We start from the raw sequence: 72,089 nt of genomic DNA, 5'->3' as shown, positions 1-72,089 counted from the left end.
TCCACATCATGTGTGCAATTGTGTAATGTTGTGTCTTCCTCTGTAATGTATTTTTGTTTGTCATTGATGTTTTATGTGTGGCTGTAGCTGGGGTGAAAGCCCAAGACAAATTTCCCTTGTGGACAATAAAGTTTACCTTGACCTTGACCTTGAATTGCTTAATAAACTATTGTAATCTTGGGGGAAATCGTTGTTGTTGTCCCATTTTTACTGTTACTTTTGTATTTAGAACCTGTTAAGTGTTAGGTTAGCTTTAAATGGTCTAGTGAATCAACATACTATAAATCAAACCCCGGACCACACATACTAACATCCAGCAAAACATCTCAGTTAATAATCTTCTCAAATCCTCTTTTTAACCGTAACCTCTTTTCTGTGAGTGACGTCACGTCATCACAAACAGCGACTTGCAGTCTGACATGGCTTGTGCTACGTTAGCTTAGCTTATTAGCTCATATGTATATATGTTGTGGTCACAGTGAGTATAAACACTACAAACTCTAATAATGTTCTTTCCCCAACAAAACATATAAAACCCAAAGTGCAGGACTAGCATGAAACAGCATGTATCCACAGAGGATAACGTTTTCCCACATAATTACCTGAAACAGGGGAGAATAGTATCAAACAACACGCAGACGTCTTCTCTCATTCAGAGCTTTGTGTTGAATGGAGAACAATGGCTGATAGATGGCTCACCCGCGCTCTGGCCAATGGAGAGCGACGTCGCTACGTGGCGGCCATCTTCTTCTTCTTCTTCTTGTGATTTCCGGCAGACTGGATGCCTTCCGGCACATTGCTGCCCTCCGCAGGTTGGGATTATATCCCCTTTGGTGTTCTCCTCAGTGAGAAATATTTACAGTGCCCACCCGAATTATCCCTTTACCGTCATTTCCCTTCTGTTACTCAGCCACATTTGGCTGAGTTGGTGCGAACCCCTCTCTCAGGGTACTGTCCAGCTCTTCAGCATTGATGTCTTCCACCTTCAAAAACCTCCTAGCTGCGTCAAGCACCATTTTAATCCTTTCGGACTTGCTTTGTATTTCAACGGCACAGTTCACCACCATAGCTATGAAAGCCAGGAAACTCCTTTTGTCCATGCCCATGGTCCTCTCATCTCCATTCCTCATCTCCACTGGTTCCTTTTGCTCTGCCGCTCGTTCCTCCACCTCCAGTCTCTTGACAGCATCGGCGTACAGTATGTCATGCCCTTTTCTTTTCTCCGTATCCTACTCACTGCCACTTCCTTCACTCTCTTAGGGCACTGCATTGCTCCTGTATGATGGCTCCCTTCACAGTTGACACACTTTGGTTGACCCTGATGCTGTTCTTCACATTTTCCCTCACAGTTTATCCCTCCACACTTTCTGCATCTGCTTTTCCCCCTGCACACTGCGGCCACATGCCCATACTCTTGGCAACAGAAGCATCGCAGTGGCGCTTCCTCGAACGGCCTCACTCGGTAGCATATGTAGTCCACACATACTCTCTCCGGCAACTCTCCTTCAAAGGACAAACATATTGATTTGCTGTCCTCCTTTCTCCCCTCTCTGCTCCGTTTCATCCTCCTGGCTTCACACACGCCATCACTGTGGACAAATGCCTCACTATATATTGATAGGGGGACCCCACTAATCACCCCCCTTTTCTTTGTTTTTTCTCCTAACCTGAAACATTTAACACTGGTGCCCCCGTATTCCGTTATCCCCAACATGTCTTCCATCTGCTCCTTTGTTCTGCACTTAGCTACTACCAGTCCACTCTGCCCTTGACCCTTTGTTGACCTGTCTAACCAGTATTAGATGTTGGATGAGCGAGAACTTACTTATGCTAAACGAGGATAAGACAGAAGTCCTCATAATTGGCTCTAGCGCACAGAAATAAACTATAATGAATCGCCTGGGCAACTTGGTCATAGAGAGCAAGTCCACGGTAAAGAACCTGGGGGTTCTCATAGATTCTGAGCTGAATTTTAATGCACACATTAATCAGGCTACAAAGACGGCCTTCTTTCATCTTCGTAATATTTCACTAATCAGAGCATACTTGTCCTTAGACGATGCAAAAACGCTGATCCATGCCTTCGTCTTCTCTCGGATAGATTATTGCAATGCCCTTTTTTCTGGCCTACCAAAGAAAACAACCGATAGACTGCAACTTGTGCAAAACGCGGCTGCCAGAGTTTTAACAAAAACTAAGAGGAGAGATCATATCACTCCGGTCTTAGCCTCACTACATTGGCTCCCGGTGGTTTATAGAATCGATTTTAAAATCTTATTACTTGTTTATAAAGCTCTTAATGGTCTTGCACCATCTTATCTCCTTGACTGTCTGCCTAGATATGTCCCTAACCGCCCCCTAAGGTCCTCCACTGCTGGCCTACTCGAACTCCCCAAAAAGGTGGCTAGTAAGAAATATGGCGAGGCAGCATTCTGCTTTTATGGGCCAACAGCCTGGAACAAATTACCACTGCGGATCAGACAGGCACCCTCTATAGACATTTTTAAGACACAGCTTAAGACTCACTTTTTTACTCTTGCTTTTAGTTGAGTTTTAAAATATCTGTTCTTATCTTTGTACCACTGCCTTTGCCTGATTTGACACTGCCTTATCGTACTATTGTTTTAACGGCATGCCTGTTTTAATGCTGTTTTATGCGAGTCTCGCTCCTTATGGGCTTCGCGACCCGGCTCCGGCTCCATAACCTCTTCCTCATCATCTTGTCCTTCACTCTCACCATGGACACTCTCACTACTGTAGTACGATGGCTCAGTCGGCTTGTACGCTCTCTCTGTCGTCGGAGCCGGGATGTACGATGGCTCAGTCGGATTGTACACTTCCTCAATCGGACCCGGGATGTACGATGGCTCAGTTGGGTTGTACCCCCCCTCGTCCACCGTCACCTTTCGCTGCCGTCCCTTCTTTTTCCTCCCTTTTCGCCCGCCTCCTGTGTCCTCCGCCATCCCTCAGCTCAATTTTCCCCCTACGGGGCTAACACGCAGACGTCTTCTCTCATTCAGAGCTTTGTATTGAATGGAGAACAATGGCTGCTAGATGGCTCACCCGCGCTCTGGCCAATGGAGAGCGACGTCGCTACGTGGCGGCCATCTTACCTTGGGACAGCATAACATTGTGTCTATGGGGCATGTACTTTTTAAATAACCATAACTTGCTCAATTTCCAACCGATTTTCAAACGGTTTGGTTTGTTATGAACGTCAGATACGTCCGCATACGTATATGCTTTTATACAAGGTTAATATAAAAAACTACATTAAGCAGATAAGCGTCCTGAATCATAGCCACGTTGACGTTTGTAATAAACTAACCCGTTTGTAAATCCGTCAATATTTGAGGGAGTTATGACTATTTGTGTTTGAGCTGCCATAGAACATACTGTACTGTAGCCCCTCAGCAAGATGGCTGCCGGGTGAACCACATCAGAGACTCCACCTTGAGCCATCTAGCCCATAGTATCTAGCCTTTGGCTAGATTGGACCTTTTTACAGTCTATGGCTCAGACTCATCTGAGCTCAGTTTTGGCTCTAGGCCTATATGCTATATGCTTAAAAAGAACAGATCTGGATTTGGATTTGGAAAGCAAATGGAACAATATGGACATATTCCCGGACCAGAGTTTTGCCTTTTTCTTTTTGAGGGATTCATCTTTTGGCGCATTGTTCTATACATCGGAAAAGCTATCCAGCTGGCTGTTTCCTCACCAAATGGTAAGAAACTATTCTGTGTGTGGCATCCATGTGATCAATATTATTATAAATTAATACCATGACACAAATGGAGGCAGATACTGTAGGTGCTCATGCACAGTCTATTTAAATCATTATGTGAAACTTGAATTTGCTGTCAATGTTGCTGAGCTCTGAATTCAGCTCTGAATGCAACTATATAGCCTACAAAATAAATACACTTATTACATGGCTTGGTTGAATGCTTGATTCTGATTGGTCAATCGCTTAATTCAGCGGTGAGTTATCTCATGATAATGACCGCTCGGCTGTATAATGACCGCTGCCTAATCAAACCCTCTGAGCACCACCAGCTGCGCGGCTGCGCCCCGCTTGATTTACTGCCGTTTCCAACATAACAGCCATGTAAACACACACACTAGTGACACACAATGTAATTTACAGCTAAACATTGCTCTTAAAAATGTTTTTGAAAACATTTGAGCGAGAAATAGACGAAGCAGGACCCGAAAATGGATTCTATTTGATCAACTCACTTCCTTGTTTTCTGACAGTGCTGCAGCCCTGCAGCTGGGCAGACGCAGCCAGCGCGAACTTATGGAATACTTTTTTTGTTGTGTTTTGGGTTAATGTATTAATTTATGTTAGTTAGCCATGTAATAAGCGGGATAATATCTGGCTAGGTGGTCATTGTCGGGATATAATTCACCTTCAGGGAGTGTAACCACCTCGGCTTCGCCTCGGTGGTTAAACTCCCTGTCGGTGAATTATCTCCCGACAATGACCACCTAGCCAGATATTATCCCTTACATAAAACAGTGGAATTTGCATCAGCATAACATACGCTATAAAGCAGTTGACACATTTTCTTCTTTTATGTATGTGTGTTGACAATTGCTGGGCGCAAAAATAACTTTTACTTTCAGTATTTCCAATTTTATACTCAACTACATCTCAGAGGAAAATATTACATTTCTTACTCCACTCAAATTATTTGACAGCTTTAGTTACTTTGTAGATTATTATTATTAGTGTGGTTGCCCAAAGGGCAAACAGACTATTGTCACACTTTCTTATTTCACTTTCTTTTTCCGGAGTAACCTACCTAACTTCCGCTGTGATTGGTTACGTAACCAAACTATGTTTTACAATCGTTTATAAAGACATGAATTCCCTTGTAGGAGCAGAAGACCAAACTATTCAAGCGTTATAGAAATGTTCAAATTAGGGAGGGGCCTATGCAAGCGACTGCGGCAACCACACTTTGCAATTTTTCAAAACTGCGACCTTTCTAGTTATTATTATTATTTGCAACCGTAGGTCGCAGCTTTGTACTATGAATACCTGCAAAACCTGCCAGTCAGTCCGTCACACCTTGTGACCTTCTGACCTCATCAAACCCTGTACACTCACGACACGCTCCATATATGGCCAGTACAAAATTAATTCCATATGTTGATCTGACCCCCCATGCCAAAGCGCCCAGCATTCTGCTGTCACCCAGGCGGATGCGTGCACGGTCTCTTCTCGCCCTCAGGGCGTCTTACTGGTGTTTACTTGCGCATGCAGAGCGCGCAAGTAATGTTGTTTCTCCGGTGATCCGATGCATATGTCTGTGGCTGCGTATGACGTAGGCCTAATGATTAATATGTGCTTGATATTGTATTGGTTTCAGATTACATACATGTATACATGTATGTGGGGCATTACCTTTAATCCACCCGACACTGAAACATATCATTATGTCACCATCGAGAGCCAGTTATACCCTGGCATTGGTACACATCTTCATTACGTCATACGCAGCTACGGATATACGCATCAAACGACCCAAGTAACTACAGTATACTGCTAATCAACTTACAAATTGCATATACATAGGCATTTTCTTTAATCCACACCCACACTGAAACATATCATTATTACGTCACCATCAAGAGCCAATTATAGCTGGCATTGGTACATTTCTTCATTATGTCATACGCAGCTACGGACATAGGCTATGCATCAAACGACCCAAGTAACCACAGTATACTGCTAATCAACTTACAAATTACATATACATATATACAATTTACATATACATGTATATATATGTAATCTGAAACCTATCATTATTACGTCACCATTGCGAGCCAGATATTTGAAGGTTCGTAGCGGTTGACACTAGTTGTGCGCTCTGCTTGCGCACTAGGTCATTTATGGCCTACTTGTGTGCAAAGCGCAAGTAGGCACTCGACAGAATGCAGTTCTAGTTATAGTAGCCTATGTTATTGTTCATAACAGTGTCTTCATTTATCTCGCTAAACTGTTATGTGCTCCTAAAGAGCGGCTCAGTCCCGCCCCCGACAAGCGGCCAGGTAGACAATTTCCATTCATTTTCCCCATAGACGTTTCAGAAAGTTTTTATCTAAAGACCTGTAAGCCTCGGACAAAGACAACTCGGATGATGACAAATCATGACAATAAACATTTTTTTGTATTTTTCTTCTTCTTTCTAATTATTTGTTCGGCCCAAAAATTATTGTTTATTGTCATGATTTGTCACCATCCGAGTTGGCTTTGTCCGAGGCGTACAGGTCTTTAAATCAATACTTTATGAAACGTCTATGGGAGAAAATGAATGGAAATTCTCTTCCAGGCCGCTCGTCGTCGGGACTGTGACCATGTTTATATTACAAGGTGTGTTATTGCCTTCCAAAGAGTATTTCATGTAATTAGTTGAAATTAACACACAATGTACACATGAAAAACCTACAAAAAAATAAATGAAAAGAAAAAAACACTGCTTGACTTGTTTGCCTTTATTTGTGATTGCACAATTATTTATGGTAAGTTTACTTTGAATTAATCAACACATTAATCCAAAAATCACACTTGTGTGAAGTGAAGGGCACACTTGTCATGTCATCATAAATCATCACGTTCCGGCCAATCACAATCTGCGTCGTCACTTTGTCTTCAATGTTTGTGTTTAAACAAACCCTCAAAGTGAGGGGATCTCTTATCATCATACTATGCATAATACATCACATTACGTGCTCAGCCAATCGAATCATCCCTATGGGATAAGGATGCGCGATATAATCATCAATGAGTTCAATATAAATCAAGTTTCTAGTACCTCTAGTCTAGAACAAAAGCCAAATCAAATATGTCAAATCTTAAGTAAAAATAAACTTTACATGTTTCTACATTTAATTTGTGTACTCAAATCATTCAGTAGTCATTCAGTTGTGAAAACAGACACTTGGAAAAGAGTATAGGCTATTTATTGATTGATTGAATGATTGAATACTTTATTAACAGGCTTTGGGCCAATAAGCCCCTATAGGGCCTAGGCTGGTTTCCATTGTGGTCCTCTGTATAATATCGGAATCGGTCGAAATCGGTATCAGCAGATATGACCCGCAGCAAATAATCGGAGATCGGTCATAGTTTCATAATTGTGCACCCCTAGTATGGGGTGATCAGCCAATGTTTGTTCACACAGACCCACAAAAATAGATCATCATGCACCGCTGTTATGTGGATGTTCTGATGTTTATCTAGTTTATCTATTTAGCCTCTATAGGATCATCTCATACTGTTCACACAAAACATGCATATTCAGTTCAAATGTATCTTGCATATGTGTACAAACATGTGAACAATCATTGGAGCGATTGAAAGCTTTTTCACACACCACAATGAAAGGAATTACCTGTGAATTCTCTGGTGCTTTTTAAGGCTGGACATTTGAGAGAAGTGTTGTCCACACTGATCACATCCATATGGTTTGTCTCCAGTGTGAATTCTCTGGTGGATTTTAAGGTGGGACATTTGAGAGAAGTGTTGTCCACACTGATCACATCCATAGGGTTTCTCTCCTGTGTGAATTCGCTGGTGTGTTTTAAGGCTGTCCATTCTAGAGAAGTGTTGTCCACACTGATCACATCCATAGGGTTTCTCTCCTGTGTGAATTATCCGGTGTGTTTTAAGGCTGGACATTTCAGAGAAGTGTTGTCCACACTGATCACATCCATAGGGTTTCTCTCCTGTGTGAATTCGCTGGTGTGTTTTAAGGCTGTCCATTCTAGAGAAGTGTTGTCCACACTGATCACATCCATAGGGTTTCTCTCCTGTGTGAATTCGCTGGTGTGTTTTAAGGCTGTCCATTCTAGAGAAGTGTTGTCCACACTGATCACATACATAGTGTTTCTCTCCAGTGTGAATTCTCTTGTGTGTTTTAAGGCTGGACATGTGAGAGAAGTGTTGTCCACAATGATCACATGCATAGGGTTTCTCTCCAGTGTGAATTCTCTGGTGCGTTTTAAGGCTGGACATTTCAGAGAAGTGTTGGCCACATTGATCACATCCATAGGGTTTCTCTCCAGTGTGAATTCTCTTGTGTGTTTTAAGGCTGGACATGTGAGAGAAGTGTTGTCCACAATGACCACATTCATAGGGTTTCTCTCCAGTGTGAATTCTCTTGTGTGTTTTAAGGCTGGACATGTGAGAGAAGTGTTGTCCACAATGACCACATTCATAGGGTTTCTCTCCAGTGTGAATTATCTTGTGTGTTTTAAGGCTGGACATGTGAGAGAAGTGTTGTCCACAATGATCACATCCATATGGTTTATCTCCTGTGTGAATTCTCTGGTGTCTTTTAAGGTCAGACATGGCATGGTAGCGTTGTCCACACTGGTCACAGCTGTGCTGTTTTGGTTTAGCCAAGCTTCTATGTTCATCTACTGTTGGTAAGACAGGGAGACCAGACTGATGATGCAACACTGGATTGGAAACAAAGATAAAAAAACTATTGAGAGGTTGAAAGAAATCCAGTTTGTGGATTGAAATTTACCCAATTAATGCCCCGCAAATTAATTCCAAATTTGTTGTGCGTTTTAAGAAATGACTAAACAAGTGGGTCAAGTATAACAAAATATCAATGACAAAAAAACCTAACAAATAATGACATAGTTTTATTATAATCTAAGCTATATTCTCTATTCATTGTTACACATAATGACATAATCGTGCCTGCTATCGCACGTGCAAGTTACAGGGAAATATCGACCAATCAGAACTGGGAGAAGACCTAAGTAACTGTACTGAATGACTAAGTTACACCAAGGAAGAACAAGGACTCTGAACCAACTCCAATGACACCACCCACATCTCTGTAAGACAAACCGTTGAAAAGTTATAGGACTAAATAGGAACTATCAAATATTGACAAATCAGAAGAGATGTTAAGGGGGCTAAGTTACACAATGAATGGCAAGGGCTCTGAATGAAGTCAAATGACACCACCAACAAGTTTCTACGACAAACCGTTGAAAAGCTATAGCAAAAAATAGGAACTATCAAATATCGACCAATCAGAAGAAGGGGTGGGGCTAAGTTATACCAATGAAGGTCAAGGATTCAAAACCAAGTCCGATGACACCACCCCCATGTCTGTACGAAAACTCACGATTTTGATACATTTTCATCGTTAAGGTATTTTGTGAACGCTGAGCGAGTTTTATGTGGAACGGACCATCCTGCTAGGAGGAGTTTGTTAAAGTGCGACCCGTGGAAATGGCAAAAATTGTGCCAAACGCCACAATACATTCAAAATGGCAAACATCCGGTTCGGTTAAGGTCATGGCAACAAGATATTTTTTGTAAGGATTAAGTGGTTAAATAATACTACAAAAAAGAAACAAGTGGAATATTGAGAATACAATGAATATTGAGAATGTGTAGCGCTGCCACATTCCACAAAAGGATTAATTTTATTTATGGCATTTAAAAGTGTATGTCACAGATATTCTATAATGATCCTTAATTAACGCCATCCCTTAAGGGTAAGGCCCTAATATGTTTTATTTTGTTATTGTTTAAGGGGTGTTTTGAAAGCCTATGTTATGATTTGAGGGGATTGTTTTGATTGACGGGTCCGAGACTGTCTGACGCACGTAAAGTAGGCGTTGGTGGCCGGCCCGCGGGAGAAAGGAACGAGAGAGGCAAACCGTCCAGGAAGTCCACAGGAGACCTAGACCAGTTTGATCAATTATTTATTTAATAATAAACTCTACTCGGACGCTATAGGTGGAAAATAGCTAAGGCAACACTGCAGCGCGCTGTACTACACCAGAGAAGAAAAGACTTAATTGGTGAGACCGTTTATATTTCATTTTATACCCCGCGAGGATCCACTGTTGTTTTGCCTTTGGGCCGATTCATACTCCTATTTTACCGCTGTTTCGGCGCTGTAGTGCCGAAATGATTTCGGCTCGTCAGAAATTTTCAGTAGCACCGAAGAGCCGACTTCAGGACGGTACCCGCCCCCCCGAACCTCAAATGACGTCACATTGTAGGCTCTACAGCGCCGAACCGACTTTTATTCGGCTCTAAAATAGGAGTATGAATCGGCCCTTTGGATTCATTGTTTGGATTAGGTCGCTGCTGGGGATCCCTTTTTCCTTTTGGATAATCTTATGGATAACTTTTTGGATTGACATTTTTTCGTTTGTTTGTTCTGGGACGCGGTTTAGAGCCGTTTAGATTTACGGAGCGATAAGGAACAATAGGAGCGTGCGGGCGCGTGCACGAGACGCGGACTTTAATTATTAATTTCTAACAGACCTATCTATTAAACAATTTAGCGGGCGTACGTGTGCGAATCGAGGACATTCGGTTCAAAGGGTTTCAACTTGTTTTCATTCATCTGATTTTGTTGGTGTTTATACCTGGCTGTATTATTATTTCTCATTTGAGTAGATAAAAACTATCATAACTTCATCACAACTTCGCTGTGTAATTTAAAAAAGAGTAACAGTTAATTTAATTATCAAACCGTTACAAATGCAGTGTTTAAATTATCAATATGACAGGGGTGGAAAAAGCAGGAAGAGCGAGTAACCTACCATGGTCTTTGGGTTCCTGCTGTTCAGCAGAGTTGAGGTTGATAGAGTTCATCTTCAGCTGAAGTCTGGAGCCCACAGTCAGATCTGATCAGAAACGGTTGATATCCTGGAGCAGTTGTGGAGAACTGATGTTGTACCCCTGGAACAGGGGAGAATAGTATGAAACAATACGCAGACGTCTTCTCTCATTCAAAGCTTTGTATTGAATCAATTATCAAATAATAAAACATATTACAGCATCTTCACAATCAAGGTACGTACGAATCATCATCAATGATACAGGATGAGAACCAGGTAAGTGTATAGGTAGTTAGGTGTCCATAATAACACTTATGTCATTTAGCTTACATTCCAGAACCCTGAGGTAAATACTGGATATAGGTAAGCATGTATTAATATCAATCGTTTTAAGTTTTAACTGTTTTCATTCATTGCATTTTTTTTTATTTGTATATGTTTTAACCCACAATTTTGTAACCCATTTTTCACCCCTGTGTCAATTATCTAATGTGATCCTGGGCTCTACACACCCTCCGCCAACCTAGTCCCCATATGGGGGACATGGGGAGAGCAACGGACTTGAACTCATGCTTCCTTCATGCCTGAGTGTCCAAGTTGCTCCTTTGCACCTGAGAGGGGGGAGTTTCCCTGGTTGGACGTAGTGAGTGGAAGGAACACGTTATTCCAACCAGTTCCTTTCCCCTCCATCAGGTGCCCTGGCTGGCCAGGGGGAGGCAGTTTAGACCAGGATTACTGCATGTTTTTTGTGAGGGTACCTGCCCTAGGGGACACGGGGAGAACATGCAAACTCCACACAGAAAGGCCCTTTCGCCAACCCCGACCTCGGGTATGGGCACTGATTCATTGCATTTTAAACACTTTTAGCTCTAAATGAATTATCACATGAATTATTACTTTTAACTTCAATAAACTCTCATTTCAATGTTTTCCCATTTCTTGTCTTCTTTTCATACATAGTTAGATATTCGGTTTTCGGCCAACTGTTTCCTATATTCGGTATTCGGTTTCGGCCAAGAATTTCCCTTTCGGTGCATCCCTACATATTTCACCAATTAATTTGTAATGTGGCTTTAACCAACATAAATGTACACGTGAAATATTAGTGCAATACAGGATAATAGTAATTATATAACTGTGCCCCAGTTCTTCAGAGTTGTGCAGTCGGAAATGTCGCTCCTGGGCTACTGTTGAGATACAGGCCAGAGCTCCTCCCACTTCCTGCTTCCTAAATTGTTTGGCCCACTATAAAAGCCAACCAGCATGGGTTTTATACAGGGCTGGACCTTAGAGTATATATGAATAGAGACGGCACCCGGAGGAAACCCTGAGGCGCAATAAGGTTGGGCGATATGCCAATTGTTTTCAATCGCCCATCGTCTGTCCAAAAATCGCCGATGGACGATATATTCGTGTCATAAAAGTAAAGTGAGAACAGCTCACTACAGGTCGCAAAAAAGCCAGATCTACAAGCTCTCAAGGCGCCGTGTCCTGCCTGTTTTTGCAGCGCCGTTCGCTACGCCAGGGTAACAAAATAAAAAATAAGTTACAGGTGGAGATGAAGTGAAGTTGGAACGGACAAGCAGCTGCAAGCCAAGCTAACATCACAACCACTGGCTGGTGACAGTGTTGTTAGCCGCAGCAACATGTAGCCTGCCCTGGTAACTTCTCCTCCTCCCCGGAGAACTCTTGCCTCCCCGCACCGTCGGGGAGGCTGATCCACAAGCTCTCAAGGCATCGCGTCCTGCCTGTTTTTGCAGCGCCGTTCGCTACGCGTTGAGAGCTTGTAGATCTGTCTATTTTTGCAGCGCTGGTGTCGGGGTTCGTTCACATTGTCAATAAAAAAATAACCTAGATTACAGGCGGAGATGAAGTTCAATCAGTGGGTTGAATCAGTAGCTACACGCTAAGCTAAGCGCTAAGCTAACGATCCCCGACCCTACACTAACACTAGCAGCCTGTTTTTTATTTTCCCCCCGACTTCACGGGTGGCGCATTGGGATTGTGATGAGACACGAGACAGCAGTGTGCATTCTGTTGTGACTGTATATTATTAAACTGCATGGGTCTGGACTCCGGAGCATAAACAACATGTAGGCTACAGTACAGTAGCCTCCCTCGGCTCGGTCCCTCCCAGCCTTTACTCTGGCTGCCAGAGTGTTCCCCGATGCTGCGGTGCGGGGACTGGGAGCATACCATTATAACGGAGGAGGGGTTTTCCACCCGGCCCAAAAGAAAAAAATCGTCCCGAAAAATCGCCTAATAAAAATATTCGGCGATTGGACTCGTACATTCGCGATTGACGATAGATTCGTATCGTCACCCAACCCTAAGGCGCAATGGACATAGTGGCCGAATTTGGTATTGCAGCGTGGGCCAAACACATGAACGCGCTGGTCCGTTGACTATCATTGCGCACGTTCATGATGACACGTGAACGCGGTTTCAGTGCAATGGCAGCGCGTTCATGAGTTTGGCCCAATCAATCCCAGAATGCACTCTGTTCCTACAAGGAAGGAGGAGTGAAATCGCCTCATGCGCTTTTGAGCAAATTAATGCAAGTGGATGGGAGGAGAACTTGGGTGACGTCTCTATTCATATATACTCTAAGGGCTGGACTCAGACAAAAATTCGGCCCGGACATTTTCACGGAATTTAGCCCAGACTAGAGATGCAACCGATCCGATATTATATCGGGATCGGCCTCCGATCCAGCGTAATTAATGTATCGGAGATCGGATTTGACGCAACCGATACACGCTCCGATACAGGAGGGGGAAACGTGTTTAATGTTTACTACAGTCCGTCCTGCTCAGACAGTGCAGTGAGCGAATCCAACCTCCAGTATGTAAGGCTACAGACTGCAAACAGAGACTATAGAAAAAAAGCTCCACTAAGGTGCAATATGCAAGAGAATGTAATCACTTACAGACTTAACAGCTAGTATTAGAAGTATAAAGTTTACCCGTCGTCGCACGGATCAGTCAAGTCACTGCATGCGCAGTTCAGTTGTGTGGTGGAGACTTGATCATCTCCACACCACAGCTGCGTTCTGACATTGTTGTTGATGAGATTGCTCTTGTAATCCATTCTTCTGCTATATATTAACTGCACACACGTGCTGTTTAGAGCTATGTGATTCAATCTTTGTAACTTTATTATTGCCATTGGAAAAAAAATGCTGCTGTGACGATGATGATGATGAAGAATAAGCGCACGTCGTCGTCGCGGTTAAATCCGTCTTTATATAATTGGCTCAGTTATCAAACCATGACATTGTTGTCAGAAGCTCAAATATTGATTCAGATTGTAAGTTTAGTGCAATTCTTAAGACAAAGACAGAGTTTGCAAACTAAAGTAGCAAACACAACACCAGCACCATAACAAACGTCCTGAGACCTGAGGTATTTTTTTTCTCCCCGAGTTCTGTCGGTAAGGCTCAAGGCTTTTGTCACATGATAGCGCAGCTGATTCCAGGCATCACATTAGGGCTAAAAGGTACCACTCCCACTGTACATAGCAATAATAATAATTACTATAATTATTAATATTAGACCATAGTATTAATTAACAGGTTACATGCAGGCATCACTTTAGGGGTAAAAGGGTACCTTTGCACATAATAATAATAATAATACAAAAAAACATAGTATTAATTAACAGGTTGCCATTTCCTTAAGGTTTACAGGTTAAACACTTATTATTCTTATTTTTAAACACTTAACCACAAGTAAGACGCGCAAACGCGGGAAGCGAACGCAGCTCGTAAATTGCAATAACAACAATTAGAATAAATTACGTACTTTTTAAGGGTTTTTTTAAGTTAATTTTTTTTAGTGTGTGTATGTGTGCGTGCGTGCGTGTTTCTTTTTTAGGTTTTTTTTTTTAAAGTGTTTTGTTTAAGTTTTTTTTTAAGTTAAGTTTTTTTTTAAGTTAAGTTTTTTGTGTGTGTGCGTTTTTCCTTTTTAAGTTTTTTTTTTAAGTTAAGTTTTTTTTTAAGTTAAGTTTTTTTTTAAGTTAAGTTTTTTGTGTGTGTGTGTGTGTGTGTGTGTGCGCGTGCGTGCGTGCGTGTGTGTGTGTGTGTTTTTTTGTGTGTGATACAGCTGCGCCCTCTGGTGGTGGGTGGGTGGTGTTACAGCGTGACACACACACACACACACAGACACACACACACACACACACACACAGACGTGATCTGCTGGGTCTCATAGTAAATGCTCACTGCGTTCGCAATAAACATCCCCTCTTTGAATTTAAATGTAAGGCATTTGTACATTATTTGCTATTTAGAGATATGCTGTGTATTACAGCCTTGTGTAACATTACACAACAAACAATATTAATAGTATGACTGCTCTATTACTTAAAGCCTATTCTTCAATTTAAAAAAATCACACCCGTGTGAAGTGAGGGGCACTCTTATCATTGTACATCATCATGACGTAACATGTCTATTTGCTCAGACACTGATGTAAATTCTCCATTCATTGTCAACAGGAATTTAATGTTTGTGTAAGACAAAAATCTACTTAATATAGGAGGGGCTTGCGCCCCTCAAAAATAAGGGGACTTCCCTCAAGTCAGACCACTCGTTAGTCAGACCCATGCTGCGGGTTACAAATCATCGTGGCTTGGGTTAGGTTAGGGTTTAGGATAGTGTTAATAATGGTCTGACTAAATTGAGATCTCTAACCAATGCCACGCTACCAAAAATAATGTCAATGCGCATTTTGTATTTACATTTTTTGCTATGTAAAATATCGGATATCGGGAGTGTATCGGGAAATTTCAAAAAATATATCGGATCGGATCGGAATTGAAAAATCAGTATCATTGCATCTCTAGCCCAGACTGGCCCACCACAACCAGTGCACAGATACTCTACTGACTTTTCGGGTCGAGGCCCATACGAAAACTTGAAATACAAGCCCTTAACAGTTTAGAGGCCCCAGACGGAGATCACCGTCAAGTTCATGGTCAAGTGCCCCAGACGGAGATTGATAAATGGGACGGAGATTAATGATATCAAAAGAGAGTTGTTGATTCACATTGATTTGAGTTTGTTTTCGTTTAACTTCGTTATTTGGTGGCCATTATTGCACTAGTTTCTACATTCTGTAATGATCTTATTTCCCCCAAGAAGGATCTCATATTTAAACTGCTGTCTTAACTGCCATGAACAAACTGCAATCCTCTTCTCTTTTCTGCTGCAGGATAGGTGAAGTGACCTGGGTGGTTAGGCTCACAGCGTTGCAACCAATGATAAATGATAAAGATGAGGAAAACAAAAACAATCCTCGGGAGCTCTGGAAGCTACTAAACAACCAGCTAGGCTGCGGTCAGAAACTAAAACCCAGGTTTACAAACATAAACATCAAATCGAAGGACACCATCATCACTGACAAGCTTGATGTAGCCAACTACTTAAACATCTTCTTTACAAACATTGCAACAACGCTGGTTAACAAACTGCCCTCCCACTGTGGGCGCTTTGGTGTAGAGCACATCAAAGCCTTCTACAAAAACCTAGGTGTTTGTAAAGATGATTTTAAGCTGACAATGGTAACAGCTGAGGAGGTACTTAAAAAACGGAGTGCCCTTCAACCCCACAAGGCCACTGGTCATGACAATATTCCCTCCAAATTTATCAGACTCTGCCATCTCTATAGCTCCAATCATCACCCACATAATAAACCTCTCCATCAAACAGGGACAGGTCCCCCAAGATTTCAAACTGGCCAAAGTAACCCCCCTGCACAAGAAAGGTAGCAAATTAGACCCCGGCAACTACCGCCCTATTTCTATTCTTAGCTCCATCTCGAAAGTGATGGAAAAAATGTCTATGAACAGGTTGAAAAGTATCTTGCCACAAAAAAAAATGTATGTACGCATTTCAATCCGGCTTCAGAACATCCCACTACACTGACACATGCCTGCTCTATTTGAGCGACCACCACTAGGCCTCACCCCCCGAACCCATCGCACCCCTGCCCACTTTGACAGGCTGGAATGGCTTAGAGTTGACGACAGAGTACAGCATCTTGCAATAGGTCTGGTCCACAAGATTCGATACACCACCAAGATACCCATGTACCACCTGTCTAAATACTTCCTTAATGTCATGAAGTCCACACCAGAGGGAGTTCAACAAACCATGTGCAACCCAGATTCGGCACAAACAAGGGACTAAATTAATTTCGCTCCTATGCCACAAAAATGTGGAACGCCATACCAACAGTCAATAAGACCTGTGAATCCCTTGACTCATTCAAAACCGCTCTCAAAGGGCACCTACGGACAGCTGCAATTCAAAACCGCCCCCCATAAAATCTGAATCCCCACCACCCCTTTACCCCTCACTATATGTCTTTTCCCCCTTTTTACATCCTTTATGATGTGTATATTTGTACGTCTCTAAATGTTATGATGAATTGAAAACGTGGACCCTCTTTAAAACAAGTGTACTGCTTGGGTCGTCCACTCACAGTTGACAGTTGGTGTATTGAGTTGTGCTTACAGTGCTTAAAATGTACTGTAATTCTGCAAACTGTTAATAAATACTTCAATCAATCACTCCCTTCCCCCCCCCTTGCACTTTGGTATTGTGCACCCCATCCTCCATTTACATTTTAGCTTCTCTTCTGTTTTATGACCTTTTAATTATTTCGTACAATACAGTGTTGCTTTTATTGATTCATTGCTTAATAAACTATTGTAATCTTGGGGGAAATCCTTGTTGCTGTCCCATTTTTACTGTTACTTTTGTATTTAGAACCTGTTAAGTGTTAGGTTGATGTAAAGCTGTAATGGTCTTGTAAATTCACATACTATAAATCAAACCCCGGACCACACATACTTGTGTGGTCCGGTAATAACATTGATTGATTGAAATATGTATTAACAGTTTGCAGAATTACAGTACATTTCAAGCACAAACTCAATACAAAGACTGTTAACTGAAATGAAATGATTACTATATTTACCCAGGGTATCTGGGCTAAGCTCAAGAACTTGTTTCCAGCCAGGCCCTGCTCATAGAACACATTTCATCGTAGTGGTTCAATGCCTTGTTCAAGGGCACTTAAATTCATTTTAACGTGTCGGACCGCTGATTCGAACTGGCGACCTTCCGGTATCAAGACCGCTCAGCAATCCGTTCGGCCACCGCTGCCACAACTGTGAGTGGACGACCCAATAAAAGCATTACACTTGTTTACAAGAGGGTCCACCGTTCTCAATTCATCAAAGCAAACATCCAGCAAAACATCTCAGTTAATAATCTTCTCAAATCCTCTTTTTAACCGTAACCTCTTTTCTGTGAGTGACGTAATCACAAACAGCGACGTGCAATCTGACATGGCTTGTGCTACGTTAGCTTAGCTTAGCTCATATGTATATTGTGTGGTCACAGTGAGTATAAACACTACAAACGCTTATACTGTTCTTTCCCCAACAAAACATATAAACCCCAAAGTGCAGGACTAGCATGAAACAGTATGTATCCACATGATAACGTTTTCCCACATAATTACCTGAAACAGGGGAGAATAGTATGAAACAACACGCCAACGTCTTCTCTCATTCAGAGCTTTGTGTTGAATGGAGAACAATGGCTGCTAGATGGCTCACCCGCGCTCTGGCCAATGGAGAGCGACGTTGCTACGTGGCGGCCATCTTACCTCGGGGCAGGACAACATTGTGTCTATGGGAATGTACTTTTTAAATAACTATAACTTGCTCAATTTCCAACCGATTTTCAAACGGTTTGGTTTGTTATAAACGTCAGAGACGTCCGCATACTTATATGCTTTTATACGAGGTTCATATAAAAAACAACATTAAGCAGATAAGTCCTGAATTAAGTCCTGAATCATAGCCACGTTGACAACGTTTGTAATAAACTAACCCGATTGTAGATCCGTCAAGATTTGAGGGAGTTATGAGTATTTTTGTTTGAGCTGCCATAGAACATAATGTACTGTAGCCCCTCAGCAAGATGGCTGCCGGGTGATCTACGTCAGAGACTCCGCCTTGAGCCATCTAGACCATAGACATAATCATAGACGCCCTTTCCGGCTCTGAGGCGGCGGAAGCATCAGCGGAAGCAAGGCGCGTAACATAAGTCCCGGAAAAGACGCGCTGTGATTGGCCAGTAGTCACTTGAGTGACAGCGAGAGACATGGAGGAGTCGCATGAGTGACGTCACTTGGGCAAGATGCAGTCGCCTTCAGCAAATGCCTGCAGCACTTCTAAATAAGAAAGCTGCGGGGAACTGTTGCTTTGTGTTCACTCTTTAATGTTTTCTGTTAGTAATCTAATCCCCCTGGCTCTGATGTTGTATTGTTAATAACTTTGTTGTTTGTGTTTGTTTGTTTGTCTTGTTTTGTATTGTAATGTATATTGTCATGACTGTTATAAAGATTTGTTAAAAAAAAAAAAAAGCCTTCAGCACTGCACTTCCGCCTTCATTGGGATACACGTCGCTCCAATGAACTGCAGCGGCAAATGAGGCATCTATTTCTTATAATATAGGCTGCGTTCGAATTGCTAGGGTTGTTCCCTACTCCCTACTCCCCATACGGGGACCCAGACTCAGTGGACTCAAATAGTGATTAATTCAGACAATACTCCCTGTATGGGGAGCACCGACTCTGACGTCAATATCGGTAGAGGGCGCTATAGGTCCGCGGGTTCATGTACTTTTTATTTGCATTGTAATCCCCATAGGGTTTTTTCAGATCGCCTCATAAAGAACTGTATGAAAAATAAACAAATCATCCCGGCCGTTTCACTCAATTGGATATGAAGAATCAACTGACTACAAAAAACCAGTCAAAACGCTGCTGCTGAAATGATGATAAAAAGGTTATTATTTTAAAATAACATAGGCCTATGATTATTATCAATAAATTAATATTATATCCATTATCCAGCAATATGAAAACAGTGCACCACCTTGACAATATGAAAATATCAGCAGCATGATTATGAACCCCCGCTAATCCTGGGGGGGGGGGGGGGGGGGGGGGGGGGATACGGTAAAAATAGCTGATCTATAAGCAACGCGACGTCCGTGTTGTGAGCTTGTAGATCGGGTACTTTTGGTAAAGAATTACCAAAAGTAGCCAATCTACAAGCTCTGCTCACAATACGGACGTTAACAGAAACAGCAGTCCAATAAATTACTGCCTACATAATGAAGTTGTAATGTATTTAGCGCAATTCAATGAAATCATGTTAGATAACATATATTTTTTAATGGCAGGAATTAATTAATATGAATAAAACATATGTTCGGAGACACAATTAATGTGTCTCACATGCATGTACAAAATATATATTGGACTTTAGCACATAGCTTTACAACTTCACCAACCTTAATCAAAAAACTATTAAAATATAAGGCCTTCTACAGCAAGCAACTGTTTTATTATAAATAAATAAAACAAATCAATTGCAAATAAATACACAGATCATTTGTCTCGAGATCTGTAGCTTTGAGATCCGCCAGGGAAGAAAAGAGGGGAAACGAAAGTTTAAAAAGTACATTTGTGTTGATTTCTTTCGCTGGTTCAACTTCTGTCTCTTCTGAGTTGGAGCGCAATAAGCGCATGCATGCAGAAGCAGCGCACGTGCACGCAAACGCGTGCATGTGCGCTCAAGAGCGAGCTTGTGCAATGCATTATGGGGCAGATGTGTTTTTGTAGTGACTATCGGATGGTCCCTACAATTCCCGGTGCATTGTGGGATACTACAGTCCACTACATTAGTCCCTTTTTGAAACTAGCTCCTCGTCACTCGCTCTACACACTTCCACTTGGTTTGAGCATAGATATATGAATAATAGAGACGGCACTGGAGGCGAGGGGAATCCCGGTGCCGTCTCTATTATTTATATATCTATGCTCAAACCAAGTGGAAGTGTGTAGGGCGAGTGACGAGGGCTTAGTTTAAAAAAGGGTGTTAGGGTGCAAAAATGCTCACTACATATTCGGACACTATAACAAAATGGCGGAACCCCAAAGTAGTGCACTATAGAGCGTCGCTGTCCCGCCTCCTACCCTGGACCAAGGACAGTCTAAGAAGGATGAGACGCGAAGACCGTACGGGCGACGCCATGTTGCTTTGGAAGGAAAGAAACATGCTCAGTTGAGACCAGGAAGTTGGACATGCACAAATCATAGATATGGCACAAATTGCCCAGCAGATGGCGTGAGGCGACTATAAGACCTTGCTGAAAGTAGGGACGCGTGGTTTGTCATATCTCACTCTTCTGCCAGCCATGCTGAAGCCAGCTTGGCTCAGTGCTCACCATGAACGGACTGACTGAGACAGCCGTGTCATGATCAGTGCAACTATAATATCTATATAATAGAAGAATCAATTAAGGCACAAGAGTGAACCAAATGTTCAAAAGTTATGTTTAGGATTATATAAATGATTATATAATTATTATATGGCCCATTGTATTGTACAAAATAATTGAAGCCTCCTGTAGCATGTGCCTAGATTCCCCAAGGGCACCACAGTGTGATCATTCATTGCAGGCTTGGCATGGTATCATTTGCATGACATTCAGTAGAAAATACAAGCCCTATAGGCCTACCATCACATTGTAAGGATAGTTGAAGCCTATAATAGTTTGAGAGCACATAACCCTAATAATTGCCTTTATAATATCATTCGGCTAGCCTACTGCACTTCGTGGACTTTAGGAGCAACCTTTAGAGTTTAGAGTAGACCATACAACATGTAGGCCTATATTGCATAGGACATAAAAGTACAGAAAAGGGACTTGTGGCACATCCAGTCATTTATTTGATAAATGCAGACACATTTCCAAACAGATAAATAAAAGTAGGCTGACGTGGCACAGAATTCAGTCATAGTCCAAGGCATGTTTTGGCACATTTCTGCCTTTCTACAGAAAGCATGCAATACATAACATGCTTTTAAACCAAAATCATGCTGGCCATAATAGGAAATAGTGCCATAACGGGAGACACTATTGGTCAAGTACCATTGACAAAATGGTAAACAAATAAATATGTATATAAATAAATAAACTAACACTTTTAAACCCAAATAGTGCTGGCCATAACAGGAGCCACAAAAAAACAAAACAAAAACACACAACTGTGTGAAGTGAGGGGCGCTCCTTTGCGCAAACAAGTAGCCTACAGTCTCCATTCATTGTCGGGAATTTAATGTTTGTGGAAGACGAAAATCTACACTAATAGCTGGTATAGGAGGGGCAAGTGCCGGGTCCCTGCGTGTTGGGGCTGGTGGGCGTCATAGCTGGGGAGATCCACAAGAAGAAACTGGCACACGTCCATTCTTCATAAGGCAATACCCATTGACTATATATTATCTTTCAGTTGACTGACGTGGCTCTTTTGGCAGACCTGCTGTCATGCTGTACAGCCACAGACCCAGCTGATGCCTCTTTGACCAGCATATGAAGTCTCAACATTGCCAACCTTTTAACCACTCTCTTAGAGATCATGTGGCAGACAGGGAGCCATTCGGTGTCTCTGTCGAGAGTGGTCATCACTTGACCGATGGGGTCATCAGATTGTAATAGGGTTGGCAAAGACTTCTGCATTAACTCATAAAGTGAAAGATGGTATTCATGCATGCGCTTGCTGGGATGTTTCAGACCACCATCGCTGTGAATTATGGTCAGCAAAGATGGGTCATCACAGTGTGTAGTGGCATAGCTGTGGTCTGTGGAGATGGAACCAGTTGACAGACAGAAGTCCTTGCAGGTCTGACAAGAGCACCGTCTCAGCGTCTTGAATACTGCCCAACCTGTCAGATAATATAACGTCTGGGATGTAACCAGTGGCAGTGGCAGTGGGGGTACCGGGTTGTCACATCTATCCTCGATTTCCACAGGTTCCTTGAGTCCTTCCTCTTTGCTCCTCAGGTGGTCACTGTATTCAATCAGTAACGCACCGTCATCAGAGCCAGACTTCTCAAACTGGGCAAGTATCATCAGTCTCAACCGTGCACGACACTGCTTGGCCTGAGGATCAGTTGACACACGCCCAGTGAAGAGGAAGGACATGTTCAGGGAACCAGTGTCCATCAGGTGTGACAACCAGTTGGGGTTTGGTGGGATGAAGGATGGTGGAACAGATGGCAGATGTTCCACCATCACAGAGGGGAAGACTAGGGAGCCTGCCATCACCAACATGGTACAGGTTGCCATGCGAACCCCGGTGTGGCTCGGTTTCCATGTGCCGATGGCACCTGTCTTTACAGACAGGAACCGTGTCTGGGTCCATGTGACAAGGAACTCCTGGAGTCGCTCCAGTTTGGCACGTGCCATGGTCGTGTCTGGCGATGACAATGCTGTGAGTGGGGTGGAAGAGGTGGGGGGTTAGGGCATTATATTCCCAGCTCACTGACCATACAACATATCACATTAATCCTACTTAAGGTAGTGCTAATGCCATTTATGGTTGTACTTGTCACTTTGGTCGGCTTACCATTACGAAGACGCCGCGATGTCATTAGGTCGAACCAATCGTTAACCAGCTCCAGAAACCACGCCGTTGTCTCGTCCTCGGGGGGTAGGACTTTTGCAGAAATTAGGAGACGAATGGCGGACCCCATCGACTTCGAGTACACCTTGCATGCAGGGGCGACCTGGGGGAACAGTTGGAAAACCTTTTAACTGCTGATATATTTCATAGGAAATAAAATTCAAAAGGCTACATTATGTTCCAAATACTCACAAGACCTGGAAGAAATAACATAAGCACAAATTGCAGTCATGACCGTGCTGTGTACAGACATGCATCTTATGGTTGCCCAAAAATTATAAATCTTTATTTCCATACCTTCATTTTCTCGAAGCTCTGCTTGTTGGCGATTGCACTCGACGTAATTCCAGGCACCAACTTCTCGGGACTTCCCTCCTGGATGTCGATGACTTTCTGTATCGGCTTGAGTGTGACCTTTGGACAGCAAACACAGAACAAGCAAATGTGTGGAGATTAATACTGACAACAAATAGTATTCTTGGCATACATTGTATAACTGTGGCTCACCATGTTGCTTGGCAAGATGTTTTTCTGGACAACACTGGCTGGTAGCTGGAAGCAGTGATTGCACAGGTCTTCATCGCCTTTATAAGATGTGGTGGATCAGGGGAGAAGAACAGATAGCCACCAGGATAGAATGGGTGATGGATAAAGGAACTATCCATGGCCTCCCCCCCTTTGAGACCTGCAGCTCGCCACATAGCCTGATTGCTTGAGTCCATGTCAGTGCACTAAATTAAAAGTGGAAAAACATTGTGGAAATTAAAGGAGGATCTATGTTTGAGGCATTTAGCAGAAATAATATGTTTATTCTTACCACAGCAATCACCCTGATTCCACGCTCCCCACAAGCCATGATAATGGATTGTACAAGCTCCCACAGCTCTGTGCCAGTCACTGAGGCCCCAGTGAAATGATATGCTACGACCTGTTTGTAATGAACAGTAAGACAGCCCAGCATGCAGGTTAGCAGTTTTTTGGCATGTTTGTCTGGAGTTGGGGGCATGGTCACCGCCCCCAACACAGACTTTGTGGCGGGGTCGTACTGTAGGCCAGTCGCAATAGACATTTCATCCATCTAGAACATTGATCAGAAAGAAAGGGTTAAGTTATGATAGTTAACAATTAAATGATTTCAAGTTTTTACAAACGGGACATACCTTCAGAACGACCATTTGTGCGTGACTGGGAAGGGACTTCAGTTTGCCTGCCACCAGATCAAGGATGTCTAACTGGATACCAGGGACACACTGAAGTCCTTCCAGTCTTCTGTTGATGGTCCTATATGATGGAATCGGGTAATTCATGTCTTGGAAAGATGAAGACATATAGTTTAGAACTACAATTATATTTAATGCATTACTCACACTATATGGACCTTCAAGAATTACCCTTTCGCAAGAACTCATATCCATCACATCCAACAGCCAACCTAAGAGCCAGACAGCTTGAAACCGTCTTTGCTGACCACTTGTGACTTGAAGACAGCCAGGTGGGAACAAGCCTGTTGAGCAAGGATATGTGAGGTTTATGTGTTTGTGTGCATGTGCGCATGCATGTGATTGTGCGTACATGCATGTATACTTGCCTTCTTTCAAGGAATTCGATCTGGTCTTCGTTAAACACTTGTGACAGCATTTTGTTCTGAAAGAGAAAACAGGTTCCATGATTCTTCATTAATGATGGCCTATATGAGAATGATCCAGTTTCAGTGTACCAACCTTTTTCTCCAGCTCACAGGTTAAATGTTTAATCTGGAGATCTTTTTCAGCCAGTAGGGATGCTGCTGCTGTGGTTGGTGACTGAACCAAACCTACGGAATTATTTAATAGATATTCAGGTATACTGTTCTAAATTTGTAGTTGTTTTCATACAGATTAAAATAAATTGATTCAGTTACAGTACATACATTTTTTTAGCTAATCCAACTTGTTGATATTGAAGAGTTCATACATAACTGGCGGTGATGGTGACATGTAAAGAGTTTATACGTACAATAACTGTGATCTACTGTTGGACATTCTGGTTGCTGTTGTATTTCTGCTGTTGCTGCTGGTGGTGGTGATGGCAAGAGGCAAATGAACAGAGTGGAGGAATACATACAATAAGTTTAACTTCAAACAGGGTACACTTTGGAATTAAGACAAAGAGAAGGTATCTTTATACAGCCAAATGAAGGATCCATACTTAAGAGTTTCTACTTACTGTAGGTGTGGTCTGATCTTTGATCTGCTGCCATTCCTGTTTCTGACGTGGGTAGTGATGGTGGAGATGATGCTGGTTGCATTCCTGTTGCTGAAGTGGCTAGTGATGATGACAAGCAAAGAGTTTGTTAAATGTGGTTGTGATGGGAGTGACAATTAAAAGGTATATGGCTCATATACTTACAGGAACTTCGTTCCACTACATGACGTGGGACAGCTGTTCTCCTGAGTCTTCTACGGCCAATGAGGTCCTCTGGTGTGAAGTGGTCCTCAGGAAAGAAAATAGATTTGTCTAAATACCCAAACAACAGCATGATAATAAATAATTTATGTGAATACGTGATTAGGGTTGAGCCTACCTCACAGACTTTGGAGGATGGTGTGGGTTCCCAGGTTGGGGACCGCCTTTTAGCCCTCCTCACCTCATCCACCCATAGTCGTCTGATTTGACCCGATCTAGGGAAACTAAACAGACTTCTTTTTTCCTTCTTGCCTCTACAAATTGGGAAGATGCATGTATTTGGCATGGTTGCGAAGAAATGGCTTTGTGTCACAGTCTGCTTTATGTAGGGCTTGGCACCCATAGGTTGATTGGACTTGACCTACCCCACCCAATGGGCTATCAATTTGTTAATCAAGTAGGCCTAAATAGGCTTATGCCTACTGACATATTCCTGCTGAATGTAATACGCATGATTGCAGTCATGCAGTGCATTTTGCAGTGACTATTGGCTTTACTATTTATTACTAAATCAGAATCAGTGAACCAGTGCATTCATTGATTAGGTTAATTGACATAATCAATATTGTCATGTTTTGATGTGGGGAAGGCATATATTTCACCATTTCAACAGCCATTTTCATTGTCTTAGATGGATGGATAGATGGACAGACAGACAGACAGACAGACAGACAGACAGACAGACAGACAGACAGACAGACAGACAGACAGACAGACAGACAGACAGACAGACAGACAGATAGACCTATAGCCTACACCTTTATTTTTGCTTCGTCAAATAGAGACAACAATAGGCACATGATATGATTTTTATTTGCATTTAATGCATCAGAGCTTTATATTAAGGAATAGGCTTATGGGCTAATGAATATAGGCTAATTCAGCACTTTTCAGGATATAAAATAGCCTAAATCAATACGCTACAATTATGGGCCCTTATTCATCAACAACACTATTTATTCAAGTGTATTCATCTGGCATACAGTTCTGTTTGAAATAGGGTGCATCTTCCGGGATTGGCATACTGAACATCAATTATATAATCATTTATATAATCCTAAACATAACTTTTGAACATTTGGTTCACTCTTGTGCCTTAATTGATTCTTCTATAGATATTATAGTTGCACTGATCATGACACGGCTGTCTCAGTCAGTCCGTTCATGGTGAGCACTGAGCCAAGCTGGCTTCAGCATGGCTGGCAGAAGAGTGAGATATGACAAACCACGCGTCCCTACTTTCAGCAAGGTCTTATAGTCGCCTCACGCCATCTGCTGGGCAATTTGTGCCATATCTATGATTTGTGCATGTCCAACTTCCTGGTCTCAACCAAGGACAGTCTAAGAAGGATGAGACGCGAAGACCGTACGGGCGACGCCATGTTGCTTTGGAAGGAAAGAAACATGCGCAGTTGAGACCAGGAAGTTGGACATGCACAACTGCGCATGTTTCTTTCCTTCCAAAGCAACATGGCGTCGCCCGTACGGTCTTCGCGTCTCATCCTTCTTAGACTGTCCTTGGTCTCAACTGCCCATGTTTCTTTCCTTCCAAAGCAACATGGCGTCGCCCGTACTGTCTTCGCGTCTCATCCTTCTTAGACTGTCCTTGCCCTGGACCAGGAAATGAAACCCAATGCATTATTCTCATAGACATTTCTTAAAGTATTTATTATTAGTTACGCCGCGGACAAAGCCAACTCGAGTCGTGACAACTCATGACAACACAAACAATATTTTGGACCAAACAAATAATTACAAAGAAGAAAAACAACAAAAAAAGTGTTGTAACCTGCCGTTTTTTTCTTCTTTCTAATTATTTGTTTGGTCCAAAATATTGTTTGTGTTGTCATGAGTTGTCACGACTCGAGTTGGCTTTGTCCGCGGCGTAACCGTCTTTAAATAAATACTTTAAGAAATGTCTATGAGAATAATGCATTGGATTTCATTTCCTGGTCCAGGGTAGGAGGCGGGACTGCAACGCTCTATATGGGGCATAGGGAATTAATTTGAACGCAGCCAGGCTGAAGGCATGAGCAATCGATCGCTCACAGGCATTACTAGTCATTTCTCTTCACTGCAGAAATACTATGCACTGAAGGCATGAGCAATCGATCGATCTCACAGGCAGTTCAATATCATGCAGAAATATCAGAAATATCATTCTATTATACTGACACAGACGGACCAACTCTCTTTATACTAGAGAGCCTGAGGGTGGAACCATCTTTCAACCAATCACAACCTCACAAACCTCCCCCCTTAAATGTATCCCTCGATTTTGTAACCCATTTTTTCACCCCTGTGCCAATTATCTAATGTGATCCTGGGCTCTCTACACACCCTCCACCAACCTAGTCCCCATATATGGGGGACATGGGGAGAGCAACGGACTCATGCTTCCTTTCTGCCTGAGTGTCCAAGTTGCTCCTTTACACGTGACAGGGGGGAGTTTCCCTGGTTGGACGTAGCGCGTGGAAGGAACACGTTATTCCAACCAGTTCCTTTCCCCTCCATCAGGCGCCCCGGCTGGCCAGGGGGAGGCAGTTTGTTTAGAGACCAGGATTACTGTATGTTTTTGTGAGGGTATCTACCCTAGGGGACACGGGGAGAACATGCAAACTCCGCACAGAAAGGCCCTTTCGCCAACCCCGCCTCGGGTATGGGTACTGATGACGCGGAGGAGGAAACACGCCGCCAGCACCCACAGCGGGAATCGAACCCAGGACCTTCTAGCTTCCCCCTGTTAAATTTCTTGTGTTATTATCTGGCATGACATTGTATATAAATATATATGTTCCCGGTATTATTGTAATGTGTTATTTTCAATGATACATATGGAATGTATGTTGTAGATGTGGCAGGATGGGCGTGAGCGTTCCCACGCTGTCACGGCCCGTCCTCCGCCCACTGCTTAATGGATTGATTTGTGGCATTTATAAGACGGCACGTCTTCCGTGTGCATTAGCTGTCTGTCTCTCCTCCGCTCTGTTTGGAACGCTCTCTACGATCGGGAGACATTCCTCTTCAGTTGAGGCGGTCATTCTGAAGCGGCTGTTCTGTCGGGGAACAGCGCGCTTAGTTGACACATCTGTGAAGGTACGTTTCTCCACATTGCTGTGTATTCTAGCGCCTGCCTTAGAAGTTGAACGTGACTGTGACCGCTTGTTTTGTTTCTAGCCTCGGGGCTACACAGTGAACTCTCCTCCTCCTCTCCTTCTGGAGTTCTGTGTGGTGAACTGGCACAACGCCACCCCGGTACGTTATTGGTGGTTCTCCTTCTCTATATATATTCATTTGGTGTCGTTGATGCCAGAGGAATATAAACAGGCTTTTGTTGTTTACAGTTCCTCTTTATCTACCTGGCTACCGCTGCGGTGAAGCACAACGGCAGTACGCCTTGGCCTCATTACAGCTGGTGAGTCCCATTGTGCGCCTCTCTGTTCTTGCCTCAGCGAACTATAGTAGTTAAGTAGTATCTTAATACGGCCGTTTGCGTTTCAGGGCCAGCACCACACCTGCTGCTTTGCTGATATTACCATTCCGCCCATTCTCATGAGCCACCGAGTCTGAGAACAATCACACAGACTCGCCTGAGTCTGGGCCTGGTTCATTGTAACCCTTCTCGTTTAATTCTATTCCTCTATTATATTGTATTCATGCAGTGTCTGGGCGTATATAGGTATATATAAGTATATTGTGTATTATATCATATGTATATATATGCACTTATATTTATATCTTATACTATATATACCATTGTGATTTAGATACGACCGGCTGAAGAGATACTGTCATTGTAGAATACCTCCCACTGTGAAGTGCTGATATATATATGTATCCTCCTTATAGGTCCGGTGCTGGGGATAAGCTACGCTGGAGCAGCTGACGGCCGTCCAGTGGTGGTGGTAATGCCCCTTTTCCCTTAGTTTACTTTTCCTTTGTGGTTTATTTTGAGTTGCTGTGTTGTGTTTTGTTTGTGTATTGCCACCACCCTGGACCGGTGAGCCTGCCCAGCTCCCCTCCTCCCCCCAGTACTGGCTTGTAGTAGCCTGGCGCAGCCACACTAAACCCGCCCCTATTGCATATATGCCCCGAGGCGGATTTAGTCTGGTGGTTTTCAACTCTGAAAAGAATCCGAGATTCCTGCCGAGCCTGAAAAGGCTTCGGCCAACCAGAGGGCTCTGAGCCTCTGACGTACTTTGCAAGAGCCCAGAGTCGAGCAAAGATGGACGCCGCCATAACAACAGTAGTGAATGAGTTGGAACATATTTCTTTTCTAAAAGATGAACAATCAGTTGCCCTTAAGGCTTTTGTTGGGAAGCGGGATACTTTTTGTCTTTTACCGACTGGTTTTGGTAAAAGCCTGATTTATCAACTAGCTCCGCTCGTCGGCAAAAAGTTAGGACTCAGTGAAAACCCACTGGTTGTTGTTGTCTCTCCGTTGCTCGCTCTGATGAAAGACCAGATTAGCGAAGCTACCAGGATGGGACTTACTGCCTATCAACTCGGAGTCCACGACGACGCTGAAATCCTCAATGGCCATGCACAAATTATATTTGGTGGCCCGGAACAATGGGTGATGAAGAAACAGTGGAGAGGCATGTTTTCTTCGGATTTTTTCAAGGCCAATTTAATGGGTATTGTCGTGGATGAGGTTCACCTTGCATACAAATGGTACGTAATGTTTGCTAAATATTCTCATGACTAACGTCTATGTATTGTTTGTATTGTTTGAACTATAAACTAGCAATGGCAGATTTGTCTGGAACCAGGCTAGCTTATTGTGGCTAACAGAAGCTAACAACACCAATTCACCAGAACAAACAAAGCAAGACGTGGGATTCACGTTGATAATTCTTAACATTTAGTATTTGCTAGTTTTGGGTACAAGTATTGGATCGTACTTGTAGTGATAGCATAAACTATTCTAAAGAAAGCTGCAAAGAAAATGCTATAGCATTTCAAATAATTTATAGTAGGCAATGTTCTGTATTCAAGGTTGTACTGTATTGTTACATCTTGTTATCTTGTATACAGGTACATTATACTTATACATAAGAGTAAAACGAATTTTGGCTTAGGCTTCCTTCAGACAATCATCAGTATAGACAACAACAGTAGAATAGTGATAAAAAAACGTAAAATAATAAAGAAAGGGAGGGAAGGCAAAAGGGACGAAGGTGAAAAAAGAAGATTCAAGAGCGTAATGTACATCCATCAAATGTGCATAGTCTTGTCATATTGTATATAGCAGCATTAATGTATGTATGTGCAAATAGTTCTTGGTATATTGTATATACCAGCAGCATTTTTCTTTCTTTATTTTCCCCAGTGGCTGCAAATAGCTTGTCACAGTGTATTCTCTGTCTGCAATTGATTCTAATTTAATGTTCTGTTATTTTCTCAGGGGACTGCCCTCAAACAAAGACGCAGTAGCTTTCAGAGAGAGTTTTTCGAGGTTGAAAGAATTGAGAGGGCTCGTCAAGGAAGGTCAGTATATCTTAAAAAGAAATGCACACAATGTAATATTTTCTCAACCACGTGTACCTTAGTATTCTTTTGAAAATGTGAATTATACTCCAACATTCTTGGGTTGTACATGTGTGAAGTAAATTTTGCCAATTGTAGATTCAAATGGTGTAGACAATTCCATATTGTGACTAGCTGTAGCTGAACAGTGTCATTAACTTTGGTTAGAATATATGTTGACGGATGGCAGTGTGATCAGTGCAATTTTGTTGTGTGTGTGTGTGTGTGTGTGTATATATATATATATATATTTATATATTTTATTAAGCATTTGCATGTTACAAATTAAGCTGACGGTGCAATTATTTGTCTTTTCAGGTACACCTGTGCTGGCACTGACTGCATCTGCTGATCTCAACTCCAGGAATTTGGTGAAGAAATTGCTTCTCATGGACAATGACAATACAGTAACTCTAACAGTTAGCCCCAACCGTACCAACATCAGACTGGGATTGATTTTTGTCTCTCAGGAAACGCTAGAATGCCTGGATTGGGTTGTGAGAGAGGTAAAGGACAAGGGTCTTTCCATGTCTCCCATACTTATCTACTGCAGGTCAATTCCGGCACTTGTCAGAGTTTTTGCTTATTTCCAAGGAGAGCTGGACACGGATGCATGGGTTGAAAGAGACCCTGAACAGAATCCAGACAATCTACTGATAGGAATGTTCAGCAGCCAAACAGACGACACCACCAAAAGCCGAATCCTGTCATCTCTCTTTGGCGATGGGAGTTGTAGAGTTGTCGTCGCAACAACAGCTTTAGGCTTGGGCTTAAATTTTCCTAATGTACATCATGTGATAATGTATGGGGTACCTGAGGACCTTGAAGCTATTGTTCAGCAAGCAGGCCGGGCAGGCAGAGATGGCTCACAGTCACATGCTGCAGTGTATGTGGTTAAACAGCATAAAAGGACTGATGAGGGAGTGAAAGTGTTGCTACTGAAATCCAAAACTGGATGCTTTCGAAAGGCCCTATACAGTAGGTTTGAAGAAGGTACTACAAGTGTGGAGCCAGGACATCTATGTTGCACCTATTGTCACTCTATATGTTCTTGCCCCAGTGTAGTTTGTGAAGAATTGACACCCAATTATGAGATGTTTGAACTGGATGAGGTTGCTACTAGATCTAGGCAGGTACTAAAAGAACATAAATTGTTGCTAAGGGAGAAGCTGGAGGTTTACCAGGAAAGTTTGGTTCCTAAAAATGCTGTTCACTTCTAAAGTAGGCTGCACTGGCTTTGGTACTGAACTCATTGATGCTGTTATCCAACACAGCCCTAAGATATTTGACTTGGCATATATAAGATGCAATATTCCTGTGTTCTTTGAGCGCTATGCAAGGCAAATTCTAAAAGTAATTGACGATGTATTTCACGACATTGACATTGACATTGACTTTGAGACCAGTGACCCTTCGCCCTTGGAACTGCCAGATATGTATTATACTGGCTACTTTGATGAGGCAGATGATGTAGACCAGATGCATGCACCACTCAGCAGCTCAGGCTCGTCAATGTCATTGTCAGGAATCTCAGGAGTGTCAGAAATTAGTCAAATGACAGAATGACATTTTTGTTATTCTGCAGAATGTTTGCAAATACATCATTTAGTCTAGAAGGTGCTGCATCATTACCTGTCGGGAGCAGTTGTAGATCATGCATTTGTATTAACCCATTTAGACCTGATTGTACTTCAAAAAAATGTCTTCCAAATCAAGACTGTCACAAACTTTGTCATGTCAAGGACCGCCAGAATTATATGTAATTGGCTGCTGACTCCCATCTGAAAATGTTGTTCCAAATGTACATAATTTATGCAACTTGTGTAAATGGATGATCACATTGAATTGTATAACCTGTATTGCCAAATGTTTAATAAAGTGTCACCTTTTCAAAAGCTTATGGATATTTCATTTCAATAATTGAGCAAATAGTTGTTATAACGTTGGTTCATGGAATTACAAAGACGATAAATTTAGAAAGTGAGACATTTATGGTATGATCTAAGAGCCATGTGTTGCATTGCATGTGGAAGAGAATCCATGCTCATCACGTCTATAAATGCATGAATCCAAATGAAATGAATATAAGGGCACAGTCACACCACACTTTGATTCTGAGGGCGGATCAGAAATCTTCACACGGCATCAAACCACTCCATTACAATTGAATTGCATTGGCAGAATCCGTCCTGATATGTAGAATAAAAATGCATTGTGACTGCCATTATTTCAAGGAAAAAGCAATGAATTGAATATACGGTCAATAACATTCTCACTTAATTGCAATCAATGTAACCAAGAGTAATACAATGGTCTCTTCAATTTGAATAGAATTAATAACTAATGTTTGTTTTGTAATATATTGAACAATGACAGTCAACTACATTAACCCATTGACCTGAGGACATTTGACATTCTACAAATGTCTTCTAAATCCTGACAGTTTTCTGAAAAACTTCATGTTTCTATGTTAGTGGTTCTCAACCTTTTGCATGTCAAGGACCCCCAGAATTATTTGAATTTGGCCGTGGAGCTCCATCTGAAAATATGTTGTTCCGGGGAACCCTCCCAGAAGCAAAGATTTGAGTTAAAAACGTTCGCTCTGAAAGAATATATATTCAAAGATTTGCGCCACATTTTCTAGATTTTGGCACTCGGTGCCGCGCTATGAGCTTGTAGATCTGCTATTTGTCAATATCTAAAGTATAACGATGCTTAGAACACCAAAAGGTGGTTCCCGTCTAGAGGTTAAATATCTGCAAATACAGGGATACCTTTGGCAAACCTACAAGGACAGGTGCTAGATACCTTGAAGGTCATGAGACAAAAACATTGAAACCTTCAGTAGCTTAAACTGTTATACAAGTGAAGACTGTGACCTCTTTCTGAAAATACAAATGGGAAATAAAATGGCATCATGAATATTATGCATCGAAAATCGAAATAATAAATGCAGAGGATGTAATCAAGACGTTTTTATTAATCTGGTCAGGTACAAAAGTGTATAATTTACCAGCAGTTTCCAAAAAGTACGTTAAAAGTATGTACAATAAACACAAGGTGCATGCAGAAATCCTGAAACTAAAGACGTGTACAGTAGATACCCTTGCTGTCTTTTTAAATAGGGGTTCTCCTCCACTCTCTGAGCTTGTTCTTCATCCACTTACAATAGTCAGCATAGCGAACATTTTGAAACAAATCCCTACTGAAGTTAGGGAATGCACTGAACTGTCTTCCGACTTGGCATTGGAATAATTGTGCCTCCCTAAACACCTTAACCAGGGCCACAATGTCGTCTTTCTCTCCAGCTGCACGGTGAATGCCACTGGGAGTTGACAGTTTCAGCTCCCTGTCAGTTTTGTCCATCATCTGCTTGAGGACTCCTATGGACTGGCTGATCCTAGATGCTGACCTCTCTGAAAGATTAGGCCCTAGACCCTTCAAAAATGATTTCAAAAAACCGTTTAGGTGTTCTAGGTGCAGGTCGAGAGGCATGTTTTTACCTTTCCCCCCCCTACCATTCCAGAATCTGTTCCAGGTCAAAGAGTGAGCCATTCGAGGGGATAGTGTGGCTTGGAGCTGCACAGTCAAAAGAAATGTACTGTACGCATACTGTGTGTGACCAGTATGTACAATCTCATTAGCCTTTCACCGTCACCCTCTTTCACTGCATCTAACATGTCTAGCAGGAAAAACCCAAAGCTCATTCTTGCTTCTGTGTGCTCCTTTTTGTGGTCCCGTTCCGGAGGCGTCATATCCATGTCATGAACGTCCTTCTCATGCCTTGATCGCTCTGACCTGCTTGTGAATGTTCTTTGACACACAAGGTCTTGCATGCGGCACGGAAAATCGGAAGTTCTGAAAGAATCTGGGTCATCATCCAAGTGGAGGTAACAGTCGACACAGCCTGCTACCATGTCAGCCAGCCACTTCCGCTGCTGATCCCTAGTTCCAGCGAGAACTGCAGGTGGAATGAAATCGTCTGGGATTTCTGTCAAAACATTAAAAGGAATTCTTGGTTGACAAAAACAACAGTACAACAATAATCACAACAGTTCTTATACATTTTGAAGTATATTCAATATACTAAGTTGCATTAATTTGACTACTGAGACATTATGTTAGATATAATGTTATTAGATATAAGTTACCTTTTACATCTGTCAAGCCAAAGTGTTCCATCGCAGCTGCCAGGAACAGTGCAGTTGTGTCTTTGACAACAAACTGTTTGTAGGCATTGTATGCCTTCTTTGGTCCCTGTTTAGCATTGCTGCATCTGTCAATCAGAAATCTGGATTTTAATTTCAATTCAAAATATTTTTCATTCAGTCTCTATTTCTCTCGCTCACCCCCCTCTCACACTCACACACACACACACACATACATATTTATTTGAGTCTCTCGGTCTCCCTCACTCAACTCACGGTCTCTCACACTCAAACATACAGAGTTGTATGTGTCACTGTCTCCCTCACTCTACGCACCCTCTCTCTCACAGATACACACACAGTGTATTTAGAAATGTAATAACACAGGGGCAGTTGTTTTACATTGTGCAGACTTAAAATACTGGAGTACATTTACATGAAGGGCAGTGTGCATTGACTGCCCACTTTTGCTTTATGCAAGTGTATTCCAGAGACACACAGGGTTCCTTTTTTTCTCTCTCATGACTAACCTCATGTTAATTTTTGTTCATTCTAATTTACAACATTTTTGCAAATCTGTGGCATATAGGGACATAACCCCTCACTATAAAACAAATATCTTATGTGTGTCCTCAACGTCTTCTGCAGAACGTTAACAACTGCCCACATTGTGCTATCCATACCTCCTCCCCTGGCAAGACTATTAGTCCAGAGGCTTAGTGCACTTTTTTAGGAGAATAGTGCACTTGCGGATAAAAGCGCCACATTTTGTATGAGGCTTCTTTATGTCATGCTAAAGGATTTTAGCCTAGGAGCCCTTGTCAAATATCTATTTTAAATATCAAATTGCAAGACTATCAATATCAATGAAATATGTGAAATATGTGAAAATCCGCCTAGTATTTTTCAGACTATATACATCATAAAATGATCAGATTACTTCCAAATGTGATAAAGTTGACTTATTTTGACATTATTAAAGTCACAGAACATGAAATATCATCAATAACACCTTTATTGCAATGAAGAATATGCATCATAGTGCGAAACATGTTATAGAGCTGTGCACATCCTGCCTAGCTGTCACAATTGCATTTGCAAAGTGGGGAACAGTCAAAATTTGCATTGCTGCATTGGCAGGTATACATCACCTTTACAGGTGCATCTGATCAGCTCTCTGCAAGCTCTGGAAACCTTTGGAATGGTCAGTAAACTAGCACCCATGACCCTTCTTCCTTGGCCCATAGTTTTGTGGAGAAGGAATCATTTGATGGCTTTGTGTGCTGGTGGCCCAGATGCCTGCTTGGTAGACTGCCCGTTTCACATGTGAGTGCACCCTGGGTGGGAGGTCATTTCTCTATCGTTCGATTTTGTTCACAGAAGAGTTATTTTCTTTTTTCGTTGATGGAGCTCAAAGGACTGGATTTGTCGTACAAAATTACTGTCAGTCTTTCAAGCTCCCGGAAGTGCTGGCAGTCAACATCTAGTTGCTGGAAGGGATGCTTTGCCAGATTGACGAATGTTTCTGTCGCAGGCAGCATCATAGGCTTGCCAGGTCCGCCAAGCTGACTTCTTACCCTTTCCATTAATAGCCGGGGAGCGGGAATAGAGATGAACCTGTGATGTCATGACATACTTTTTATTTGTGTTTTTTCTATTAACTTGGTCATTATGGAACACAGAATGAGAGGTCTGCTCTGACCAAATGAATAGAAAAAAAACACAAATAAAAAGTATGTTATGACATCACAGGTCCTCTCAAATTTTGGGTGACTGGCTCCCCGGCTATTAAGGCATATGTTGTGTCACAACCGGAATATGCGTGAAACATAGGCAGGGCTCGAGATTTGGGTTCCCCTAGGCTATTGCAGTCTACCAAGCGGGCATCTGGGCCACCAGCACACGAAGCCACCGAGTGATTCCTTCTCCACAGAACTATGGGTGGGTTAACTCTTTGAGCGTTTCAAGGATTTCTATATAGTAGGTAGACTTCTCTATGGCCAGAATGGCGTTTTTGAATGATTTATTGAAAATTCTCTGTTGTGAATGTGTGACAACGAAAGACCTTCAGAGAAAGCTTGACTTGTCTGCTTACAGGAAAAAAATGAACTGAGTTGATAAAATGTTTAGTTCTTGTGTTGGAAGCCATTTAAAAGAGCCTGCATTTACACTGTTTCTGTTTCTAGGACAACCAAAAAAAGTTATGGCCAGTTGAAGTTTTATTTTCTAAAGAACTTTTTTTCTGCTGGGCGTACACACCCATGCCATATCTCATTTTAAAGGGTGAGTTGTCTAGTTAAAAAAAGAAAAAGAAAAAAGTTTCTCACATGTACCACTGTAGATATTTTGCCATCTATAAATAGCATGGTCAGTCATGATCAATCTGACCTATCCAGCTAAAAGTCCCCATAGCTCTGAAATTGGAACATCATATAAACTCAATTCTTTTTTGGGGTAAAATTAGACATTCTAACGCACATTTTGATATATACCATGTTTACATAGTCTTACCAGTACCTTGTCTATTCATGCATGTATCTCAAAAACCTGTTATGAAGAAACACAGTTTTGATAAAAAACACATCCAAGGACATTGTTTTGATATGACTTGGTGCCCATGATATGTATCAAAATATAGACTTGAATGTATACTGTATTATAAAAAAGAAATTGAGTTATTACCATCTACCGTTACAGAGTAAATCACAGTTGAAACTTGCTTAGTCATATACAATAAACCTCACAATAGTGAACAAAATAGTCATGACAGGTCTAACTCATTGTAAAAGCGTCTTTTATTTTTTACGACTACTAACATAATAAAATGATAAATATTACAGAAAATAAATAGGCCTACATACAAAACAGTTACTCCTCCCCTAGCTCTGATCCATAGCTCTAAATGCGCATTTAGAGCTATGGATCAGAGCTACTCCTCCCAAATGTCCCCAAACCCAGTCCTTGACGGTGTGTGTGTGTGAGTTAACCTGACTCCGCCATATGGGGCAGCAGAGTGTACACTGTGTTCCCCCCTCCTGCTCCCATCTGGGAACTCTCAGGCAGACTTGATGCCCGGCCACAAAACGGCCTGGCCAATCAGCAGCAGCTTCTAGCAACTTCTAGCAGCAGCTTCTAGCTTCTACTAGCTGCTGCTGATTGGCCAGGCCGTTTTGTGAGCAACTTCGCTTCTAGCTGCTGCTGATTGGCCAGGCCGTTTTGTGGCCGGGCATCAAGTCTGCCTGAGAGTTCCCAGATGGGAGCAGGAGGGGGGAACCCAGTGTACTCTCTGCTGCCCCATCTGGCGGAGTCAGGTTATGTGTGAGTAGGCTAAATAAAAAAAACACCCAAAAACTGCCCCCCCCTGAAATGAATGAATGAATGAATCCGGTTCAGTGTCGGAGAACGCCATCGCAGTCTTGACTCTTCATCCTCCTCCTCCTCCTCCGATGCCAGTTCTAAATATATAAAAAGAAATAAACATTTTAGCTGTAGTCACTGCACGCTACTATTACATGGCGTTTTACCCGGCTGCTGGCGATCAATGATTTTATTGTGCAGTGTCTTTGTGGGCCGAGTCGTGGCATGACAAATACAAATAGATGCTTGTATAAGTAGTATCACGATAAAATAATATGGCAACGTTAGAATGAAACACCAATGAGTGATCGGTGGTAATGTAGCTAGCTGCCCAGGGTATATCCAGCACCATTGCGTCGCAATCATCCAGCAACATTGGTACTGGCTATTGCCCGGGCTTGTGGCCCGGCCAATAGCCAGTACCATTTGTGCAGTGTTTGTTAGCAACTACTACTAGCCAACAGCCAGTGGAATGTGGTGACGTGATGGTGCTGGATATACGCTGGGCAGCTACATTACACGCGATCACTCATTGGTGGTGTCATTCTAACGTCGCCATATTATTTTATCGTGATACTAATTATACAAACATCTATTTGTATGCCACGATGCCACGATTCGGCCCACAAAGACACAGTACAATACATTCATTTGATCAGATGTTTTTGTTAGCTACGTCGATCACCTATAGTACCGACCCTTGTTATATATTCTCCGACTATGCCTGTCACGATGACTAAACCAGTTAGATCTATCCATATATGGTTCTACCACATCTATCTGATATCAGCACTAGGTCGGCTCGGGCCAAATATAGGGATCGTCTTACTAGACATGTCATATTAGGGCATTTTCGAATACAATAAAATTACCTTTTAGCGAAGGCATCAGCCTTGGTGGTAACTCCGGTGGGGAGAAGAAAAAACATTGCACACGTGTAATCCGCGAGGGTGGATGTTGCAGCCCGGCCAACGGTCTGGGACTGGAGAATGCCACTCGACACGGATGGATCATTTTTCAGATTGTTTTTTTTGCGGCGACTGCAAACCTGGCTGAAAAACTCTTCCTCCAGTGCCCACCTCGGAGGAGTCAACCAACCCCCCTGTTCACTGGGGGCTGGGCGTCAGTTTCCAATAGGAAAGCATACACGTGTGTCACGTGACACGGGAATTCTGGGAAATGTAGTTGATATTTATGCTCAATACTATATACAGAGGTGCGGACCGAATTAATATATTGGTATTAATAAAAAAAGAGAACTACGGAAAATCACGTACAGGGCAGACAGAACTAATGCAAAACTCCACGTGTTTTCCAGTAGTAATCTGTCTAAGGGTTAAGGAAGAAGGGTCATGGGTGCCAGTTTGGCTGACCATTCCAGAGGTTTCCAGAGCTTGCAGAGAGCTGATCAGATGCACCTGTAAAGGTGACTGTAGTGTAGTACCTGAAAATGCAGTAATACAAATTTGGACTGTTCCCCACTTTGCAAATGCAATTGTGACCAATATATTTATCCGTCCGGCTTCTCCTACAAAACTTGGCAATTCTGCTCAGCAAGCCATCCTGGGAAGCAGTATAGGGGAAAGCCTCTCGGAGGCCATGAACACCCTTTCTTCATACCTGAAGGACTGCCGCCTCAAGCTCAGTGTTGAGAAGACTGTAGCAACAATGTTCCACCTCTACAAAAGGGAAGCAACTCGCCAAATCAACCTCATGGTCGACGGTGCCCGGCTACAGTCCCAGTCCTCACCGACATACATGGAGTGAAGCTCGACAGAACACTGTCCTTTAAACAACACCTGGACAGTGTTAAGGGAAAGCCCGTGCCGCACTGATACAGCATCTAGCTGGCACCACGTGGGGAGTCACCACAAAGACACTGCGCATCTCCACCGAGGCCCTAGTTTTCCCTGCCGCTGAATACTGTGCCTCAGCCTGGAATCGCCCCAGCAGAGGTCAGGCGAGAAGCAGCCACACTGGCCCTCACTCGGAAGGCACAGTTGAGCAAATCTCACCTCCTCCACAAGGTCGTCACGGAGACACCACAGCGTACGCATCTCAAGTCCCGGCGGCCCTTTGCCACACAGGCCCAGGAACTGGGCCTGTGTGTATAGTCTGGGCCATAGTCTGGGCCATAGTCTGGGCCATAGTCTGTAATGGGGATCCATTACAGACTATGGAACACGTGCTGACCAGCTGCCCCACATACCGGCCACCAAATAGTGATCAAGGCTTAATTGACCTAGACAATGACACACTGGACTGGCTTGCTGCAATGGAGCTGAAGGTCTAAGGACATATACGACAGAAGAAGCACAAACAAATTCTACATGCCACAGGAATCCATCTGCACTACATTGCCTCCGCTCACCTGTCATATGTATTGTACAAATATTGCTTTTGTGTGCCATACTGTTATTGTGCAACATTTTCCTGTGACGCAAATTATATCACAATTTCCACATTCACCGACCCCTCCCCTTTTCACTTCACACACACACACACGCACACGCACACGCACACGCGCACACACAGCAGCACGGTATGGTACAGTACAGTATGGTACGGTAACGTAACGTACAGTCTGGTACAGTACGGTACAGTAACATACAGTATGGTACAGTAACATACAGTATGGTACATTGCAGTACAGTACAGTACGGTGCAGTACAGTACAGTACAGTACAGTACAGTACAGTACAGTACAGTACAGTGCAGTCTGGTACAGTACGGTACAGTACGGTACAGTATGGTACAGTACAGTATGCTACAGTATGGTTCAGTACCGCACCCAAAATGTAGTCTGACTGAACAAGTGGGCACCCTGCACAAGTGGCCACCCGGACAACTGGCCACCTGGATGGTGTGGCGCGAGACCGTCCGATGGCCGGTCGAGTTATAGTTCATTTGTATGTATTCTTCATTGCAATAAAGGTGTTATTGATGATATTTCATGTTCTGTGACTTTAATAATGTCAAAATAAGTCAACTTTATCACATTTGGAAATAATCTGATCATTTTATGGTGTATATAGTCTGAAAAATACTAGGCGGATTTTCACATATTTCACATATTGCATTGATAATAATGTCTTGCAATTTGATATTTAAAATAGATATTTGACAAGGGCTCCTAGGCTAAAATGCAATAACTGACCCTAACGAACCATCATGCAAAAAATTACGCTTTTATCCGCAATTGCACTATCCTTTCACTAAGCCTCCGGACTATATGCCAATTTCATGTTGTCAGGACTGCATTTCACGTCCCAGTGTGCAGTACTACAATTCATTCAATATCCAGACATGTTCATGTTCAGTTTGCAGGTGACAAATCACTGTGAAAAAAGAATTACAGAATATCTGACATCACATAAAGTACATACAACACTTTTCCGATGACGATATTGGTTGGGGGGGGGGGGGGGGGGGGGGGAACTGAAAATGTCCTAAGTAATGCGGCTAAATAAATTGCAACTTACTTTAACATGTTCATGTTAGCAACAAGAGTCCCATGATCTTTGGTCGACGCATCCTTGAAGAACACCTTATGATAGATCTAAATTTACATAAAATAAAGTTAGAAATTCAAGTTTATTTTACTATGGTATGTCCAAAGTAATGACTGTTGTACTGTATGTCTATGTCTTGTGGTTCAGGTTCTACTTTTTAAAGTGTGGACAGTATCATTTGAATTAACTATCACATGATGTCGTTTTGCACAAGAGTTGGATAATTAATTACAAAAAAAGTGGTACCATGTAACATAGTCGATTTAAAATTACATATCCACTATTTAATGACACTCACTTCAAATAGATTTCTGATGGCATGCCAGTCTTCAAACTTGAAGTGCATGCCCTCCAGTCTTTGCTCTGGGGTGTTTCCCTGTACCATGGACCACTGGATAGTCCGGGAGTTTGCCTCTGTCAGCCGGTCACCGCCAAAGAACACTGGGAACACCCCTCTGAGTCCTGCTCGCTTTGGCACATACCTTAGAATACACAGAAAGGAAGGCTCAAAACTAAATCAAGAATCTGTCCCCGCTTGGCAATAAGTGCAATAAGTGACAGTGGAGATACTTACTTGTTCTGAAGTTGGAACAGCACTTCAGTCAATTCCGTGGTTAAATTTTCATTTTTGAATATGAGACCCAGGGGATACTGTGAACAAAGACAGACATTCATATATAAACGTGCTAGACTTGCTAGTGGATTACACATTATATGAAGGCATGTTACATTTTGTTTTGCCTGGAATGGCCAGACAAATAGACGAACCCAATTATTTATATCACTAGCAGATTTGTCAGTTTTCCAGGCCACATGTAGGTCACAGTACTTACATCAGTGGAGCGCTGTGCCATTTCATCTGAGTACTGGTGTGGTATGTGATGCACTACAAGCTTTTCAAGGGGTTTGAAAGCATCCAGGTGACGTGAGCATTCGACTGCCAAGGACAATGAACTCCTTCCGCATGTGTTCTTGCGTTAGGACAGATGGAAGAGAGTTACCAACGTCGTAGTGAAGGAGGTCTTGGATTGGTCTACGATTGCTGAGCTGGAATATGGGAATTCTGTCGCGTACAGCCATATGGTGAATCCAGTGAAAAGACTGGTTGCTGCTTTTTTGGGACTGATGGTGTGTTCTGCAAAAAAAATCTAAGTTGTCAAAAATAATGGAATATGTGTGTGGGGCCGGTATGACAGTTGCCATGAATTCATTGTTATTGAGGTCACTGAATGGTAACACAGCTTCGCCATCTTCGTGTGTGCTGCTTGTCTCTTCGCCACCCTCCACCGAGGCTTCCCCTGTTGGATAAATGCAACAACCATTTAGATACATGTTTATTTTACACACACACACACACACACACACACACACACACACACACACACACACACACACACACACACACACACACACACACACACTTTTCATTCTACTCACAAAGACATAACCAGAAGTGAAAACTGGAAACTCACCTAACACGTTGAGCTCTTCCATGCTTCGATAGAGGCTGTCCAGCTCCTGCTCAAACTCTGGCTCCTCTTCCTCTATGTTTCGATGGGTGGCTTCTGGCTCAGGGTCCACTACTGGCTCAGGGACAACTACTGGCTCAGGGTCCTCTTCTTCTCCAGACTTCTTCAGGTATTCTTCGATTAGCAACTTTAAGACCTGAACATCCTCACCACAAAGGTTAGCCAACTCTTGCTGCTTCCGTACAGCATTATCGTGGGTGGTTGTGACGCCCATTTTGCTCAGCCTTTGAAAAACGGCCTTCTTTGCCCCCCCATGCTGTAATATGCTGTTCAAAAAATATGCAAACGCTGACAGTCGGGGCTCTCTTCCTCTCAATGCCGTAGCGGCTGAAGCACAGGTGGCAGGCACAGAATTTCTTGTGATGGTGGCAAATATGGATATCATGAATGGCGCTAGACGTTTCAGATCTGACTCTAAATGTTCAAAAGAAAAAGACTGCAGATCCTCTGCTGATGACCTATACAGCATGCAATCACTGTCATGCTTACAGAGGGTTTTACATTCACTTTCAATGATATCTAGAACCTTAATCTTGACCTCTTCTGCTAGATCCTTGTGATTCAGAATTTTTTTTAGCAGCCGTCTTCCATTGTTGATTGGTGATGTTGGTTACAATCCCAGCCTCTTCTGGCTGGCTAAACTTGGCAACCGTTTTAGAAGGGTATGTGGTGATTACCTGAAAAATTAAGGAAATATTCCATTAAACATAATCCCAGTATCACTAATTTCCACCACCATGCCAGGCAAGCTAAAATAAAAAGGTCCTGACCCAAAATAAAAATGGTAGGCTTTTTATGATTCTTAGGGTCATCCAAATAACACATTAAAAATTGAGTATTATATAAATTGTGGATCATGTTAAATTCAGGGGCTAAAAGTTGGAGTACCATTAGAAACCTATAGGCCTAAGGCAAAATAAATCTAACTTTTAATGATGCTTTAAGAAGCATGTAATGTGTCAAACTAGGGGTTATTCATGATTCTGAATCCATTCTAAGTATTAGTTTAGCAGGATTTTTAATGGCAATCCAACTTTCAACCCCTGGATTTACCATGACCCTGAAGGATCATGAAAAACCTTGAACGATTACTTTTGCAAGTTACTGCCCAACCCCCATCTCTGCTAAACATGAAAGCCACATTCCACACTACTATGTGGGGGGTTGGGGCACTGTATTAGCCTCGCATAGCCATACTAATATGGGGCAGGACTGACTACAAGATGCTATTACGGATGATTTATTGACATTTATATTCAGTTTGTAGAATGGGTACAGACAGTTCAAACGAAAGTACTGGTCAACACAAAAACGGTTACTGTGAGGATATAACCAGAACAATAACTAAGAGTTTTTTACATCAGGGTCCTCCATTTTCAATTCATCAGGACATTTAAGGTCGATAAACGGGAAATCGTCACATACAGTTTAACTTGTTTACAGGGGCATATCCTAATAAACACTCACGTTTAGGGAGTAGAACTTTAATTGTTTAAAGACTGTAATAAAACCTTACCTCAACAATACTTCGCCGTGCGGAGGTTGATGTGGTCTGACCAGGACTCGGAGGAATTAGACATCTTTTTTTCTCCCTCCTGGGCGTTTTGGATGGTGTCAATTGGTCTCGGGACCGTTTCTCAGAAGTTGTAGAACCGTGACTTGACGTTGACGGTGGGCTAGATGGTGTCGGTGACGGAGAGGCGACAGATACTGCTGGATCAGAACCACGGCTCGATGTTGTAGCCGACGCTGCTGCTAGAGATCCCCTTTCGTTCTCTTCCCATTTTCGGAATAAATGTACCGACTGTTCGTGTCTCCTTACTGCGTTATCGCACTTAATGCAGGACCGAAATGATTTGTCCCGAGAATTAATCAAAGTCAAGCCTAAACCCTGAAGTTTCTCGAAAATATTCTTGTCCTTTGATGCAAGTGCCATTTGCTGAAAGATTAATTTAGAGTGTCCAATTCTTCCACTACTTCCACTACTTCTTAAAGAAGCATTGCAAAAACGACAATTATCATTAACATCCATATTTTTGTCTCTCTCTGTACTAGTCTGCGACCAAATGCTGTTGTGTTTACATTTCACACTAGAGTGTCGCGCCGGCGCTTGTGTGACGTAGCGGGCTGCCCTGCCTGGGCTGCTCTGGTTGGCTGTAGGCCTAACCAATAGAGACCGTTTGAATCATTTTTGTAACCGCCCCTTGGAAATAATCCTGAAAGTGACGAGGTCGAGACTAATGTCCCACGCAGCCCAGCGCAGTGGTATATTAGTATCGCAACGCGAGGCTAGGCTTGTAGTGGTGTGATATCCCTAGCTCTAGGCACTTTATAGTCACTTGCACTTTAACCCTGTTGTTGGATATTGCTATATTGGCACCGTCTTATTGATAAATGAAATGTCTTCTTGCTATGTCATGTTTTAATTAATTATATATATTGCCAACCAATTATTTAATAAAGTGTTTTGTATATTGGTTACACACGTTTCTGCCTTGCCTTTATTGTTACTGAATCTGTGTTGAGGAGTCATTACGTGCTCCGGGTGTTCAGTATTAGTATAATATTCCTGGGGTGCAATTCCCCAGGTGGCGTAGTTGGCTACCTTAATCAATACCACCCCGCCACATAAGTATCAAGTCACTCACATGAATAAGAGACCGCCTGGCTGAGCATAAATATGCCATTCGAATTAATAATGCTAATTACCCTATAGCCAGACATTTTAGTCAGTGTCATGACAATAATGATACTTTGTTGAGAATCACAGGAATTTAATATATCAAACCTCTCACCAGGGGGGGGGGGGGTGATCGCATCAGGAGACTGAACCAGAGAGAAACATTCTGGATTCACACCCTGGATGCAATTACCCCGCCTGGCCTGAATGAAGACATAGACTTCATGTGCTTTGTATAGGTTAATTTGGGCTCTATTTTAACCTTTGCTACTATTACTATTGTTTGTGTCCTCTGATATACATGTTATATCCTATAGATTATTTTGCATTTATATCTGTTTTTAATGGTGTAGCCTTCCAATGTATTTGTATAGCTTTAAGTGTACTTTTTCATTTGATGGGTCCTTTTTCACACGTTTCCTTTTTTCTACTTGAATGATTGCCTGATTGTTCTTATGTAATAACTATGCAATGAGTTGAACCACGTGATCTGCTTCTAAGTGGTTAATTGTAATTGCTGGACTGGTCCCCAGTCCCCACCTGTCTCCAGCCCTATTTAATGAGTTTGTTGCTCTGTGTTTTGTTAGCCCTGATGAAGACCATATAGGTCGAAACATGTCGGTTCAATAAAGTTTTCCTCCTTTTAACATTAAGTGTGCCCGGATCTCCTCTTTGTTCTATATCGATGTGTTATCCTGATTGATCCCAGGAGCACCTTTTTACTATTTTTACATTTTTTTATACCTGCACACCTCCTGAGCACCTGGTTGCTTCCTTGCCTCACATGAATCTTGTCAACTGTTTTTGATTGCATGCATTCTGATTGGCTGTTCACCTTGTTATTCATCTACTAAATCATTCATGTTCAACTGGCGGCCCGGGGGCCACATGCGGCCCCCACCATCACGTAATGCAGCCGGCAGGTTAATATCACAATACTGATATATTATTGATTTCAGCTAATTTCTAGTAATACAATGTTATTGTCTTTTTTATGTCCAATGTAGGCCTATTTGTATTTAGTTCAAAACGTTAACATAACTATAACTATGCATTTCAAATGAAATAAAAAGATTACTATTCAGGATTCCAATTAAAAAATAGCAACAAATTATTCAGCGTTTCAATTCAAATGTACCAAAAATAGCTGATCTACAAGCTCAAAACGTGTCACAGTGCAACACGTTTTGAGCTTGTAGATCTGCTATTTTTGCTATGGAACGTGGCCCTCTGGAGTGAGTGTGGTAATATAGTGTCTCTCTCCATGGTAAGGTTGTCCACCCCTGATCTAAATAAAAGCTCTTGAAGCAGCAAGGGTCAGTGTGCGGGCCTCCCTCCTTCCTCCTACACGTCTACTGCTCTGTCCTTTGACTAGCCGGGGAGCCAGTCACCCAACATTTGAGAGGACCTGTGATGTCATGACATATAGTTTTTATTTGGGTTTTTTTCCCCAATTCATTTGGTAATCATAAAGGTCCACAGAATGAGAGGTTATCATGGGGGGAAAATAATCGGTGAAAAACGTGCAAATTATTTTTAGAAATGAAGTTGGGAACTTCTCCTTCTGTCCACCCATTCCCAGGACATGTGAGAATGGTCCAGTGAAGAAAAAAAGAAAGTCCATTGTGGGTGCATGTGATTTTTTTCTCTATCACACTATCACTAAACATGGGAGGCCTTGGATGTCTCCACAGGGCCTAGTGGCTTCATGTGGAGGCCTTGGATGTCTCCACAGGGCCTAGTGGCTTCATGTGGAGGCCTTGGATGTCTCTACAGGGCCTAGTGGCTTCATGTGGAGGCCTTGGATGTCTCCACAGGGCCTAGTGGCTTCATGTGGAGGCCTTGGATGTCTCCACAGGGCCGAGTGGCTTCATGTGGAGGCCTTGGATGTCTCCACAGGGCCTAGTGGCTTCATGTGGAGGCCTTGGATGTCTCCACAGGGCCTAGTGGCTTCATGTGGAGGCCTTGGATGTCTCCACAGGGCCTAGTGGCTTCATGTGGAGGCCTTGGATGTCTCCACAGGGCTGAGTGGCTTCATGTGGAGGCCTTGGATGTCTCCACAGGGCCTAGTGGCTTCATGTGGAGGCCGTGGATGTCTCCACAAGGCCTAGTGGCTTCATGTGGAGGCCTTGGATGTCTCCACAGGGCCTAGTGGCTTCATGTGGAGGCCTTGGATGTCTCCACAGGGCCTAGTGGCCGTTGTTTGTTATAGCCTTGTTATGGTTTACCTTGTCCTTGGAGCAGCCACAGTAGAACTGTGCTCTTGGCATGACCGTTTTCTGAAAAACCTGTTTCTACATCAGTGGTTCTCACACTATTTCATGTCAAGCACCCCCAGAAGATGGAGATCTAATGGAGTTGGTACAACATATGTTCAGGAGGAAGGCCATGCTTACAAGCTAAGATCGGTGACCTCCTCTGCCACCATGCCATGCTAATTCTATTCCTAGCCTCAGGTATCTAGCTCACCTCCTTCCCCACAGCTACAATCAACTCCACCACTTACCTGCCATGACTACCGATGCCAGCTCCACCCTCGCCACTCACCGAGGCCCTGCTGCCATGGCAACTGCCTAGCTCTCTGCCCTATCACCACCCTCGCTCCATTAAAGGGAAGAGTATATATGCCAGCCTGTTTCACCTGTCACTCGTGCATCGTATCTCGTACAACTCGTACTATACAAGCACAACCAAACGACACGCTCGTGCAAAGCAATTCGTTACTCACGCAATGGATAGTCTTGACCTCCATCCCCCCGACTCCGACGACGATTTTCAGGACCTTCCCGAGACGCCGGCGCCGCCCGTCCAGAGGATCCTGCCGACCGGCGTACTGCCTCGGTCCGCCCCCGGCTTCATCAGGGCATCGGAGGCAACCCGGCTGGAACCAAGCCCCCCCCGTTACTCGTCCTCTCGCCGCCGCGTTCTCCCCCCTCTCCCTCCGCCTCTCCAACGCCTGTCTCGCATCGATCCCCCACCTCCACCCCCTCCTCGTCTCGAGTCCCTGACAACGTCCGCCGCTTCGGCTCCGCATTCCTCCGCCGCGCCAACCAGGCCGACCATCCGCCCATACAACGAGTGGACCGTCGCCGGGCTCAGAAAGGCTCTCCTTGAGAGGAACGAGCCACACCGTAGGACGGCCAACAAAGGCCAGCTATTCACGCTGCTAATCCAGTGCTCCACTCCAGCACGTCCGGCAACAACAACAGCGTCGCGTCCCGATGACGTCATCCCGGGTCCTTCCACCAGACGACGCGTCGCCAGGAGAGAGGTCCCTGCGCTGCCCGTCCACCACAGTCGAGGTGAGCAAACCATCCGCAATAACGACCAATACAATAATAATAATAATGATGATACCCACAATACTTCCCATGCTTATCATATCATTACCGGTCAACACCTCCCACCTGTACCTCCAGGCCGGTCCATCCTAAGCCGCCTCGGACCTCCAGCCACCCAGTTCAGACTACCATTACCTCCCCCCCAGCATACCTCTCACCCCCCTGTGCCTGCTCCCCCCTCTTTCCCCTCTTTCAACCCCCCCCCCCCTCCCAAGCCTTCCTCGGAAGGCTTACATCCCCGTCTATGCAGGCTTCACTGTCATCCAACCCCCCTGCACACTCCTCTCACCCCCCCCCCCCCCCCCCAGCTCTCTCCTTCTCCCCCTCAGTCCCCCAGGCCGCTAGCCAGCCCTACGCTCCCAGGGCCACCGACCCGAGCCGGCTAGCACCTCCCCCACCTCAGGGTGCCCAGCTGCCCCAGAGCACCCTTCCCCCCTCCCTCCCCCTCCCTCCCCCCCCCCTCCCCCATGTCTCTCCCCCCCCCCCTTTTCTCTCTCCTCCGCAGCCGCTGCCGTGATGCCTCCAAATGCACTCGCTCTCAACCCACCTCCAGTATCAACCCACCTCCGTCATCAGATCCTACTGGGTAATGATATTGACCTCGCCTCCATCCTCAAACCCTCCTCTCACTCCTTCCAGCCACGAGCAATTGATTGCGGAGGGTTTTCAATAACCCTCCGCGACCTCACATCCTCCTCATCAGCCCACTCCCCCCTCACCCACACAGAATTCACCCTAGCCTTTTCTATCTTCACCGACGTCATCTGTTCCCAGTACCCACACAGGAGGCAAGAATTAGACCATTACCTCTACCTCATCACAGACCTTGCAGCGCGCTTCAGCGGCCCCCTCTTTTATGAATACCACCGTCAATTTGCGGCGAGAGCAGCAGCCCGCCTCCAGCAATGGAATGTCTCCACCTACTGGGGCGCCCTCGACGTAGAGCTCTACTGCCGGCTCTTCGCCGGCAGTAGAGCTCTCGCCTGCACCATCTGCGGTTGCCCCTCCCACCCCACCACCGAGTGCGTCCTCTCAGCCACCAAACCACCACCCAGACCCGCCTCATCCGCCCCAGCTCACACGCACACGCCGCACTCCCAACCAGCCCCCGCAAAAAAGCAAAAAACCAACCGCCCCACCGGCCCGACCACCTTCCCCTCCTCCTCCCAAGCCCTGGACAAACGGGGCCGCAAGATAATGTTCATCGGCTCCCGTATGCTCTGCAATAATTTTAACGACATGGGATGCAGCCAGAACCCTTGCAAGTTGCTCCATGTCTGCTCCTACTGCGGCGGAGCGCACAATCGGCCCAGCTGCCCCCACAACCCCCCCAAACTAGCCAATGCTGGTTCCTCCTCAACACCAACCACATCCCCCACCTAGTCCACCTCCCGGATGATTTCCTCACCATCAACCCGCCATCAGCCCCCCCCCCCCCCCCGCTCGCAGCCTAACACGCCTCAAGGCTACCTCCTCAGCGCTCGGCATCCCCCTCGCCAATAAAAAAACCATGGGGCCTCTGACAAAAATAGAGTTCCTGGGCACCAATCTAGACTCAGCCACCTTCCAAGCCTCACTACCCCAGAGAAACTAGACCGCACCTCACTCCTCACCTCCAACTTCCTCGAAATCCCGTCATGAATTGTACCCCGTTATAGTCGCGGCCTCTCTTTGGGGTCACAATTGGACCAGCCGCTCAGTCCTCATCCACTCAGACAACCAAGCCACTGTCCAAATAATCAATAAAGGTCACTCCACCTCACTACCCCCCATGGCTCTCCTCAGACGCCTCACACGGATTTCGGTCACCCATAACTTCATAATTCAAGCAGCTAGCCACTGCCATTCATCACGGGTCATGCTTCCATCCACCATCCGAGTCTACATAGCAGGCGCTCTTCCCGTGCCTCTCCTCTCGATCCTCTGTTTACTACAGATACCGGAACCACAGCCACCAGACGCCGGTTCCTCTACCATCTCCGCCAGATCCTGACCAAGGCCGGATACTCAGCATCCGACTTCCCCGGCCACTCATTCCGGATCGGCGCCGCCTCCACGGCCTCCAGACAAGGTATCACTGACCACACCGTCCAACTCCTAGGGCGCTGGTCATCTCAAGCGTACCACGCTTACTTCAGGACCTCAGAGCCGCTCACGGATCTCCGGTCCAGTAAATGCTCCACGATCGATTCTCGATCTCATCTATCCTTTTGGGGTCTCGGATTGGGGGCGTGTCCTCGTACGATCAGGACGCCCGCTACTCAGACCCCATGCCAAACACTCAGGGTATCCTACCCCCCCGGAACCCGGCCTTCGTCCACCACCTCCCCCCCTACAGAGCTTGCTCTACAGAGCTCGCTCTCATCCTTCACCTCCCCCAGGGGCTTAGTCTTCACTATCATCTTCCCCCCCCTCACCCCCTCCCCCCTCCTGTAACGCCAACTCATCCATGTCTCCCTCACCCCTCGACCCTCCCCCCCCCCCCCCCCTTCACCCGTCACCCAGCCCCTCGGAAACTCCCCTACATCCTCACTCCCCCCCTCCTTCCCCTATTCCCAACCCCTCATCCTCCTCCCTTCCCCCCTCATCCCACACGGACAGTCCAAGGCCATCCCACGCATATCAATATGCACGCATATCAACATGCACCTCATTTCTACCATTCCTCTTCATGTTCCACTTCTCTTCTTAATAAACGCTAAACCATGTCAAACGATGTTCGATTGAATGTGTGGTCTGTACTAGTGAAATGGAGTTGGTACAACATATGTTCAGGAGGAAGGCCATGCTTACAAGCTAAGATCGGTGACCTCCTCTGCCACCATGCCATGCTAATTCTATTCCTAGCCTCAGGTATCTAGCACACCTCCTTCCCCACAGCTACAATCAACTCCACCACTTACCTGCCATGACTACCGATGCCAGCTCCACCCTCGCCACTCACCGAGGCCCTGCTGCCATGGCAACTGCCTAGCTCTCTGCCCTATCACCACCCTCGCTCCATTAAAGGGAAGAGTATATATGCCAGCCTGTTTCACCTGTCACTCGTGCATCGTATCTCGTACCCCTCCCTCCCTCCCTCTTCTTTACTAACTCTCGTTCTCCAGTTTCAGGTTCCAGACGGGGGTCTCGGATTGGGGGCGTGTCCTCGTACGATCAGGACGCCCGCTACTCAGACCCCATGCCAAACACTCAGGGTATCCTACCCCCCCGGAACCCGGCCTTCGTCCACCACCTCCCCCCCTACAGAGCTTGCTCTACAGAGCTCGCTCTCATCCTTCACCTCCCCCAGGGGCTTAGTCTTCACTATCATCCTCCCCCCCCTCACCCCCTCCCCCCTCCTGTAACGCCAACTCATCCATGTCTCCCTCACCCCTCGACCCTCCCCCCCCCCCCTTCACCCGTCACCCAGCCCCTCGGAAACTCCCCTACATCCTCACTCCCCCCCTCCTTCCCCTATTCCCAACCCCTCATCCTCCTCCCTTCCCCCCTCATCCCACACGGACAGTCCAAGGCCATCCCACGCATATCAATATGCACGCATATCAACATGCACCTCATTTCTACCATTCCTCTTCATGTTCCACTTCTCTTCTTAATAAACGCTAAACCATGTCAAACGATGTTCGATTGAATGTGTGGTCTGTACTAGTGAACAAGCTTGTAGCGCGGCACTCGGTGCCGCGCTACAAGCTTGTAGATCTGCTATTTTTCCATAGCTAAAGTACAACATAATAATGCTAAAACACCAAAAGAGGTTCCCGTCCTGAGTGGGTTTACAGTACAAAAGATGCAGCCCATAATAACCCCATGACATCATGTTTACATAAAGCATACATCACCACCTGAGAATATTGTCTCCACTCCTAAATAGAGGGTATGCGCGTGACATCATCATCAATCTCGGAAGTTATGCAGGAACACCTACTGACTACTGAGTGGCAAAAAAATACTTTCTGGCTTTGACAATCCATACATCCAAAAAGAAAAATCTTATATGATTGCATTAAACTACGTTAAACAATATTAAACTCACTTTGCCACTCGATTTGCCATTCACTTTATGCATGCGCATACCCTCTATATTGCCTCGTGGATTATCGATTGATGGAGAATTCCACAACAGTTCAGTATTGTTTCCCTAGGGGGCAGTACGTGTTCACACCAGGAAGATGTAAGAAGAAACGGGAATTGTTTTGTTTTTTTTAGAATTGGCCTCCACACTGTTGGCTTATCAGTGTTATGACCTTCAACATAAGTAACTTCTCTGTGTGAAAAAAGGCGAACAGGAGGGGGTGGGGGGTTGTTAGGGGGGGTGGGGGGTTGGGGGGGGTAGTATTCCAGCAGGAACAGCTGGTCTCCTTTTTTCAAATAGTTTAGGCTCTCTAACTATACTAGTTACTTTGGAGACCTACATTTTGATTAGAAAAAATGCATTCATTTAACCACTTCAACCCTATAATACATTTCGACCATTTGAAAATAGCCGAACTACAAGCTCACAATGTGTCGCATCGCATGATGGCATTGTGATTGATTGATTGAAATATTTATTAACAGTTTGCAGAATTACAGTACATTTCAAGCACAAACTCAATACGAAGAGAGTCAGAGTTCTTGGGCTGTGAAAAAAAGTTACAGGGGCGTCTTTGCAACCAACAAATTGACCTGTTTCAGAGAAAAATGGAAGGTTAATAATAATAATAATAATAAAGAAGTTGTCCGTCTCCAGGACAGTAACGGTCTAGTCATTCATGGGCAACTGGTGGCCCGGGGGCCACATCCAGGATTTCAGTTCAAATATAGCAAAAATAGTTAATCTACAAGGTAAACAGCGTTGCGGTGCGACACGGTTTGAGCTTGTAGATCGGCTATTTTTTGCTACGACAGTAATATGCAATAGGGTGTTGTAAACAAGTGTAATTTATCAGTGTGTCGTCCACAGTAACAGTCTCTGTGTTGAGTTGAGCTTTCATGTGAAATGTAGCCATTCTGCAAACTGTTAATACATATCTCAATCAATCAATCAAAACGGACTGCAACATTCCCCATGCGCATTCCCCAACATCCTCCCGCGTGCACGCACACACACGTACACAAACATACACACACGCACGCACGCACGCACGCACGCACGCACGCACGCACGCACGCACGCACGAACACACACACACACACACACACACACACACACACACACACACACACACACACACACACACACACACACACACACACACACACACACACCGTTTTCAGTTCATAGATTGTAGCTCTTCTCACAACATTTTACAACACAGGTCGGGTTCTTTATAAACAGGCATTTATTTCAGGCATTCTTCTCATCCCTCCATGTCATGCCGTGAGAACTGTATGTTCACACAAAAAATAACAAACTATAATCAACAAATTGCAGTCGGTACATAATATTGAACAAACAAATAAATGAAAATACAAACATGTAGAAATGCACAAGACAGTTTCCCATTCATTTTTCCCATAGACATTTCATAAAAGACTCGGACAAAGCCAACTCGGATGATGACAAATCATGACAATAAACACATTTTTTATTGTTTTTTCTTTCTTCTATTTAAAAATTGCGTTTATTGTCATTTATGGAAATTCTCTTCTGGGCGGCTCGTGGTCATGAAAGGGGGCGGGACTGTGACTCTGTATTACAAGGTGTGTTATTGTCCGTCTCCAGGACAGTAACAGTCTAGTCATACATGGGCAACTGGCTGCCCGGGGGCCACATCCAGGATTTCAGTTCAAATATAGCAAATATAGCTAATCTACAAGGTCAAACAGTTTGACCGGTGAAACAGGTGCGACACGGTTTGAGCTTGTAGATCGGCAATTTTTTGCTACGACAGTAATATGCAATGTGGCCCTCTGGAGTGAATGTGGAACTAGAGTGGCCCTCTGGAGTGAGTATGGAACTATAGTGGCCCTCTGGAGTGAGTGTGGAACTATAGTGGCCCTCTGGAGTGAGTGTGGAACTATAGTGGCCCTCTGGAGTGTGTGTGGAACTATAGTGGCCCTCTGGAGTGAGTGTGGAACTATAGTGGCCCTCTGGGGTGAGTGTGGAACTATAGTGGCCCTCTGGAGTGTGTGTGGAACCATAGTGGCTCTCTGGAGTGAGTGTGGAACTATAGTGGCCCTCTGGAGTGAGTGTGGAAATATAGTGGCCCTCTGGAGTGAGTGTGGAAATATAGTGGCCCTCTGGAGTGAGTGTGGAAATATAGTGGCCCTCTGGAGTGAGTGTGGAAATATAGTGGCCTTCTCCATCGTCAAAGTTGCCCACCCCAGAGAGACCCACTTTTCCACTCGAGGCCAACACCTAGGCAATAGAAATACAATTCAATTATTTGCAAATATTCGCCCCATGTGGATTGTGGAAGTGCTCATTCTATCTCAATGGGATAGTTCCAGCCATAGCAGCAATGTTTGGAACTATAGCCCATAGTCACCCGCTTTGCAGCGAGATCAAAGCGTTTCCGTTTTTTTGCCGACGCTGCAAGTCGATCAAAGCCACTTGCAAGCGTCATTTCCACCCACAAGCTGTTTAAAACCCGGAAGGGATGCCTGGTCTGGCGTTTTTTTGACACGACAATGTGCCTGCGCCCTTATATGGTGCTAACTACAAAAGGACCTCAATCTCTGTGGTCTCAGTACTTTCGGTGGTCACATATTTGGCCCCATTTAGATTGCACTCACATCCATCTGATTCAAATCGGATTTCTTTCTCAAATCTGAGAATTTTGGCTCGACCATTCACACTGCATTTGCAAGTGACCAGATCGGATCTGTCACAGATCTGCAGTGGCAGCCAAATCTAGCCTGAATCGGATCTGTGCCACATCATCCAGATTGGAATCTGATTTGTTTAAATAAGTCTAAATGCAAACAAGTCACATACAAGTCATATGGAATCTGAAATAGAGTAGTGTCGAGTCGTTCAGACCCACGGTTGTCCAGAACCGCCCCGAAAAGGCCTCTGCCCGGGCTCTGGACCGGGCCCCTGCCCAGGCGTGACTGACACAGAACTCCATATATAGGAATAAAAGGTACACAGAGAGACAGATACAGAAATATCTTGTTCTGACATCACAATGCCTGACAAAGAACTCCAGAACTCCATTTATGGGCATACAAAGAAATTCGACAGTGCAGTGCCCGTGGCCCACGGGCACGCACTTAGTTATACTTTCCACCATGGCCCACACAACTCTGATGAATTGAAAAGGGTGGACCCTGTTGTAAACAAGTGTAATTTATCAGTGTGTCGTCCACAGTAACAGTCTCTGTGTTGAGTTGAGCTTTCATGTGAAATGTAGCCATTCTGCAAACTGTTAATACATATCTCAATCAATCAATCAAAACGGACTGCAACATCCTCCGCACGCACGCACACGGGCGCGCGCGCACACACACACACACACACACACACACAGACACACACACACACGTTTTCAGTTCATAGATTGTAGCTCTTCTCACAACATTTTACAACACAGGGTCGGGTTCTTTATGAACAGGCATTTATTTCAGGCATTCTTCTCATCCCTCCATGTCATGCCGTGAGAACTGTATGTTCGCACAAAAAATAAACTATAATCAACAAATTGCACAGTACATAATATTGAACAAACAAATAAATGAAAATACAAACATGTAGAAATGCACAAGAGAATTTCCAATTCATTTTTCCCATAGACGTTTCATAAAGTATTTATTTAAAGACCTTTAAATACTCGAACAAAGCCAACTCGGATGATGATGAGGCCTACTCACAGATTTCAGCCTCGGTGGTTAAACTCCCTGTGGGTGAATTATCTCCCGACAATGACCACCTATCCAGATATTATCCCTTACATAGTTCACTCCCATCTCAACTTGACCCCTTGGAAATGCTTCTGGGTTCTAACCAGCCTTGTTGGCCATGTTGAAACTAAATGTTCTAAGTCTAATCTAAGTCTTACTTCAACCACTTTATTCAATGTGACATAGCCTATTACTTAAACAACACTTAAGATAAGGTCAATTTTGGCACTATGTTATTTTATTTTGTTTGTATGTGCGTGCGTTAAAACTCCTTCATGGTAAACTTGACAACATATTGACCACATTTATATTTAAAACTACTTTATGGAATACTTGACAACACATTGACCACAGATTTATATTTCAAATTCTGACCAAGTTTGGACGTGTAAACTGCAACTTTAAACACATTTTCTGGTGGGGACCCCCTGCCCCCCCAAAAAATGTTGGGGACCCCTTAGGGGTCCAGACTCGCAGTGTGTGGACCACTGGCCTATGGTAGCGTTGTTTGTGTGTGTGTGTGTGCGTGCGTGCGTGCGTGCGTGCGTGCGTGCGTGCGTGCGTGCGTGCGTGCGTGCGTGCGTGCGTGCGTGCGTGCGTGCGTGCATGCGTGCGTTCGTGTGTGTTGGTTCCAGTGTCAGTCTCAGTAATTATTCATAGCAGCTGATTTATCACATCACAACAACACTGTCTGTTAAACATATGTGCACGCACGCACACGTGCGTGCGTGCGTGCACACACATACACATACAGATTGTATGTATTTATTGGCACATCAGTGATGTCACAGGGGCAATCACAACACAATGGTTGAATGTAATTCCACACCACATAATACACAACACAACACAACACACGCACACGCACACACACACACACTTGTGTGTGTGTGTGGTAAGCTGAGAGTCAGTTGTGTGAGCGGCATCATTTTACTTGTGTATTGTTGCATTAACAATTTTAAATCTGCAGGATGTTATTTACTGTACATAGCATGTTGTTCAGTTGTACTCAATACTGTACTTACTCAATACTGTATACTGTATTTTACTCAAGTACTGCACTTTTTACTCCACTATAATTATTTGACAGCTTTAGTTACTTTGTAGATTATTATTATTTGTGACCACAGGTCACAGTGTACTATGAAACCCTGCAAAACCTGTCAGTCAGTCTGTCACGCCTCGATTGTGACACGCTCCATGTATGGCCAATACAGAATTAATTCCATATGTTGATCTGACCTCATCAAACCCTGTACACTTCTAATTATTCTTTCGGCCCCAGAAAATGAGTTTATTGTCATGATTTGTCACCATCCGAGTTGTCTTTGTCCGAGTCTTAGTTACAGGTCTTTAAATAAATACTTTATGAAACGTCTATGGGGAAAATTTATGGAAAATTCTCTTCCAGGCGGCTCGTGGTCATGAAAGGGGGCGGGACTGTGACTCTATATTACAAGGTGTGTTATTGCCTTCCAAAGAGTATTTCATGTAATTGGCTGAAATTAACACACCCAGTACTCATAAAAAAGCTTAAAAAAACTGCTTTATTTGTGATTGAACAACAATTATTTATGGTAAGTTTACTTTCAATTAATCAACACAATAATCCAAAAATCACACTTGTGTGAACACACACTTATCATCATACGTCATAATAATAATAATATACAATTTATATTGCGCTTTTCTAGGTACCCAAAGTCGCTTTACAGAACAGAAGTAAAACAATTTTATTAGAAAACTAGTTAAAAGGTTAAAAACTAAAAAACAAAAGTGGACAAACAAGAAGGGCGTGTGTGTGTGTGTGTGTGTCGGGGGGTAATATAGGGAAAGTCAGTCTGAAAAGGTGGGTTTTGAACATTTCAAAGGTGGGGGCAGCTCTGATGTGAGTTGGGAGTGAGTTCCATAGAGAAGGGGCGTGGCCACTGTGAAGGCCCTGTCACCCCAAGTTTGTTTGTTGGACTTGTGGGGTTCCAGTTGGTTGGCAGTGCTTGACCTGAGGAAGCAGGAGGGGACATGGCGGTTGATGAGTTCAGAGAGGTAGAGGGGGGCCTGGTTGTTGAGGGCTTTGTAGGTGATGGTGAGTATTTTGAAGTCAATTCTGAACTTGACTGGGAGCCAGTGGAGTTGACGGAGGACAGGTGTGATGTGGTCCCTGGACCGGGTTCTGGTGAGGAGGCGGACGGCAGAGTTTTGAACGTACTGTAATTTTTTGAGAACCTTGGTGGTGACGCCGTACAGGAGGCTATTGCAGTAGTCGAGTCTGGATGTGATGAAGGCATGAATGAGTGTCTCAGCGGCAGTGTGGGATAGAATGGGACGAAGGCGGGCGATGTTGCGGAGGTGGAAAAAGGCAGTTTTGGTGATCTGGTTGACATGGGGCTGGAAGGAGAGGGTGGGGTCAAGGATGACACAGAGGTTGCGGACTCGGGTGGAGGGGGTGACAGTCATCATACATCATCACGTTCCGGCCAATCACAATCTGCGTCCTCACTGTTTAAACAAACCCTCAAAGCTGGGCATAGGACTCGAGGGCTGGCACCCCTCAAACATCACACTGGTGTGAAGTGAGTGGCACTCACATCATCATACATATACATATCATCATATCATCATACACATACATATCATCATACATCACATTCCGTGCTCAGCCAATCAAATCATCGCTATGGGGTGATCAACCAGTGTTTGTGTTCACACAGACCCACAAAAATAGATCATAATGCACCACTTTTATGAGGATGTTCTGATGTTTATCTGCCTCTATAGGATCGTCTCATACTGTTCACACAAAACATATTGCATATTCACTAAAGATAAGACGGCGATCCGAGCACTCAAAAAGTAAAAAATTAGGAGAGGGTGGGAAAAAATAAATAGGCCAACATGTTTTGACTCAAACAGAGTCTTCATCAGGGCAAGTATGATCATACCGCCTTGTCTTTAGTATTCCAGTCCACTGGTCCTACTTTACATTATTATTCTTTGCATCTCCAGCGAGCACCTGGTTGATTTTCTTTTTTGTCATATTGCATATTAAGTTCAGTTCAAATGTATCTTGCATATGTGTACAAACATGTGAACTTCTACATCATTGGAGCGATTGCAAGCTTATTCACACACATCACAATGAAAGGGGTTCTCTATGGATTCTCTGGTGTCGTTTAAGTTTGGACTTTTGTGAGAAATGTTGTTCACACTGATCACACCCATAGGGTTTCTCTCCAGTGTGAATTCTCTGGTGGCTTTTAAGGTGGGACATTTGAGAGAAGTGTTGTCCACACTGATCACACCCATAGGGTTTTTCACCAGTGTGAATTCTCTGGTGGCTTTTAAGGTGGGATATTTGAGTGAAGTGTTGTCCACAGTGATCACACCCATAGGGTTTCTCGCCCGTGTGAATTCTCTGGTGCTTTTTAAAGCTGGACATTTCAGAGAAGTGTTGTCCACACTGATCACATCCATAGGGTTTCTCTCCAGTATGAATTTGCTGGTGGCGTTTAAGGTATTGCATCTGAGAGAAGTGTTGTCCACACTGATCACATCCATAGGGTTTCTCTCCTGTGTGAATTATCTGGTGCGTTTTAAGGCTGGACATGCGAGAGAAGTGTTGTCCACAGTGATCACACCCATATGGTTTCTCTCCAGTATGAATTCTCCGGTGCTTTTTAAGGTCAGACTTTTCAGAGAAGTGTTGTCCACACTGATCACATCCATAGGGTTTCTCTCCAGTATGAATTTTCTGGTGGCGTTTAAGGTATTGCATTTGAGAGAAGTGTTGTCCACATTGATCACATCCATAGGGTTTCTCTCCAGTGTGAATTGTCTGGTGTTTTTTAAGGTGTTCCATTCTAGAGAAGTGTTGTCCACACTGATCACATCCATAGGGTTTCTCTCCAGTGTGAATTCTCTGGTGCTTTTTAAGGTTCGACATGTCATAGAAGTGTTGTTCACACTGATCACATCCATAGGGTTTTTCTCCAGTGTGAATTAGCTGGTGTGTTTTAAGGTTGTTAATTTGAGAGAAGTGTTGTCCACACAGATCACATCCATAGGGTTTCTCTCCAGTGTGAATTCTCTGGTGCGTTTTAAGGCCGGACATGTGAGAGAAGTGTTGTCCACACTGATCACATCCATAGGGTTTCTCTCCAGTGTGAATTCTCTGGTGCTTTTTAAGTTTGGACCTTTCACAGAAGTGTTGTCCACACTGATCACACCCATAGGGTTTCTCTCCAGTGTGAATTCTCTGGTGTCTTTTAAGGTGTTCCATTCTAGAGAAGTGTTGTCCACACTGATCACATCCATATGGTTTGTCTCCGGTATGAATTCTTTTGTGGATTTTAAGGCTTGTAATTTGAGAGAAGTGGTGTCCACACAGATCACATCCATAGGGTTTCTCTCCAGTGTGAATTCTCTGGTGCGTTTTAAGGCCGGACATGTGAGAGAAGTGTTGTCCACACTGATCACACCCATAGGGTTTTTCACCAGTGTGAATTCTCTGGTGGCTTTTAAGGTGGGATATTTGAGTGAAGTGTTGTCCACACTGATCACACCCATAGGGTTTTTCACCAGTGTGAATTCTCTGGTGGCTTTTAAGGTGGGATATTTGAGTGAAGTGTTGTCCACACTGATCACACCCATAGGGTTTCTCGCCCGTGTGAATTCTCTGGTGCTTTTTAAAGCTGGACATTTCAGAGAAATGTTGTCCACACTGATCACATCCATAGGGTTTCTCTCCTGTGTGCATTCTCTGGTGGATTTTAAGGCTGGACATTTGAGAGAAATGTTGTCCACACTGATCACATCCATAGGGTTTCTCTCCTGTGTGAATTCTCTGGTGGCTTTTAAGGCTGGACATTTGAGAGAAGTGTTTTCCACACAGGTCACATCCATAGGGTTTCTCTCCATTGTGAATTCTCTGGTGTGTTTTAAGGTTGGACATTTGAGAGAAGTTTTGTCCACACTGATCACATCCATAGGGTTTCTCTCCTGTGTGAATTATCTTGTGGCTTTTAAGGATTTCCATTCTAGCGAAGTGTTGTCCACACTGATCACATCCATAGGGTTTCTCTCCTGTGTGAATTCTCTGGTGGCTTTTAAGGTGGGACATTCTAGAGAAGTGTTGTCCACACTGATCACATCCATATGGTTTCTCTCCTGTGTGAATTCTCTGGTGTCTTTTAAGGTCAGACATGGCATGGTAACGTTTTCCACACTGGTCACAGCTGTGCTGTTTTGGTTTAGCCAAGCTTCTTTGTTCATTTACTGTTGGTAAGACAGGGAGGCCAGACTGATGATGCAACACTGGATTGGAAACAAAGATAAAGGGAAAACAACTATTGAGAGGTTGAAAGAAATCCACTTTGTGGCTTGAAATTTACATCTAGTTCCCCAATTAATGCCATGTAAATGAATTCCAAATTTGTTGTGCATTTTAAGAAAGAAAGAAACAATTTTGCTGCACATTCTAAGAAATTACTAGACAAGTGTAACCTGGTTCCAGCCCTGAATCGCTAGCCACGGCCATTAAGAAAATATGTTCTGGCGATTCAGGTCTGGAGTCTCTGACTACGGCGGCGTTAGTGTTGTTCGGATATCCGATCACAGCAGCTGATCGGCCATCAGCCCAGTCACTCGACAGCGTCAGACAACAAACATGGCTGCCCCCACTGCGGTGACTCACGACCGTATGAATCTGGCTATTAAATCGGCGTATGATAAATAGTTTCTTTACAGAAACGACAGGTTTTATAAACATCATCATCGGACATATTTTACCGCTTTTGGTCACATGCTGGTAGCGCTCGTTGGCTGTGTTTGTTTGGTTAGCAAACGGGTTAGCCATAGCATCATGATTGACAACAACGTCATCTGCTTTCCTACTATTCTGATTGGTTGGTATGAACCAATCACCGAAGACTGGCGCTTTCACAACGCCCATCCCATAAACTGCTGCCGCGGGGAGGGCCTTCAGTCTGAATATATATATATATATTTTTTAAGTGAAACGAAAATTAAGACTGAGTGTCAGGCTAAGACAAATGGGTCAAGCAGTAAAATATCAATGACAAAAAACTAACATATAATTACATAATTTTATTATGAGCCTAAGCTATATTTTCTATTATAATTTTTTCACATAATAACTTTAATTATATAATAATAATTAATAACCTAAGCTATGTTCAAGTGGTTAAAATACTTTAATTGCCCGGGGTTATTTAATCCATTACATTATAGCGCCCATTCGATTTATAAACACGGACCCCTTTTCCGGACGGACCGGATGTTGTTGTGAATGTGTGTGTAGCAGCTAACAATAGCCACACCACTCTAGAGTCGATCGACAACAACGGGAGGTAAGAATAAATCTATCGTGACTAGCGACTGGACCGCGGAGCGCCGTCTAACACAGGATCCTTTTTCATAATTAGACGGGATGATTTAGATTGCGAGTTATTAATGTTTTAAGATTTTCGTTTTCATCAGCTAAACAGGGGAGGGAGTTTTAGATGACGCAACACCGAGGATTGCCCAACAGGCACTCCTAGCTGGTGGAGCCATGCGATCCGTTCTCATATCAATAAACTTCGTCTTTTGGACAATACTTCGTCCTGGGCGCCGGGCGTTACTAATAGAAAGGACAAAGAACTTCGTCCTGGGCGTTGGGAGTGTTAAAGGACCACTTCAACACTTTTCAACTTATCTTCATATAATTGGTCCTCACTAATGTTCATGATAAAATACCACTATTTATTTCTACTTGGTCTGTGTCTCATAGGAGGGCTGTGGGCAGTTCAGCAACCCCTCCACCAGTGACATCATCGTTAGACAGATTTTTTTTTAAACATTTTTAAAAAAATATTTAGATTATTATTATTGTGAGAATAATGGCTTTGATTTTCGCATTGCAACTTTTCAGGAATAGAAAGCTAGTTTCTATTAGTTTGGATTGCCCATCGATGATGGGACACAGACAGGTTTCTGATCTGCCCACAGCCCTCCTATGAGACACAGACCGAGTAGAAAAAAATGGTGCTATTTTATCATGATCTTTAGTGAGGACCAATTATATGAAGAGTGGTGAAGTGGTCCTTTAAATAATACCACAATACTTATATTCTAGCGTGAAGGAACTCTGAGACAAACCAAGTGGAATATTGAGAATACAATGAATATTGAGAATGCTGTGTTTTTCAATAATATGACAGGGGTATCAAAGCAGGGAGAGCGAGTAACATGAAAAAGGAAGGGATGTCCGCACACTGAATTGTAGCTCCCAGGAAGATTCTTTATTTGTTACAACGTTTCGACCACTGTGGGTCTTCGTCAGGTATGAGTACACAACATCAAGAGGCGTATTATAGAGCGAGTAACATACCATGGTCTTTGGGTTCCTGCTGTTCAGCAGAGTTGAGGTTGATAGAGTTCATCTTCAGCTGAAGTCTGGAGTCCACAGTCAGATCTGATCAGAAACGGTTGATATCCTGGAGCAGTTGTGGAGAACTGACACAGACCCACCAACTCTCCTCATACTAGAGAGAGAGGTGGAGCCATCTCTCAACCAATCACAACCTAACAAACCCCTCCCTCCTCCCCCAAGCACGCTCTGTGCAACCCTCTCAACCAATCACAACCTCACAAACCTTGTGCATGTGCTCCACCCCTCCCTCCTCCCCCCAGGCACGCTCTGTGCGACCTTCTAGAAAGAAACTGGTGAGATTGCTTTGTAAGCTTCATATTTAACATAATATTAATCCATCTATATACAAATTCTAGCAAGCTTGAGTTGAGCCTCCGAGGGGCAGCTTCTTGTCCAAAACAAACAAAATAACGAGATATACTTTGTGCTTGTACAGTATGTACAGCAGGGGTTGGCAACGTTGACGATGGAGAGGGCCACTATACAGTATTTCCACACTAATTCCAGAGGGCCACATTGCATACTACTGTCATCGCAAATAAATAGCAGATCTACAAGCTCAAAACGTGTCGCACTGTGACACGTTTTGAGCTTGTAGATCAGCTATTTTTTTGCTATATTTGAATTGAAATCCAGAATTTTTGCTATTTTTGAATTGGAATCCTGAAAAGTAAAAATGTATATTTAATTTCAAATGCCTTTCAAATGGACAAACGTTTGGGCTATCCAGCCTTCATCAGTGTGACACTGATGAAGGCTGGATAGCCCAAACGTTTGTCTCCTGTCCAAAATGCAAGAATAAATGACTGAAATGCAGTCTTGGTGTGTGCGACCCATTACCGTTATTTGTATAATAAGTTATATTGTATTATCATACCATACAGATTGTATAAATTAGGCTATAATGTATTAACATACTCTACCATACAAATTGATTGGACAAAATTACATTATATTCATACACAGTTAACCCCTTTTGGTGTTTTAAACATTGTTATAATTTAGCTATTGAAAAATAGCAGATCTACAAGCTCGTAGCGCGCCACTTGGCGCGCTACGAGCTTGTAGATCTGCTATTTTTGAAAAGTTGTGAAAATGTGGCGCAGATTTTTTAATATATATTTCAGAGCGAACGTTTGGGGGGTCCCTGGAACTACATATTTTGAGATGGGGGTCCGTGGCCCAATAGAGATAATTATGGGGGTCCTTGACATGATAAAGGTTGAGCACCACTGACATAGAAACATGTTTTTTCAGTCCAAAATGGGTTAAGATATTACACATTGCTGTGGCATTGATGGACATCCTTGTGTCTGTGACCCAGCTATTCTCAATTCCAATACCCAAAGTCTGGGCCACTCACTCGCTCACACTCAGGCCCTCATTTATCAATTGAGTGTAAAATCTGCCCCAAATTCGAGTGTAGGATTCGTAGTACACCCACGTCGGGTCGGCATTTTTAAAGTGATCGCAGACAGCTGATCCTTCCTAATTTCATTCCTAGCAGTGATAAATGTGACGGCTGAAATCAATCTGGCACGCCCTATGAAATCAAGCCTCGCCCTCGTTTTTGCGACATGAACAACTGCAATACGACCTGGAAACCATGGTTACAGGGGGGAAAAAAGTTTCACTCGCTTGCCTAAATTGCCTTGCTGCCCCCTCCCATACACACACACAGACGCACGCACACGCAACTTGTTGTATCTTATAAATAAATAAACCTGCATGAATTAAATAAAGCTGTAGGACTACCCTGTCTGTTTCTCCTCTCGCTTCGCTTCCCTTGCTGCCCGCCTCACGCCCTCACCCCCCCGCACGCACGCACATATCGCAATTTGCAAGCAACTGTCACTGTGTTGTTAGTTGTATATTCAATTATTAAAGTCTTTATTCATTTAATATACAACAAGATATATTAGTGAACGAAAACCTGAACCTGTGAACCATGAAGGCGCGCACACACGCTGCTGTTTTGCAAGGTGCATCTCCTGTCCTGTCTGTCTCTCTGTATCACTGTGGTCCGTCCGTGACACCGTGACCAATTGACCATGCACGTTCGACAATTTAAATTGCCTCGCTGTCAACTGTCAATTATATGAATATTGCAGCCAAAACCGTAGCCTCATGTGGCACTGGACAGTGGTGGTGGTATGGTGGGCTGCAGGCTGGCTTAGCCTATACTATCTCCGATGCGTTCCCACTTGCGCTGGCACGGCACATTTGGCATTCGAGCGACGCGTCGGGTTTATTAAACGAGGAGGAGATTGCACATAGGCTACTGTAACTCCAGAAAGACATCGGCCTGCTGTAGATTCGGCTACAGTAGGCTACCCATGTTGGGACTCTCCGCAGCTGCAGCGCTGCACTATACTCTCCAACGTCCCGTCATGGAAATATTTCAGCACAGACAGCCCAAATCCTGTGCTCATCATGCAAAAACTGTTTAAATGGCTTACGCATCTAACTTGCAACATTGTTTTTAAATGCGCGATTTTAATTGCTTGCTTGTAAAGTTGGAAATCTCCTACTAATTTCATATGACACAAAGACACATCGTTGATGTATTCCTTTACTTTTTTTTTCTTTTTTACATTTAGCCCATATACATACAGTTTTATATAAACATTTTAGTGAATACATATGTTTCGATGCCTGTGACAGCCTCTCAGCTGGTCAGACAATGCTGCTCCGCTGTTCTACGACAGAAAAACAGGTGAGGACAAAGCGTACGACAGCTCCCGACCAGACGTGGTTTTTGTCTTGGCTCAAGTTCAAATTCAAACGTTGGCGCAAATCGTAAATGCCGAAAATTGCGGTAATTTCGGCGTACACCCATATTTTGGCGTACGCACGGTTGATAAATGAGGGCCTCAGTCACTCCAGCATGGTGGTGTTACGGTGACATTGGTGACCTGCTGAAATATAAAGACATCACATAATGTCAGCGACCCAATGTAAATCATTGCCGGTTTTTATCTTAGCATAGTTCAACCTAACTGTACTTACAGTAGGCCACGCATTTAAAAAGACCTGAATGTAAGTTGTGTGAAGTTCACAAGATGGTCACATATTTTGGCAGGTCACCAATTTCACCATAACACTGCCGTGCTAGAGTGAAGGAGTGTGAGTGAGCATGTGGCCGAGATTGTAAGATTGTAAGATTGTAAGACTTCATGGCCGTGGCGGACATTTTGTCGCTCATTCAGCCCATAGAGATTTCCAAAAACATTTATATAAATTACTAGAGCGGTGCCCGTTGGGCCTTTACAGCAGTGCCCGTTGGGCACTGGCCTACTTGGAACGATGCAAGTTGGAAATGCATGCCCCCAGTGGTGTCATGGTGTTTTTGTACTGGTACCACAGCATTTTAATGACGTCACGTGCACGTGCACACGCGTGCATGTGCGCATTGCGGCTAGCCGCAATTTGCAACTCTAGATTTTTTATAATGGGATGAATCTAGAGTTGCAATACCCTCCATTGACTCCCCACTCATCATTTTGCGTTTGCGATCTGCTTGTCTTAAACGACGTTAAACTCACCAACATTGCAGCTGTAGTCCAAGCTTGAATTATTCTCTTTCAATCTGCAAAGCTTGTTTTTCATAAAAATCCCCCGTAGACATGTTATGAGCTACTTTCTGTCAAGAAGAAGAAATGTTGGAGTTTGGAAGCGCTCGTTTGTATTAAGGGGTCGCGCTGCTGCCTCCTGCATTATGTGCAAATGTGAAACAGATGCATGCAGGGCCGTTCAGTGACTTACGACGAGCGCTTCCAAACTCCAGCACTTAGAAAAAGAATCACTTGCACAGAATTTCTTGACAGAAAGTAGCTCATAACATGTCTACGGGGGATTTTTATGAAAAACAAGCTTTGCAGATTGAAAGAGAATAATTCAAGCTTGGAATACAGCTGCAATGTTGGTGAGTTTAACGTCGTTTAAGACAAGCAGATCGCAAACGCAAAATGATGAGTGGGGAGTCAATGGAGGGTATTGCAACTCTAGATTCATCCCATTATAAAAAATCTAGAGTTGCAAATTGCGGCTACATTGCGGCATGCACATGGAACAGCTGATATAGCCTAAGCCTATTGTTAAATAGTGTGTGAGAGTTTTAGACACAAACACAAAAGTAGACTTAAAATAGTCAGACAAACATCTTTACTGCACACTAGCAAAACTAAAAAGTTTGCTTTGGATGAATAATGGATGGAGGAAGTAACTAGTATAAAGTTTTCAAATTATTGTAGTGAAGTAAAAGTAAAAATGTTGTCTCCGAGATGTAGTGGAGTAGAAGTAAAAGTACTGAAAATGTGACACTCAACTTAAGTAAAGTACAAATACCTCTAAACTGTACTGAGGTACGTACAGTACTTAAGTAAATGTACTTAGTTATACTTTCCACCATGGCCCACACAACTCTGATGAATTCAACATGGTGGACCCTGTTGTAAACAAGTGTAATTTATCAGTGTGTCGTCCACAGTAACAGTCTCTGTATTGAGTTGTGCCGCGCGCACGCACGCACGCACGCACGCACGCACACACACACACACACACACTCTTTTCTCACAACATTAACAACACTAGGTCGGGTTCTTTATAAACTCAAACTGGCATTTATTTCAGGCATTCATGAGAACTATAATCAACAAATTGCATGTCAGTACATAATATTGACCAAACAAATACATTAATATACAAACATGTAGAAATGTGCAAAGCGCAGCTGAACGTGTCCATCAAACAAAACAACACAAAACTCTAAAAATAGAATACCTCGTTGGTCGCTTATTGTTGTGTAAAAGTCTTTAGAATGTTCCTGACAGTCTGCTTTGGCTTCAGACGTCTTTCTTATTTTAACAGTTCGTATTTAATCACACTAAAAAACTGCAAATGTTCTTCTTCCTTCCTTCATGCAGACCAGAGTCTGAGTGAGACTAAATGTTTGCACCACCTGTTCCATGACATGCAATCATGCATCAATCAGTCAATCAATCAATCATGGTCCAGCGTAGCTATACTGACAGACAGGGAACTTTGTTCTGCCTCAGAATATCACATAATGTTTTTAAATGTTTTATTACCTCACATGAAATCAACTATGAAGCAAATATGTATTATGTTTCATGAAATTATCATTAATTAGGTTCTTTATTATTTGGGGGGGGGGGGGGGGGGGGGGGGGCATGGTCATAAAAAAGCACTACTCCCAAGCCATTCCATCAAGGAAGAAACTGCGTGGGGGGAGGAAAGAAAATCTAGCCCGAGGGGGGGGAATTGGGGGGAATTGGTAGGCGGGTGTGTGTGGGAGTGTATGTGACTTATTAGTCCATGAGTTCATGTGTGTGTGTGAGAGTTAGCCTGGAGAGTTCTTCTGGGATGCAAGGTCAGTTCTCGTGGTGGAAGATAGCAACAAGTTGCTATAGAGCGTCGCAGTCCCGCCTCCTACCCTGGACCAGGAAATGAAACCCAATGCATTATTCTCATAGACATTTCTTAAAGAATTTATTTAAAGACGGTTACGCCGCGGACAAAGCCAACTCGAGTCGTGACAATTCATGACAACACAAACAATATTTTGGACCAAACAAATAATTACAAAGAAGACAAACAACAAAAAAAGTGTTGTAACCTGCCGTTTTTTTCTTCTTTCTAATTATTTGTTTGGTCCAAAATATTGTTTGTGTTGTCATGAGTTGTCACGACTCGAGTTGGCTTTGTCCGCGGCGTAACCGTCTTTAAATAAATACTTTAAGAAATGTCTATGAGAATAATGCATTGGGTTTCATTTCCTGGTCCAGGGTAGGAGGCGGGACTGCGACGCTCTATAGAGGCGTCCTCGCTCGTGCCAGTCCAGAGTCACAACAACAGGTGTCCGTGAAGATAGGGGTGGGGGGGGGGGGGGCTATTAAGCATTTTTAGCACAGGAAAAAGGACATCTGCCAGAATATTGTTGTTTGAGGAAAACTAATATGTGTAATATGTACAGTAACACGTGACAGTTAGTTGGCTGTGTGGAATAGAATGTTGATACTTTGGGGGAAAAAAAGATAGTTAAGGTCCTTTTGGATACTACAATATATATGTTGCACATATCACTCTCAGTTTGAGCAGGAAAAAATCTCTCCACTAATTTGAGCATTTGGCCTTGGGTAGGGGAGGAATGCAGGGGGGGTGTTGGTACTCACAGATTTCAGCCTCGGTGGTTAAACTCTGTCGGTGAATTATCTCCCGACAATGACCACCTATCCAGATATTAACCCTTACATAGTTCACTCCCATCTCTTGCATAGAAGCTCTGTCTGGCTCAACTTGACCCCTTGGAAATGCTTCTGGGTTCTAACCAGCCTTGCTGGCCATGTTGAAACTAAATGGTTTTTATAGCTTAATACAACATATTCAATTAACTCTCATTTGAAATCTAAGTCTTACTTCAACCACTTTATTCGATGCGACATATTACTTAAACAACACTTAACCCTTAGAAGAGCAAAGACGCCAATTGGCGTCTTCATCAGAATTCCGTAAATGAGCAATGACGCCAATTGGCGTCTTTCTCTTTTTTGATTAATCTAAACATATTAATATGCTCCGAAGCGCTGTTTAAATTCCTGAGCTTATATTCCAACTACATTACCCAGAAAACCCGTGTCACGTGACACACGTGTACGTGTTGCCATTGGAAGCTGGTCCCACCCCCTGTAAACAGTGGGGGCAGAGGGAGTCTTCATAGTTTTCATTGTTTTGCCTGTTTGCCGTCTCGCCCGAGCGATTTTCTAGCAGAAAAAGTTGAAAGCAGTACTATTTATTTGAGCGAGTTTTGTGGTAGTAGTATTGATCCATACGCGTCCCAGTCGCCTTCTCCAGGCGGAGTAGCCCTGGTCCAGTGCTTACAGCGAGACTCGCTGCTCCCTCCCTCCTTTTTTCATTGTCTCCCCATCGTCGTCCGATGAGCTATACCGGGAAACCATTGAAGAAGACGATCAACCCGGAATGTTTTGAGGTAATCTTATTGTAGAAAATGCCCTTCTATAGTGATCAGAAATCATAAGATGATCGCTACAAATAGATGCTTGGATAATTACTACTACTAGTCAGATCATGACGCCAGAATG

General features: G+C 43.6%; 1 protein-coding gene and 1 long non-coding RNA gene across 2 annotated transcripts; one reads left to right on the top strand and one right to left on the bottom strand.

The window, feature by feature from the left end:
- Positions 1 to 30,140: 30,140 nt before the first annotated feature.
- On the top strand, positions 30,141 to 31,893 carry LOC306929639. Its single transcript, XR_013790818.1, has 3 exons — positions 30,141 to 30,290; positions 31,024 to 31,106; positions 31,464 to 31,893. It is a non-coding gene; the product is annotated as an uncharacterized lncRNA (long non-coding RNA).
- A 9,990-nt stretch (positions 31,894 to 41,883) lies between these two features.
- On the bottom strand, positions 41,884 to 43,060 carry LOC306929105 (uncharacterized protein). The gene is made up of 5 exons (XM_079509499.1): positions 42,996 to 43,060; positions 42,737 to 42,813; positions 42,461 to 42,644; positions 42,133 to 42,209; positions 41,884 to 41,988 (listed from the first exon to the last, which is right to left on the bottom strand). The coding sequence occupies exons 1-5, from the start codon at positions 43,014 to 43,016 to the stop codon at positions 41,967 to 41,969; spliced, it is 381 nt and encodes a 126-aa protein (XP_079365625.1). The 5' UTR covers positions 43,017 to 43,060; the 3' UTR covers positions 41,884 to 41,966.
- Between the last annotated feature and the right edge of the window lie 29,029 nt (positions 43,061 to 72,089).

The sequence above is a fragment of the Electrona antarctica genome, assembly GCF_951216825.1.
Source record: "Electrona antarctica genome assembly, chromosome: 9".
NCBI lineage: Eukaryota > Metazoa > Chordata > Actinopteri > Myctophiformes > Myctophidae > Electrona > Electrona antarctica.
Note: the sequence above shows the minus strand (reverse complement) of the source record. Positions and strands in the feature narration are given on the sequence as shown.

Excerpts from the sequence above, each read along its gene's own strand:
- LOC306929105 (XM_079509499.1), bottom strand. The coding sequence starts at position 43,016 with ATGGCACAGCGCTCCACTGAT. Across the intron at positions 42,645-42,736 it reads CTGTTCCAACTTCAGAACAA|GTATGTGCCAAAGCGAGCAG; the intron begins GTAAGTATCTCC and ends GTGTATTCTAAG. Across the intron at positions 41,989-42,132 it reads GCTAACATGAACATGTTAAA|TGATTTGTCACCTGCAAACT; the intron begins GTAAGTTGCAAT and ends CTTTTTTCACAG.